The 72089-nt window shown below is 36.3% G+C and overlaps 2 protein-coding genes and 1 pseudogene across 2 annotated transcripts; 1 reads left to right on the plus strand and 2 right to left on the minus strand.

Annotated features, from left to right (window-relative positions):
* Positions 1 to 3663: 3663 nt before the first annotated feature.
* LOC143571021 (uncharacterized) lies at positions 3664 to 21879 on the plus strand. The gene is made up of 6 exons (XM_077056535.1): positions 3664 to 3974; positions 4016 to 4611; positions 4826 to 5167; positions 5250 to 5457; positions 5542 to 5914; positions 21520 to 21879. The coding sequence occupies exons 1-6, from the start codon at positions 3664 to 3666 to the stop codon at positions 21877 to 21879; spliced, it is 2190 nt and encodes a 729-aa protein (XP_076912650.1).
* A 22447-nt stretch (positions 21880 to 44326) lies between these two features.
* LOC143571014 (secoisolariciresinol dehydrogenase-like) lies at positions 44327 to 45493 on the minus strand. Its single transcript, XM_077056528.1, has 2 exons — positions 45410 to 45493; positions 44327 to 45144 (listed from the first exon to the last, which is right to left on the minus strand). The coding sequence occupies exons 1-2, from the start codon at positions 45427 to 45429 to the stop codon at positions 44352 to 44354; spliced, it is 813 nt and encodes a 270-aa protein (XP_076912643.1). The 5' UTR covers positions 45430 to 45493; the 3' UTR covers positions 44327 to 44351.
* Positions 45494 to 53820: 8327 nt separating this feature from the next.
* On the minus strand, positions 53821 to 60568 carry LOC143571022 (protein FAR1-RELATED SEQUENCE 5-like; annotated as a pseudogene).
* Positions 60569 to 72089: the final 11521 nt, after the last annotated feature.

Below are 72089 nucleotides of genomic sequence, written 5' to 3' on the forward strand. Positions count from 1 at the left end.
AAAGTAAAATGGTGTCCAGACATAACCGAAGTGTTATCTCTTTTTCTTTTGTGATTTCTCGGCCAAAAGTATCGAAGATATAAGAACATCACAATGAGGAGCAATAACTTTTGATTATATTCCATGATAAACCTGTCGAATAAGAGCAAAATGTTTATGTTGAAAATTGAATATAAGAAAGGCCTAATTGCAAACATAATAGTTCAAAGTAGTACAATAATTGTTCAAAATACAAAGCAAATAAAGGTTCATATAATACGAATCACATACTACAAATCACACCAAAAGACAAATACCGACTGACCAATGTCATCCACTACAAATACCGACATACTACAAATCACACCAAAAGACAAATACCGACTGACCAATGTCATCCACTACAAATACCGACATACTACAAATCGCTCTCCCTACTTAAACATTCCTAATGTCGTCCCGGTCATCTTAATCCACCCTTTCAACACCTCAGGGTCTGATGGCAATGTCATCCACGCTTGTCTCATTTGTATCGACTGACCAAAAATGTTAAATGCTGCCAAAAACAAGGGATCTATAGGCTCTAAGCCAACTAATTTCAACTTATCATAACATTCGTCAGTTGATGGCCCTGTGCTTTTCACCATATGCTTGAGTGCTTGTTGCATATCTTTCGCTAAATCATCTAGGGTAATGGTGGTTTTAGAGGTTTTGGCTTTTTTGTTACGCCTAGCTTCATTATGATTAGAAGTTTGACCCTTATTATTGGAAGGAACTTCATCATCATTTTGAAAGCTTTGTTCATGAGAGTCTCCATCATCATCTTCCGGATTACAAAAGCTACCATCTTGTATCTGAAGTGTTTGGACATGTGGGGATGATGAAACTCCAGATGTTTGAGTAGATGTCCATTGATTACCACCTGTAGCACTAAGCCCTTCGAACAAAGCTATGTGAAGGTCAAGATGAGGCAACGGGCGTGTTTTTAATGACATTGCCCTCGGGTGACCCTGCGCCAAATTAATATGGACTATAATTTATACTTTTCACTCTAAAATATAACACAATACTAAAAACATAAAGAAATATACACCTTCTTAAAATCTTCCCATTCCTGAGGCGTTAAAGTGAACATGTTTGTTTCTGGGTTGTAAAGATTTCCAGTCTTGTTTCGCAAATAACACCATCCTACATATTTTGATTTCATGGTATCAAAAGCATTTCTAATTTGCTTTTGACTCAAATCCATGTGAAATTGTTCCTTGAGTTTCTTTCCTAATATAACCCAAGACTCTCTGCGCAAGCTTTGTCCATTTCTACCTACCCGCCCAATTTCTTCAAGACATGTTTCTAATAAACATTTAATTGCGTCATCCGTCCATTGTTGTCGACCATCATTAGTTTCCATCTACAATTATATATATTCTTAACAATCATTTGTTCACAATACTCAAATAGCATAACAAAAACAATCATGGGTTCACAATACTCAAATACCATAACAAAAACAAATGGCTTAACAAAAACAAATCAAAGGTGGTTTGGGTCAAATACCATAAACCGACACACTCTTTTTTCTTAAAATGTATTTTCCTAAAGACGAAAGTTTATGGACCAAAATAAAAGAAATCATTTATATATGTTGACTTCTCTGAAAACTACTACCAATCTTGCCATATATCTCTGAAAACTACTACCAATTTCATAAATCTTCAACAACTCTCAAACAAAAACAACCAGACAATCAAACTCTAAAATACACACTTATAGCACATCTGGTACACTAGAATCTATCTACTGATTACAACAATCATAAAGACTAAAACTGGAAAACAAACGGATTCAAGAATCAAAACCCTAAATTAACAGAAGATGAACAAAATTGATGTTTGAGAGAGAAACTGAACGGATTGTATGAATCACGATAAAACTTCTCGACTCTTTCAATTTATATAAGCAGACCAAATCAGCCCAAAACACAACCACCAGAACGAGGTGGTCGAACGGCGGTGGTCGAACGGTTTAATGATGAAGCAGCGGGGGGTCGACGGAGGTGGTCGAACGGTGGTTATGGCGGCGGAATGGCGACCGAACCAAGGGAGAGAGCAGGAGGCGGTATGGCGGTGGTTATGGCGACCGGAACCAAGGGAGAGAGGAAGAGAAGGAGTGTACCTGGAGGAGCAGAGGCGGTGGCGATGGCTGCCGGCGAGTGGAGGAGCGACGGAGGCGGTGGCTAGGGTTGGAAGGGCTGGACGACCGGTTGTGGAGGATGAAGACGTTTGAAGCATGTTTCAATAGCTTTTGTTTTAAGAAGTTATAAGCTGTTTGCAGATCTTATTCTTTTAAAAAAACAAACTGTCTTCACAGCTGATTGTCTGCGCGCCTGCAGACATTACCCTCCTGAAGATGTTTGAAGCAAAAACAAACATCACCTAAATCAACACAAACACAACCACCAACTTCTGAACCTACTATCTCACCTAACCCCACCTCTCATGTCCGGATTACGAACCCGCCTCACATTCCCACCATGTGTACTCACTAGTACACAAATAGGCAGAAGATGCGATGGGTTAAACACAGAAGGTGCGGTTCCAAGATCCATCGCACCTTTAGACCAAAGTCATAATATTTTGCTTTTTTATTAAATGTAAAAGAAGAAGATGCGGTTCTTAGACAAAGAATTAAATTTTGAATTGGACAAAGCAAAAGGTGCGGTTCGGTTCCACTTTTTCTGTTTGGACGAACGAGTATATTTCAAATGTATATTAACTTCTTCTCTCTCACTCTGTTCACTCTCTAGCTTCTTCCTTCTTCCTCACTTCAAGCAAGAAAAGTTAAAAATTTCACATCTTAAATTTTGTCACTTAATTGAAGGTATGTTTTAGTTTTAAGAGATATTTTATATATGATATATTAATTTGTCATAATATGAATTTAAGATAACCTTATAGAAATAGCCGTCCAAAATTTATCTAATAAAGATAAATTTTGGATTGTCCCCTTTTGGGACTGCTTTTTGAATATTCTATCTCATTAGGGCGTGTATACATTTTAACGTGTTGAATAGGTAAGAAAAAACGATAGTTTTTTCTCCTACTCCATCGAGTTTGCGTTTTATACGCATACTTGAGGAGTTAAGGGGCCGATTTTTCTTAAATAGCTAGCACATTAAAATGTATACATATGAGATAGAATATCCAAAAAGTGGGGGTTAGGATCCAATACCTTAGAGCGCCGGTTCACATACATTTACATCACTTGTTTGTTTATTTTATTTTTCAGATGGATCGTGATGATTGGATGTACAAAGCTTTGCGACAATCCGAAATTTACGCGGAAGGTGTTAAAAGTTTTCTTAGGGTTGCCGAAGCACATCGCGCTAATAAAGGATGTTGGTCGATTTGTTGTCCTTGTTCCAAATGTCAAAAATTTAAGTATTGTAAAGATATCAATGAAATAGAGGCACATTTATTCGAAAATGGTTTTAAGCCTAGATACCATTGTTAGTCAAGACATGGAGAATCACTAGCTGATTTTAGCACGTCATCGACCACTAATGATAACACATATAACAATGACTCATTAAACCTTAACGGTGATGATGAAAAATCAAATAACCCCATAGACGATGATAATCATTCAAATGATCCCAATGAAAACGTAAATGAAATGTTACATGACATGGAGACTGACATGGGTGATGTTGAAATTGAAAATTTACAACACCTGTTTGAAGATGCAGAAAAACCATTATATCCTGGTTCTAATTTTAAGAAACTTGATACAGTGTTAAACTTGCTTAACTTGAAGTTAAAAAACGGATGGAGTGATAAAAGTTTCACAGAGTTGTTAGTGTTTTGGCATGATAGGCTTCCAAGAGACAATGAATTACCAATTTCAACATACCAAGCAAAGAAGTTGATGTGTCCGATGGGATTAGAAGTTGAAAGAATTCATGCATGCCCAAATAATTGTATACTGTATAGAAATCAGTATGAAAATAAACATAAATGTGTTGTGTGCGGTGATCAAGGTATAAACAGATAAACGATTCAGGTGACGTTGACGATGAGATGACAAAAAAACAACCGCCGGCTAAAGTATTGTGGAATCTCCCTGTTATACCGAGACTGAAAAGGTTATTTTCAAACGAAAAAGAAGCCAAATTATTACGTTGGCATTCAGAAGAACGTGTAATTGACGGAAAACTAAGACATGTGGCGGATTCACCTCAATGGCAAACCATTGATAACAAGTATCGTGAATTCGGGAAGGAGGCTAGAAACATACGGTTTGGGCTTAGTTCAGATGGGATCAGTCCATTTGGGACCATGAGTGGTCGCCATAGTACGTGGCCGGTTCTTTTATGCATCTACAATCTTCCACCATGGTTATGCATGAAACGAAAATACATTATGATGTCGTTGTTGATTCAGGGTCCGAGACAGCCTGGTAATAATATTGATGTGTACTTGTTTCCTTTGATTGATGAATTAAAAACCCTTTGGGATTCAGGTGTAAAGGTATATGATGCTTATAAAAAAGAACACTTTCAATTGCGTGCCATGATTTTCTGTATAATAAATGATTTTCCAGCATATGGTAACTTGTCGGGATACAAGGTGAAGGGTAAGAAAGTTTGTCCTATTTGTGAGAATGAAACATGATCAATATATTAAAGAAATTGCAAAAAACTTGTATACATGGACCATCAAAGATTCCTTCCGAGGGGTCACATTTTTAGGAATAAAAAAATTGAGTTTAACGGAGAGGTTGAGCACCGAACGATGCAAACACGGTCCAATCCATATTTACGAGTTAAAAATACTGTGTTGGGGAAAAGATCTCGTGATAAGAAAGGAGTCATCTGGAAAAAAAAAGTCAATCTTTTGGGATTTACCTTACTGGAAAGATTCAAAGGTTATTGATGGTGAACAACTTGATAAATGGGAAAAAGACATTTATGTTACCCTTTGTGAACTAGAGATGTACCTTCCACCATCATTTTTTGATATATCTCACATCGTTCAAGAAATTAAGGCTTGTGGTCCGGTATACTTACGGTACATGTACTCTTTTGAAAGATATATGGGTGTCTTAAAAGGTCATGTAAGAAACCGTAATAGACCAGAGGGTAGTATTATTGAAGGGTATACTTCTGAAGAGGTGATTGAGTTCTGCAAAGGTAATGTTATCATTAACATATGATATATATTAGTATTAATTTACAATATAATAATTGTTTTTTTTCACGGGCTATATGGAAGGTGTCGACAGTGTTGACGTTCCTAAAACTCGTCATTCGGGTCGACTTGAGGGTCACGCGGTAGTTGGTCTTAAAGCAATCATCCCAAATTGTGAAGACGTACAAACAGCACATTTAGTGGTCCTAAAACACATGGTGTGTCTTGCTCCGTATGTTAATGAACACATGGAGATGTTACGGTCAACAAACCCGAATAAGGATGATATATGGTACATAAAAACTCAAAACAAAGAGTTATCGAGGTGGATGAGAAATAAGGAAAAATAAATTGATGTTGATGAAACCGTGAAAAGGTTAGAAGATGGTCCAGATTGTAGAGTTAAATCATATCAAGGGTACGACATTAATGGTTATACGTTTTACACCAATGATCGAGAAAAAAAGAGTGTCGTTCAAAATAGTGGAGTTACATTAATAGCATCAACGACCGAGCTCTATGGTCAACGTCGTGAAACAATGACAAAAATCGCCAAGGATTCTTACTACGGAGTTATACAAGAAATTTGGGAATTGGACTATCATGATTTTAAGATTCCTTTGTTCAGATGTAAGTGGGTGAACAACCATACAGGTGTTCAAGTTGACAAATATGGTTTTACACTTGTTGACCATGCAACCGACGACTATAGATTTGAACCATTCGTTATGGCAAAACATGTCACACAAGTTTTTTTTGTCAAGGACCCGAGTAAGCCAAGATACCACAATGGTCTTGCAAGGTAAACGGCGTATTCTTGGTGTCGATAATGTCGTTAACGAAGAGGAACATGACCACTTTGATGATCTACCACTGTTTTCGGTCGATATTGAACCAAGTGATTACGGGAATATGAGGCACACCACATACTTACGTGATGACATTGATGAGATTTATGTTGATGAAGGTTTGCTATAGCCAGTTTATTAATATAATTTATCTTTATTTTTTTTAAATTTTAATAACCAGTTTATTAATAATTTTATTTTATGCAAATTAAACAAGAATGATGAAGATAAATAGACGTGTTTGATTATGAGTGTTAAGGAGACATTGTCGATTGTTTGTATGATTTCATTTAAAACTTTTAAAAAATATGTGTTTTATTTGTTTGCTTTATTATGAGTGTTTTATATATTGTATATTGTTACGGACCAAATATTTAATATTCTATTCTATTAATTACTAGTTTAAAGAAAAAAATATCATGTCCAATTTCAACTTGGTTCAACTTTTTTTTTTTGCCTAAAAAGTTTTGACTCGACTAGAAAAACCGAAGAAAACCGAACCGAAACCTAAAACCGAACCGAAAAAACCGAAACCAAACAGTTTTAAAAAAAATCATAAAACCGAAAGTTTGGTTTTCGATTCGGTTTTAGTGACAAACCGCACTGCACCACGCACACCCCTAGTGTTTTATGATGAAGAAAAATAGTCGTATTTTATTGCTTGATTTAGTTATGTGTTAGGATTTAATTTAGTTATGAACACCCTTAGGTGTTTCAACAAAATCTCAAACGTTATTCTGACTTATGAAGTTTAGTTTAATTTTCTAATAATAGCTTTATTCCATTTAGAATATTGATTAATTTAATGGTTTAATTAGAAGGGGTATGATCATTAAACTTTCCAACATCCATTTCAACTTTAGTTAGGGAGCTTACATAATCATCAAAGTTAGTAGGTTTTAAAACCTAGATGATGTAACACCCCGGCTTTAAGAGGAATACGCCCGGGTACAACGTACAGATCACTCATAAGCTCGTAACACTATTAATAGTGACAGTATATTTATTTTATTTCATAATTTCACAAGTACACAAATAGTTTGATAATGAGACAAAAAGAACATCACATCTAAATGAAGAAAAATATTATTCATTGAAATTATCCTAAGGTATAACTAATTGTCTTGTCCTGTCACTTTATCGTATCAACCTGCAGCACGTTTAAAATAATATATTTTGTCAACAACACATGTTGGAGAGTTTTCATAAGTTTTTGCGTATATAAATATACATAAAATGTGTGATTCAACGATCGTCAATGCAATAAACATTCAAAGACAATGTAAATGAAATCAAATAGTTTCGTCCTCCCGTTCATTTAGCCGAAGCCATAGAAGTCGGGGAAATGAGAACCACCTTACGTAAACAACCGAAGTCGTAACGTTAGACGGCGCAGGTACGTCCCGTCGGACCCTGCCACTATGTGTATGCGTTTGCGTTTGCGTAACTTCCACCATAAAAATAGTAAACACGTTGCAAGCACGTTCACGTATAATCATAAACAATATGCAAGAATAATATTAACATGTACGATAAATGTGAATTGTTTTGTAAACAAGCGCATAACTAACGAAATAAAAACTTGTGACATGCTACACCCCAAAAATATTAAAAGAGTTAAAAAGGGGTTATGAAAAACTCACATGTTAAGTAAGCGAGTCGAGAGCGAAAAATGCCTTTAAGCAAGTTAACCGACAAAGTTCGGTTCAACGAACAACCCTAGATAAATAAATAGCTAGGCTTAAAAAGAATTTTCGAAAAGAAATTAATTTGGCGAGGACGTTCGGTTTATGACAAAGAAATTTATAAAGAAAAATATATATTTTGGGTTTATTAAAAAAAGATTTTGGTTATTTGATTTTGTTATGTTAATTTATTTTTGTCTTAGAAAAATAAATGTGTTATAATAATTATTAATTAATTTAGATGGGTCCGGTTTGTTCCAACCGAACAATTGATTAAGAAAACTAGTTTAACGAGCGGTTCATTTTTTGGTCGGACACGAACCCGGTTATTGAGTCGGGTTTGTGAGTAACATAATTTGAAAAAAATGAAGTAGTATGTAAAAAAAATGTTTGTTATTGATTATTACTTTGTAAAAATAAAAGATGACTTTAAACATAAAATTCATAAACCGAACATAAGCGAGCCGATTACGAAGAATGATATGTCTCCATGAATGTCGTTTGGGTTGTCATCATGGAAACAATAGTGATGCGTAATGACAAGAAATAAAGATTACCCGGGGATTGGATCACAAAAGAAAAAGAAAATAATAATTCTTGAGAATTTGTCTTTTGAAAGTCAAACTTGAGGCTTGAGAGAAATTGACAAGCTTTAATGATTTTGAGTGTAAATTAGTTGTGCAAAGAATGTAGAGAATGAATGGGCTTTATATAGGCTCAAAATCGTTAATAACAATGTCAAAATGAGTTAATTTGATTGCTAATCAAGAGGCTAGTTATAAGGCTTAAACATGGTTTTGACTAGTTGAATCTCTTTTATGACCAATTAAATTTGTGACATCATAAGTAACAAAACAACATAAAAAAAACATAAACAACATCATGAACATAAATACAAAAACAATTCATCATTTCATTAATAAATAAAGATCGGAAAGGTGTCGAATTTAAAATGGGTCGGGTTTTAAAAATGACGAATGTCACAGATGACCTCCTGAGTTGACTATTGGGTTTATTTGAAGTTTCGGTTTTATGAATTAGCTCTTGGTTAGGTTGCTATCATTTTCAGGATTCTAAGCATGTAAGAGTTGGTACAGTATGGTGTACAAGAGGTGTAATTGGAGTTAAATTTGGAGTAAAATTTGATGACTCTCTTACCCCTACCTTTTGTACTTTTTCTAAGTCATTATAAGGACTTTTACTGCTCCCACTAACCTTAGAAACCTTTAGGAAATTAGCATGCTTAGGGTCAATATTTATAGACCAATAGATTCTAACAGAGAAACAAGTTAATAATATAAGTTGTTGGATTTTCTCTTGTTGAGGATTAGTTTAGTAAGAAATCTGAATTTGCCCACTTTAAGAAACAATGAAAGTTTTGTAAGAGTAATTGTAATATTCTAAAAAGATAAGTTTTGATTGAATAGTGTTGTGATGGAGCAGTGTCTTGTACAAGAGGTTTAATTGAGATAATATCAAGTTTTCACTCCCCCATCTCTTTCAAATCTTGTAAGTTATGATTAAGACATTTAAGGTTCCCACTGATTTTTAATATCTCTAGGAAAACTACAAGAGAAGTTTCAATGATGTACGTGATGTGGGAATCTGTCATATATATGTTAGACTTGATTTGATTTCATTAACGTCCAGTTGCCTTAATAACTTAGGGACAAATTTAGACGAAATCATAATAAGTATATATGAATGGATCTCTTTAAGACGGTGGGTCATAGAAGATAAATTAGATATAAGTAAATAGCCTTTTAAATGATAAAAGAATTATGTCTGAATATTTCGTTTGAATAAGTTCCACGAATGTCAGTGAAATATAACTTATGGTGGACCCATTTTATTTCTTAAACCAACTAATGTTTATCTAACACATGATAACAAAAGTTGTGAAAGTATATAATATCATCTAGTTTTATTCTATAAATGTTTCAATCTAAATATTGATAACAAATAATATGAGAGTTTAAGATAAGAGTGACTTTATGTGGGCTATGTGTCACACCCCCTTCTTAGGCCTAGGAGTATGATCAATAGTTGGTACCACAAATGTAAATAAATCAGAGTTACGTTAATTTAGCGGAAGTCTTATAAAACTTGTGGGTTTAATTTGTAAATATTTACATTAAACAAAAGTTGGGATTTTAAAAGATTCCCAAACTTAAGTACAAAAGATTACTTGTTTATGTTATACAAACCACCATATTGTTGGTTCAGCCGGGACCGAGACGATCCGAGCGCGTTCGAGACGGAAGGTTTGATAACCAAAGACGGATAGAAACAAACACGAAACAAACGATTTCATTGATAAAAACGAAAGATTACATGCTTGTTTAAACACTGAAATCACGATCTATGGCAGGGGGAGGTCGAGCATGGCCTCCCCCCTCATCCAGACAGCACCTGGGCCCCGGGCACGCAAATCCTTTAAACTCTTCCCTGTTCACGCCTGAAAGCTGGTATTTATACCCGCTGCCATTCGGTCAGAACTCATTCGATCGAATGAGTCCTATTCGATCGAATGGCAGACTCATTCGATCGAATCAGAAACTCATTCGATCGAATGAGTATCCATTTGAAAATGCTCTTTCAAATGGATCACTTTCAGCGTGAACCACTACCTAGGTGTACAACATACAACATAAACATTCTAAACTATTCGCCAAGCGACGGCCACACAATGTGCACCAACATATTCCCCCTTGGACGTTGCTTGCGAATTGCTGTAGACACCTCTTGCAATCTTCAGTCAAATCTTCTGCTATATCTTGATAATCACGTTGAAGAATACCATCATTGCAGCAAGATTCCCCCTTAGACTGAACTCTCGGTTAATGATGCAAAGTGTTCTCCATTGCTGACATCTTCAGACAAAACAATCTGTTTAAAAAACAACCAACTATAGAAATTCCCCCTCAGACGTTGGCGTGTATCCCAATATATAGACGTGTAAGCTCATATCGTCTTCCGCTGACTTAATAATGTATTGGGCAATCTTTGATGAGGCTTCCGATCCACAGCTACTCCCCCTAAACAGATTAGTTTGTATGCAGATTCATCATCGGAGACAAAGACACATCATTAACTTCGTGATTGCGAATCACCATTCTTCAACAGGATGCAGAAGTTGCTTTTGACAGTACTTCGTTGACTTCTTCAACAGTAGCAGCTTATGCAGGAATTGTTGAACTTGGAAATGATTGAGGAACATTTGACTCTTTTGCTTGATCCTCCTTAATCTCCACTGATGACATCTTCAGAATGCGGAAAATAAATTAAACTTGGTTGGCCCATAAATAGTCAGATGCTCCTGACTACCCCACAATAACTCATCAGTAATCACTTTTCTCTGTTCTTCTGTGTTCTTATAACAATCACCACTGTAGAAGCTCAATGAACAAGGGGTTATCCATTAAACTTGTAAACGATAATTCCTTCAGGTGATTGTGCTTTGTTCATTGCCCCAATTTGCCGCTTTAACCATTTAACATTTAAACGCTCTGACTTTGCCGGAAAATATCAGTGAAAATTTCACTGTCACCAAACTTTTTCTGGATAGTAATCAACTTGTATAGGATGTCCAGAAAAATCTTCATCACTGACCCGAAAATTAACCGAAAATTTCCCGGAAATTTTGTCGAAAAAATTTTATTTTTGCCAAACTTTTTCAGAAGACTTCCCGACTGATAAAAATGGCTTGGGCAAATTTTCGTGTAAGCGGGCGTTCCAGACTTTTTTTTTTTTTTTTTGGTCTGGAACATGTTCGATCGAATGAAGCACAGATTCGATCGGATGAAGAACAGATTCGATCGGATGAAGAACTGGTTCGATCAGCTATTTGAATTTGACACTTTGAGCGGGAAAACCAGTTCGATCGAATACAATCTGATTCGATCGAATGAAGAACTGGTTCGATCAGCTATTTGAATTTGACACTTTGAGCGGGAAAACCAGTTCGATCGAATACACTCTGATTCGATCGAATGAAGACAATCGAATGGGCGGTAAAACTGGCGTTTGAATTTGACACTTATGAGCGGGAAGACTGATTCGATCGAATCAGTCAATCGAATAGGCCTATTCGATCGAATGGGGAACTCGTTCGATCGAATGGACTGATTCGACTCCTTCAACGCCAGCCCAGAAAACGCGAAGAACACGAAGAACACACCAACATTTTAACGTCCAGAACGCATAAAATCAAGAGCTCGGCTTGCTAAATCGGTTGTTAGACCTTTCTAGCGGTAACCGTGGCTCTGATACCAATTGTTGGTTCAGCCGGGACCGAGACGATCCGAGCGCGTTCGAGACGGAAGGTTTGATAACCAAAGACGGATAGAAACAAACACGAAACAAACGATTTCATTGATAAAAACGAAAGATTACATGCTTGTTTAAACACTGAAATCACGATCTATGGCAGGGGGAGGTCGAGCATGGCCTCCCCCCTCATCCGGACAGCACCTGGGCCCCGGGCACGCAAATCCTTTAAACTCTTCCCTGTTCACGCCTGAAAGCTGGTATTTATACCCGCTGCCATTCGGTCAGGACTCATTCGATCGAATGAGTCCTATTCGATCGAATGGCAGACTCATTCGATCGAATCAGAAACTCATTCGATCGAATGAGTATCCATTTGAAAATGCTCTTTCAAATGGATCACTTTCAGCGTGAACCACTACCTAGGTGTACAGCATACAACATAAACATTCTAAACTATTCGCCAAGCGACGGCCACACAATGTGCACCAACACATATTAAACTTATACAAAAGAAATCCAAGCCATCGGATATTAGTACTTCGTCATTTCCAAGCTCTAGCTTTGTTCAGCTGCAAAATGTTAGAAAATACGTCAGCAACGAATGCTGGTGAACACGCTGACGCAAAAATATTTCTTTTACTTTATTACCCCTCGAGACTACGCCTGCCTCGGCCCAACGTGGCTTAGGAATAACAAAGTCAAATAACACATTATAAATATGAGCCTCTACGCTAGGTCACCTCAGCAAACACCGCAGCGTTCGACTTAGTTAAGTACCCGTAAATATACACATAAGGTCGTACTCCCAGCAGGAGAGCGTCCTACGACCAAGGGTGGTGCGATCATGCCCATTCATCGCATAGTACCACATATGTAAGGATCCAGACATACGTATACCACAGCCTGAGGGCTAGGTTTATACCCTTATTCATAACGGTTTTAGGAACACATAGTTCCTTGTAAACAATTTCAAATAACAAGTTTGACTCATTTTAAATAAGTAAAAGTTTGGGGGCGTATTCACCTTGTCTCTTTAGGATTGGCTTCACTCACCGTCCAAGGGTCTTTCCCTTTCTTTATCTCGCACCTATAGTACGAGTATATATATTTGTTAGTCGGATACACGATCCGGCTTAAGACCTTTAGTCTTATATCTCAATCCTCGATTGAACCTTTAGTTCAATTCTTATTACTTGAAAACCTTTAGTTTAAAAGTAAATTATAAACCTTTAGTTTATATTAAAAATCCGACGTTTCTTCTTCTCCAAGAAACGTATTCTTTTTCTTTTATTATTTAAGAATACTCTTATTCATTAAATAATAATTTCATAACAAAGAATATATACATATATACTTACACACACATATATGTTATCTCAATATTCAATAATCTTTTATTCATTTCTTTGTTATGTTTTCTTTTCTTTTCTTTTATCGAGGTATCGAGTATATCCTCGACTTAAGGCTTAAGCCTTTAATATAATATTGAATTATATTGAATTCATCATTACGCCTAACCTTAGTGGCGTATAGAAACTCTAGAGAATTGGGCAGCACTCAGACACCGCTTTACTTTTCTCAATCAACTTTGATATGCCAACTTCAACACTCGTCGGCACGTATTTAGGGACTCTTTGCCATAACAACGCCTTTTTGATGAATGAGGGTGGAGGGTGGCACAAACTTCGAGGAAACAATTGTACACAAACAAAAGATCGTGGCACGCTTATCGAGGCAAATCGAGTATACGATTGTCGGGATGTAGTAAGATGTTAGAGAGAGGAATGTGAACTGAGTTTTGGTGTGCAAAATGGGAAGCCCGGACCTTGCTATTTATAGACGAAAAATTGGCTCCCATCGCGATACACGATGGGTGCCTCAGCAGATTTATCGTGTATCGCGATATAGGTCTGCCGACTCACAGCGTAGGCTTGCCACGCGTCAACACGTGGCAGGCACCGCTCCACGTGTGCAACATCCCGAATTTTGTAACGATAAATCAAAGAGTTTTATGATTTAAAAACGAGTGTTAATATTTAATTAATATTAAATATAGAAAGAATCATGGACTTGGGTAATTAAATGGATTAAGATGGTGGGATGGGCCTTAGGTCCATGGGCTTTAAGGGATGTAAATACCCCTTAAACCATCCTAAAACCCTAAGTTCTCATTCCATCTTTCCATAATCCCTACACACACCCAAAACACACACACAACCCGAACCAAGATCCGAAGGCGAAAACCCGAGCTTGTTGGTGCTGGAACGTCGTGACAAACCAAACCAATATCAAGACTTTACCGTGTTCATAGTTCGACTCATTTAAGGTACGTTATAATTAGGAATCGTTTGTTTAGGTTCGGTTTTGTTTGGAAATTCATAGATCTATTTTAGTAGGTTAACAACGAATCCAACACAACAAATCCTACTAAAATCCGTTAACGTTTGATAGGTTTATTGATAACCTAAAGGAACCCGTAATATGAATGTATAAATCGCACCCCTTGAACATGAATGTTTGGCCGTTTTGAGGGTTAGGGTTTGTAGGCGCTTGGATTCTAAATCCATTGATACCTAAATCTAGTTATTTGGTTAAGAAACGAAGATGATTATGGGCGGATTAAGAACGAACAGTGGCTGTAGCTGGGCAACTTTGCCGCAGCTAAGTTCGCTAAGGTTAACTTCTCCCACTAATAACTTCGCTTATGTTTAACTTCGCCAAGCAAGTTCGCTACAGCAAGTTCGCCTGGTTAACTTCGCTGCTGGTTAAGTTCGTTTACCGACATGTTCACCTAATGATCAAGTTCGCCAGATGATTAAGTTCGCTTGATGACTAAGTTCGCTTAATGATTAAGTTCGCTTGATGATTAAGTTCACTTAATGATTAAGTACGCTTAATGTTAAGTTCGCTTAAAATGCTAAGTAAAAGCAATCCAGTACTAGACCACGAATCGGGCTAACGAATTAGGTTTAATTCACTGTAACGAATGAGAAGGTGAATAAAATAATAACTTAAAATCCTAATGGAAAATGTGTTAAGACAGTTAATGGAAATAATAACTTAACCCCAGCCAGGGGCTCTGCCCCTTGGACCACACTAGGGGCTGCCGCCCCTAGAACCTCGCTGCTAGGGGCCCTGCCCCCGGACCCCCATTCGTTGTGGGTAATAATTGAACTAGAGAGACGATATGGGTAGTGATAGTTAATTGATACGTGTAATTGTTATACAGTTAGTCGTGCACTACTCAAGAAAGAAGTAACCATTAACGGAAGAAGTAACCGGGTTCAGGTGAGTTTCTAGCCCCACTTCCTTGTTATGTTTTCGGGGCTGTGTGCATACTCGATGTGTTGTTAATACATTTATCCTAAGTTATAAGTGTATGCCATATGTGATATATGTGATAGATATGAATGATTGCTTGTCTTCTACGCGAACGATCTTCGGATATTGCGCGTACTATCAGGTTATAAATAAAGGTATGAATATTATACATGGAAGATGTATGAACATCACAAATGAACACTTGTCGGGGCGTGAACGATCTTCGGATATTGCACGTATCGACAAGGGGTATGGTTGTTAATGAATGATGTAAAGAACGCCTAGAGTGTTCTTATGCTATAATGTAATTATTGTATATGTATTGTATACAGGTACATAGATGGTATGTGAGTTCAACGTCCGACATAGTAAGTTAGATGGCGAATCCCTCTAACTTCGGTTGGACATAGACTTGGCAGGTGATGGCGTAGTTAAGGACTGCGGGCCTTATACATGATGTAGATGATAGATGTAAACGTAGATAGAGACGGTGGGCCTTATACGTGTTATAGGAGATAGACGCCAACATAGATAAGGACTGCGGACCTTATACGTAATGTAGATAGGCGTCAGCACAGGAAAGGACTGTGGACCTTATACGTGCTATATTTGTGTTAGCATATGGGAGGACTGCGGACTTCGTACGTGCTATGGTTTAGGTTACAACATAGGGAAGGACTGAGGACCTTGTACGTGTTGTCAATATAGGATGGTACATGGAAGGACTGCGGACCTTGCACGTACCATAACTGGTGAACATAGGTAAGGACTGCGGACCTTTTACGTGTTCACAACCTTGAGTATAGGTATAGACGGCGGACTATGAACGTACTCTCGGTAGACTAGGATTAGTGATTGTAGATATGTATGTAAGTATGATATGTGTATGTATTGTATGTCGCCTGATTAACTAGAACTCACTCAGCGTAGCTTACTTTTAGTATGCACACAGGTGAATATGTTTAATGAGATAGCGTGAGAAGGGCACATGGCATGGATTGAGCGGCTGGCATCTGAAGATAGAAGAAATGGTGTTTTAAATATGTGGTTTTACGTTGTGGTTCAAAAGGAAAGATTGAATGTTTCGTAATAAATGATTGATGTTTTATATTCCGAGAAAGTTTTAATAAACTCTGATTTGTAGAACTGTGTTTATGAGTAAATCCGACGCTAAAGTAGGGCTACCGGGAACGGGGCCTTACAACGTGGCGACACGTGGCGGCAGTGTTGCCACGTGGTGACACGTGGCAGCACATGATGCCACGTATGCCACGTGACACTCGTGTCACGTTGTGTCAGGTACCCCATCGCGATACGCGATGGGGCTCTCCTCTGACTCATCGCGTAGCGCGATGGGTCAGAAAATCAGAATTTTCAATTTAAACCCTCAACTTTGGAATTTGGCAATTTTAGTCCCTAGACTTTGGAAAGTTGTTACTTTGAACTCGAAATTTTCATGTTGTTACACTATGCAAACCTCATAACTTTCATAATGTAGCTTAAGTATGATACTAAATTCTGATTAATCTCGAGAATATTTAAGGTATTATAAAGCATAATTAGAAAACAGTTTTTATGGTTATAATAGCTTTAACATTTAAATTTTGTCACTAACACTCATGTTAGTTATTTGTTGATATCAGTAAAGAAACTTATAGAACTAGACTCAACCTATCATGTATTAATTGGAATATTAGGATTAGCAGACTTAAATATCATTAATATACGACTACTGTTTTAGCCAGATATTCTTTTGAATTATGGATAGCCTTGTTACTTATGCCTAATATAATGACATAGTTTTACAATGAGACTTCTCCTTAGAGAACTTAAAGCTGGAAGTAATACTTGGATTTTGTCAATGAACATTAGAATTATCCTCTTTAAGGTTTTAGTGGTAGTAAGTTGAATAACATTTTATGTTCCACTGCCATATTCTTTTCTTTTACATGTGTTGCTTGTGACACCCGGCTAAAAATTAGCCTAAACCGCGACTAATATAATCTCGATTAGTAATAAAATTTCGTCATTATGAGAAAAGTACTCTTTATTAGTGATCTAGAGGTTTCAAAGTCAACAAAAAGTACAAAAATCACCACGTAACGAGCCTAACGTGGAATAACCTCGGGTAACGAGTCAAAAAGTAAATAAATCCTTAAAGAGGCTAAATGATCTCGAAAAATTAAAATACATATTTAAGTAGTTGAGACAACGTATAAATTAATTTTATAAGGCTCGAATCACAAAAAATTTAAAATAAGTGACCAAGTGTCAGTAGACGACCCGGTGAGGACCCAACGTCAACTATTTCCAAAAATTAGCTTCTTAGGCTTGTATTATCAAGAATCCATTTTCGTTCAAAATCTGACAAAAATTATAAGAAACGGGATTCGTTTGATTAGCTAACATTCGTTAGACGTTAAAACATAAACTTAAGATTATTGTTTAAACACCTACTTACTAACCCAAAACCATGTGCCACCACCCATTGTTTTCTCAAAACCAACACCCACACATGTCACTTGTATTGATTACCATAATCATTAATTCATTACCATAACATTTGGAAGGCTTCATTTGTTGACAACACACCCATCCAATGATTGCATCTTTTAGAAGCAATGTGTTGTAACATTCCCATCCACACACCTTTCACCCCAATGATTACCCTAATCATTACCCTTATGTGTTGTCATCACCTACACCATTCATTTTTCAAACCCACTCATTCTTTCTCCCTATATATACATGGCACAAACACACACATACACACACACTCGAAATTCAAATATTAAACACACACATACATAATCATAATCAAGAAATCATGGAGGTTTAAAATCAAGAATAAGATCAAGAAAACTATGAAGAAATTAAGGAACAAGAACACCATTCTCACACCCACTACACTCTCAATCTTATCTTTAGATCTTCAAGAACACAAGTAAGTTTTGTTTATGAGTTGATTTCTTGGGTTAACTATGTTAAATTAGGTGTTCTTGAGTTAAGATTGAGCTTCAAAGTTTGAAATTATGGATGTGGTATGTGTGTATGTATGAACCGTAGGTATGTATGTATGTGTTGGTGGAAAGATTAAACCCACTTACACATGCATACATTCATCTTAAAGATCTACATTGATTGCTAAGTTTGATTAAAAGTATTGTCGGATCTCTTGAATGTTTGTTATAAACTTGAATAAACTTGATATTAGGATTTGATATTAGAATAGATTTTGGATAGATTGTTGAATCGAAAAGTGATATTGGATAACCTAATTGAAAGTAAGATAGGTTGTATGTTAGAATTAATAGTTGGAACTTGAAGATTAACAAAGATTGTTAAAGTTACTAATTAAGGAAACTTTAATCTAAGAAAAGATGAAAATGAGATTTTAATGTGAATAATTATAATAGATGAAATTAATAGGTGATTAATAACAACTTAAAACAAGATAGGATGAGTGATTGAAACTTGGATTAGTTAAACTCATTGTTTAAATAAACAACACATTGCTAACGATAGAAACTTTGTTAAATAGTGAATTAAAAGAATAAAATGGAATAGATTATTTAGGATGTATGAAACCCTATCAAACTAATTGAATGAATTAAACATAGGATTGTATTTAATCCAAGTGGAAGAATTAGATTAATTAGAGTTATCAAAAAATAAAAGTTACTATAAAAAGAAACATTGTTAGTTAAACACTTAGAAAATTCATATTTTATTTATTAATTAATTACTTGAGCTTATACATATATGATATGATGATTTGAACCTGGAAATTTAGGTATTAATATGATATTTGTTCATATAGAAATAACAAGCTTAACTAGAAACAATGTTAAGGTAATCTAAAATACGAACTAGGAACCAAAAAAACTCGATTAAAGTATCTTATGAACATATATAGTCAAAAATGCTATTTATGGTAAATTATATGTTATTATATGTCTGTTTAGTTCATATGATGATTAGTATAGACTTGTGTAATTTATTTGACTAAAATATCATCAATTCGAGGGAGCGGATAACGATTCTTAACGGTAAGCTTGTTGAGTTCACGGTAGTCAATGCACATACGGAACGAACCATCTTTCTTCTTGACAAATAGCACAGATGTGCCCCAAGGAGAAGAAATCGGGCGAATAAAACCCTTGTCCGAAAGTTCTTGGATTTGGCTCGAGAGTTCTTGCATTTCGGAAGGTGCAAGACGATAAAGGGCTTTAGCTACGGGGTTAGCTCCGGGTATAAGTTCGGTCGAAAAATCGGCTTTTTAAGCAAAACCGACACAACTGTTAGGGATTGTTTTAGAACAGCCCCTAAAGTGTTAAAATACCCATGTATAACATAAGTTAATACATTAGAAAAGGACAAGATGATAAAACTTAGTCCTAAACGGTTCGTGTCGTGCAAACCGACATGAAAACGTTAAAAAGTTGCTATTTTAAGAAAATATTAACAAAGAATGAAAATAATATATTTTCACAAGTTAACTTGTAAAACTTGACTAATATTTATGTAACAAGTATTTTTCATAATTTATAAGTTACATTTTAAACGAAAAACCGAATTAACGCATTTTAAGCATAAAACCGACAAAACCGACAAAACCGACGAAACCGTCAAGTTTTGTGAAAAATAAAAGATTAATATGTTCTTGAAAAATTCCAGCAACTGAAACTTAAGTTATTTTATTATATTTTAGTTGTTTATTAATTAATTAATAGCTAACGGAAAACCGAACTATGTGTACTCGCTTATGTGTTTATGTGTTTATGTGAATACTAGAATAAGACTTATAAAATAAAAAGGAGTTTTGTATAAAAACTAAAATCAAGTTTTTATTAACAAAATGTGTTCTAAAATAGGACACGGGACTTTCGGAAATGCTACAAGACAGTGAGTTTCTCTATCGAACCCCCTCGATTTTTAACTGGAAATGTTTCGAAACGATATTTAATTGTGTTTTGGGGAAAAACATATTCTTTATTATATATTATTTTCGTTAATGTTTTTATAAAGGCATTTTATTTTACAAATTGGTGTACAATGCGGGATGAGTCTAGTTGGGATAAGTAACAGTTAACCCTAGAAAGGGGCACAAAAATATCGGTAGATCTATTGGGGTGACGCCCCCCCCCCCCCCACTTCCATTCGCGTTGGGTTAAACGTGGGAATATTTTGAGTATTGTATGTATCGGGTTATCAACTATGATAGTCATACGTAATGTTGTATTCTTTGCTCGTCTACAACAACTCAATTTGTTTTAGAAATAAAATGGCTATTGTTTTGTGATGTAATGACGGTAGATCATTACACACGGACTGGTGATATAATGGCGGTAGACCATTATACACTGGATATTTTGGATATAATTCGGGGTGTAGTGACGATTACACACGAATTGATATCGGATATAATGACAGAAGATCATTATATGGATGTTGTTTTCGACTCATATATATATATATATATATATATATATATATATGGACTATTTTATTATAAAGGGAAACTCACCAACACATCTTGTTGATCGATATTTTAATATGTTTTTCAGGTAATAAATGAAGTATGGAAGCTTCGCGAAGAGCGCGGGAAAATTGTAATGTGTGTTTGAATGAAAAATGTTGAACTTATGTTAAACTTATAAATTGAATAAAAATCGTGTAATATAACACGTGTAATAACTCTGATGGTTAAATAAAGTTCAAATTTCGTTTGAAATATATATTTAAATATAATTGGCTGAAACGGCGTCTGTCACCGCCCGAAAGACTTGGTTAAAGTCTTCCGCTGTTTAAATTAATATTTTCGGGGTGTGACATTGCTAATAAACATACTCGTTTTCCTTCTGTACTTGTGAGTGTTATAATTGATTTTTAAGGCAACAAATTGTAATAATAGAAAATTTTAGTATGTAATGCATAAGAAAAGTGTAATTATTTCCATGTGTGAGCCCTTAACTTTATGGGTCATGGTACTGTACATTTTGATTTATTCGATAATGTCATTTAACCTTATAGTTAGAATTTTCAAGGAACACATGCATCTTATGAGTTATTTTAATTATTTAATAGATATTAGATTAGTTTTAGGAAAAACTAAATCCAGAATAACTCTATTTGATAGCATGAGTTTATTGATTATCATAAGAGACATTATGTTTGACTCATCCCATTTTTTTATGCTCTAGGTTTCTTCTTTATTACTATTATTAGAAGGAGCAACGAGATGGTCATGTCTTGAGAATAATCGCAAGTGTTGGATTCAAAGCCGGTGTTAAAGATTATAAATTGAATTATTATACTCCTGAATATGAAACCAAGGATATTGATATCTTGGCAGCATTTCGAGTAACTCCTCAACCTGGAGTTCCGCCTGAAGAAGCAGGGGCCGCAGTAGCCGCCGAATCTTCTACTGGTACATGGACAACTGTATGGACCGATGAACTTACGAGCCTTGATCGTTACAAAGGCCGATGCTATGGCATCGAGCCTGTTCCTGGAGAAGAAAGTCAATTTATTGCTTATGTAGCTTACCCAATTACTTCTCAATACGATTTCTTTCAAATTCATTAAAATTTCATGTACTGATTCTTGAATACCCATTATGGTAGAATATTCGTGTGAGATTTTCTCAGATTTTGCGTGTGTGATACATGTTCCTTCGATTTCTCCAAGCAAAGCTCTTCACATCGCAATGCCTATTGTGTCTGCTTGACCTTTCATAAGTGGAGACAGAATAAAGCGCCCATATAAAAGACGCTTACTGTCTGCTGCTGATTCAACACACTTCCATTGTAGTGTCCGATTAGATACTGTTATTTTCTCTCGAACCATAATAATATTATTTGATCTGCCTGTAGCTTCGGGAGGTATTCACATTTGGCATATGCCTGCTTTGACCGAGATATTTGGGGATGATTCCGTACTACAGTTCGGTGGAGGAACTTTAGGGCACCCTTGGGGAAATGCACCTGGTGTTGTAGCTAATCGAGTAGCTCTAGAAGCACGTGTACAAGCTCGTAATGAAGGACGCGATCTTGCTATTGAGGGTAATGAAATTATCCGTGAGGCTACGAAATGGAGTCCTGAACTAGCTGCTGCTTGTGAAGTATGGAAGGAGATCAAATTTGAATTCGCTGCAGTGGATACTATTGATTAAATTCCAATCAACGGATACTTTGGATAAGGATAAGAAGATATAACGTTCGTTTGTATGGACCGATGTACTTACGAGCCTTGATCGTTACAAAGTCCGATGCTATGGCATCGAGCCTGTTCCTGGAGAAGAAAGTCAATTTATTGCTTATGTAGCTTACCCATTAGACCTTTTTGAAGAAGGTTCTGTTACTAACATGTTTACTTCCATTGTAGGTAATGTATTTGGGTTCAAAGCCCTGCGTGCTCTACGTCTGGAAGATTTGCGCATTCCTACTGCGTATGTTAAAACTTTCGACGGTCCGCCTCATGGTATCCAAGTTGAGAGAGATAAATTGAACAAGTATGGTCGTCCCCATGCTGTGTATTATCGACAATTTCTACATAAGGCGGTAAGATGATATCTTGAGCAGTTACATATCCAGGGCCCCTGACACAAATAGACGCCTCACAAGTTCCATAGAGATTACTTCTCAATTTTATTTCTTTCAAATTCATTAAAATTTCATGTACTGATTCTTGAATACCCATTATGGTAGAATATTCGTGTGAGATTTTCTCAGATTTTGCGCGTGTGATACATGTTCCTTCGATTTCTCCAAGCAAAGCTCTTCGCATCGCAATGCCTATTGTGTCTGCTTGACCTTTCATAAGTGGAGAGAAGAGCTAAAAGTTAATGAAACTCTTTATGAAGCAAAACAATTTGGGTTTGAGATTAGGGTGGATGATTTGAATGAGATAATTATTTATAGAAGAAAATTATAGTGAATAATGTTATGGGATATTAAAATAATACATATTAAAATTTATGATCATTAGATTAATGAAGGATCATTAATGTGAGGATCATTATATTTTATTGAAGATGTGATATGTCTATTATTAACATCAAACTAATAGACTATAATTAACAGTTCTACTTAAACAAAAAATAAATCACCTTTGGGAAATTTAAAATTTATTTAAGTATATAACACATCACCTTTGGACAGAAGTGAGACAATTATTTTAATTATGCACAAGTTAACTTTGCTGGATATAAATGTAACACATCACATTTGGGCAGAAATGAACATTTAAATCATGTAAGCAAAATTAACAAAGCTTTGTAGTTAGACTTGAATGAGGAGTAGATGTAACACATCACCTTTGGGCTGAAGTGACACATTAAAATTCATTCAAGTAAAGCTTTTATGTTTTGTAAAAGGTTTTTAAGTTTTAAGTATTTACAGAATATTTAATTAGTTAATAATAACCTGTTTAGATTAGAAAAGTTTTGGTTTTTGGTTTTGTAATGAGTTCTCGATTCTAGTAATGAGTTCTCTGTCAAATTATGAGTTCTCGGTTTTTTTTAATTGGGTTTTCGGTTTTTAATAAGTTTTCTGTTTTTAATGGGATCTCGGTTTTAATGAGATTTCGATTTTGATGAAATCTCAGTTTGACCGAGATTTCGATAAGCATTAAAATTCAAAAATTATTTAAGGTAATAATATTTTGGTTCAAATTGTTAAAGATTAATTTTATCTCCAAGATTTGTTTAATTTTGAAATTTATATTCTTAATAATTATTCAGATTTCAAAAAAATCTTTGGAGATTTGTTTTTCAATTATTTTAGGAAAAACACAATCATAATCTAAATTTTAACCAAAATATGTATTATTTTTGAAAAAACTCATGATGAACACGAAGAACATCACCGAAAAACCATAAATTTTAAACAGGTTTTTTAATGTGAAATCGGGTTCTAAAGATTTAAACAGTTTATTTATAAACCGATTTCAGTGAGTACAAGCATAAAAAAATCAAAATTAGGTTTTATCAAGACTTTAGATTCAAGTCTTCCGATTTAAATCCAGATTTAATGGAAAACCATGAAGAACCGTTTAAACAACATCGCTCATGATACCACATGTTGATCAATTTCTCATGGTGATAATGGAAAACATGAATAATATGATAAACCTATAATTATATGTGTATCTGTTTACAGCATGGAGAGTAGTAATCGCAAAAGAGAATGATGTAGATGACATGGTTGTCAGCTTGGTCGAGTTCCCCTTTAGGATGTATAGTTAAGGATGGTGTTAGAGTTCTTGAGAGGAACCCGGTTTAGGAGAGAGGAGGCACACAAATTGTATGTGTGTGAGATTGAGTTATGATGTCATTATTCTCTCTATATATACACTCAAGGGGAAACCCTTTATTAGTTAATTATATGTAATATGGCCCATCAACAATTACCAAACTAATATATAATAAGGTATAGTTAATATTTTAATCTATTATAATATAAATGATTATAATGACCATATATAAATATATATTATTATATATTATTCTTACATGATGTCATCGGGTTTTTAAATAAACAAAATGGATTGATTGTTTGTTGTTTGATTGAATCGACCCAAAATGGAAATCAAACAACAGACCAAGGAGCTATTAATAGATTTAGAAGTGGACCGACTTTAAGCTTATATGCGGTCTAATTCCCATTTCATAATCAAAGGGCTTACGTAGAAAAAAGAAAGGGCGGGGGGTATGATTCTCTTCCCGGTGGGCCCTACTCACCGCTAGAATGCTTGAATGTGGCAGATTCTTCAAGCCAAAGCCACCGCTCAAATTAAGAAAACAAGTTTTTTTAACTCTAGTATACTCGTCGGCCAATGTCTAGTTTGTAAAAACAATTAATTATATTGTTTTAACTATAAAATAAACATTCCATCTAATCATTTTTCTCATATAAAACTTCAAATTCTTTACTTTTGATTTTCCAATAATAGACCCAAACAACTCACAAAACCCATTCCCATAATGAAGGGTACCGACCAACACACGACCCACCTCTTAGTCCTGACATTCTTACGGAACCAGCAAAACGACATATATCGGTATTGGGTTCACAATAATTACTTGATTCATAACCAATGTTTGATTAATAATCTCCATAGCCAATATAACCGAGTCGCAACCCGAGTAAAAACATTTAATAAAATTATTTAATAATATCACTTATGGTGTAGTTATATTATTTATTAGCAAATTAAAGAGTCATTGTGACATGGTTATTTAATAGGAGAGGGATTTGGAAAATCAAAATCTAAACTTTTATTAGAAATTGACACGTAACATCTAATCTATTTATTATAATAGAAGACTACTTAATTTTGTCACTTGTCAATCTCATAGTCTTTCTCATCTTTTTTTCAACTTATTTTTACTATATGGTCCCTTAACTTTAAGCAATTTCAATATATGAATTCAAGTTTATTTTTATTAATGGTAAATTCCAATCGATTCATTCATTAACATTAATGGTGAAATAATTTTTTTTTTTTGCAACATTGAATTTGCAGGCATGTTAGAACAAAATTTTCAAGTCACATGTAATTACAAATTAAAGAAAATAAAGGCGTATTATTGTCTAAGAATTTGGATTTATTTGGTAATAAACTACAAATTGTTTTTAAACTGGTATTCGAGCAATAGTGCATAATATTTTACATAAGATTGGTTTCAGATTTTGATTTAAAATTTTCTCGTATGCATTTGAACCAGGAAAATGTGTACTTTTTTTTAATTTTCTCCGAACATTTTATATAAATATTGCATACATGAAGAATACTGACGGGTGGTCCATTGGACAACCCTTAAGTGATTTAAGACCGTTAATAATCATGCGTTTAAATGATTTATCTTGTTGAATTAGATAACTACGTTTACTTGTATAATTGCATGTAGGAGAAGATAGAAAATGGAATTACGAGAACGTGGACGAAAACGGTGAAGAAAGCAGAGTGTAACGAGAAAGATATGAAGAAAACAAGAAAATGAGAAACGGTCGGGACCGTGGACCATGGTCCAACTGATCAAAAACGACAATTTACACCGTACCGTGGCGTTCTGGAGACCGTGGAGACCACCGTGGGCCACGGTGATAACCGTGGGCCACGATGCGGAGCTGTAAATGCCGAAAATACTTGTTTTTATTCCGTTTTTGGGTATCTTTTCATCTATCTAACACTTTGGACGACCTAGGGGCGATTTTTGGGTCCAAGAACAATTGTTTGGTGATTCCAATTGTTGATTTGGTTCGTATGATTACTATAATCGAAGGGATGATGAACCGGATCATGCTTGGCTAATTCTCTTTGTGTTTTCCCTCGAATTGTAAGGTTTTCTAATTGGATATTGGTTAATCGTTTATGTTATTGGTGAGATAGTATTCTGATCATATGATTATTTTGCTATGGTGATTGTGTGTTTGTTTTGTAATTGTTAGTATGGTATAAATTCGTGTTCTTGTCTATCCGTTCTTGGCCATAGGCAATCGAGATTTAGTAGAAGAGAATTAGGGTTAACAATACTAAACTGATTTTTGAGTGACAACCTTACGTTTTTGTAATCCAAGTACTTAGTCATCTCTTATCACATCCAAACGCATTTTCACGAACTATAATTGTGTAGTTCATCTCATAAGTAAACATTAACTTTATCAACATTGGAAACCTGAAATCGAGAGAGAGCATTTTTTCTTATATTGTTTAAAACTCGTTTATTATTTTAGTTATTTTTGCTAATCAAAACTAAACAACCAACTCTTTGAATTTACTTTTTGCACTCAGTTTAATTTAGATAAATAAAAAAACTACTTGGTAACACAATTTCCACAAATTCCCTGTGTTCGATACCCGCTTATCGCTATCTAATAGTTGTAATCAGTTTATTTTTGAGTGAGTCTTCGACCTCACGTCAAATACCTATTACATAAATCTTGGTGTTTAGTTTTAATTAATGCTTTGACTTTTTTACGTAATATAAAGGGTTTTAGCAATAAAAAAATTAATATTTAGCTTTCAATATTTTCTTTCATAACTCATACCAAAATATTTCAAAACATATATTTTATGACTTGATTTATGTGTTTTTATACATTTAAATATATTTAATTTAATATGCATTATAATACACATTACTTAATTTAAAGCATTCAAATTCAAAATATCAAACCAAAAAATCCATTTCAATCCCACTATTTTCACTTTCTATTAAATCATTTAGCATATAGAAACCTAGATTCATAGAATATCGTTTTTGTTAGGTTTTTACATAATTTTAATATTATATTAACTTATTAATTTTATTTTTATACAAATACAACGGCTTGGGGTTATGTTAGTGTTTTCTGTTGGTTATTACATAATTAAAGTGTTTATTATGGTCTAAATTTTAAAAAATTATAGTTATAACATTTAATATTCAAATATGTTGTAAAAATTCATTAAGATTCACACCTTAATTATAATGTAACTTAATAGAAATATTTATTATTTTTCTTATATTTGTAATGATCATGTTCCTCATTACATTTCAAGGATATTCCATTTTCATATTAATTGTAAAAAAATAGTTAATCAGGTTAAAAATCATTTACCATGCTTTCATAAAATCGGAAATCTTTGCTTATTATTAATTTCGTTTTTCTTTATAAGTTGTTAATATATATATATATATATATATATATATATATATATATTGATTAATTAAGTATTCCAACATCTTTCCATAATATGCTGCTTGAGTATACAACTTTTAATTGTAGAATATAAAATCAACTAAAAATTTGTCATACACTGAATATTAATGACAACAAATTTATCATGATCAATCAGTTTCAGATTCTAAAGGTTTAAAGGATGATCATCAAAGTTCAGGAAATCTATTTTTTGGATAATCATGAACTGATGATCTCAAATGACATAATATTAATTGTTTAAAATGTAAGATATTTTATGTGTATGCGTATTTTTTTTGTTAGTTTCATGGATATATTTATCATTGTTTAGGGTTGGTAATTTGGTATGTACTTGAAAAAACCTTATTTGTCACACGGGTAACTATATGTGGCTACATCAATAGTTACAAGCAAACTTATATGTTACCTTATCAAGAATTACAAGCAAACATGGACTAAAGATTTTTATTTTTGATAAAACAGTGTATACCCACCAATACAACAAATGTAGTGAAAAAGGAAATTTTTACTTATTTATAACATATTTGTGTAACCTTATTTATATAATTTTTACAATTTTAATGCAAATTGTAATTGTATTGATAATATATCATCATTTTGTTAACTGAATTTTACTTAATAGCTAGAGCCTAGAGTTTAAAATTTTCATCAATTACCCATGTAATACACGTGACTCAAACTAGTATTTAATATGAGAGAGTAAACACCCATGAGAGCTTGCACAAACATATCAAATATAAAAAAACTAGCTTTTGAACTTGTGTATTACACGGGATTTGTCAAATAATAAAAATAAATTAGATCCTTTATATCAATTGTGATTCTCAAAATATTTATAAATTAATTTAATGTAGATTTAATGGAAAAAAACAAATAGGTGGTTAACAAAAAATACTAAAATAGCATGGTTTAATGGAAAAGTCAAGAAATTTTTAAAAAAAAGTACTAAAGTTGTGTAATTGGTCAAACATCTAGTATGAAAATGAAACTTAATTCAATAATGAATAAATCCACATTATGTTATAACCCACTTGACAAAATGGTTTTGACCCATGACCTATAAATAGCTAGAATGAGATGAGAGATTAGGAATTAAAAGAAATGTAGGCTTGACACCTAAAATTCAATATTTTCTTTTATTAGTATTGTAAGATGTTAACCGGTCAAAGTTATTGAGCCAACTAATTAAAATATGTCTTATTCAAGATATACAGGCAACAAGATGAAATACCAAATTTGAAGATTCTCTGGATAGTTAAATATGTTGAATGATGGATTAGCAATAACCGTCCAAGTTTCACTACTTGATCTTTGTTAAGATGGACCACAACATGCTTTGAATAATAACTAGTAGTATACACGTATGATGTTGTAGTGACGACAATATGTTTAAACAGATTTTTAGCAATTACAATCTTTTAAACATAAGGTATGATACGGTTTTTTCAAAAATTGAATGTTGCCTTTTGTAGGTTACAATTATTATACGAATCATAAAAACCAAGTTTTATATGATGGAAACTCATTTTGCTGAGCATTTTGACCTGAACCAATCTACTATGGTAGTCATGGTTATTTGGGAAGTCTTTTGAAACTTTCATGCACGACCAAAGATTTAATGTTCACCCATAGGCAAAATTGATACCCAAATTCGTTTTACTATAATTATTATGACACAAACCAAAACCTATTTTTTTAAAAAGATGAATCGAACTCATCATGCTTATAACATGTTTTAACCAGAATCAAAGTTGATAATTTATTTTTAATGTCCCAAACTCATTTTACTAATTACCCATCTTAATCTGAACAAAACTTGATTTTTTTTATAATGACTTAAACATGTTTGGCTTACATCCCATCATAATTCGAACGCATTTTAACATATCAAAGTCCTCGATCGTTAACCCGAAAAAATAAAAATATTAAAAAAATAATTGAAACTTATTTTGCTTGGCATTTTGACATGAACCAAATCTACTATGTTAGTTACGCTTATTTGGGAGTCTTTTGAAACCTCAAGAAACGACCAAATATTAAATGTCAACCCAGAGCCAAAATTGATATGTTCTTAAAGGAAAATTGGATTTTAATAATCCCAACTTAATGCAGTTGGCCGATCATAATCCCAACTTTGAAAATATTGTCACTGGTCCCAACTTTCACACTATTTGTTTTCATTGAACCTCCGTTAAAAAAATTTTAACGACGTTAAGTTTTTTTCAAATTTCAAATTGATGTTTTAGGCTTTTGATCGGAATGAGAATACGAATCGATTGATGTAAAACTTAACTCGAAACGGTGCTTCAAACAACTTCATTATTTGTTAATTAAGAGTTTAAACACGGGAATTAAAGCATCTTTTAGTCGTTTGTACAACCATTTGGAGGTAAGTTTTACATCAATCAAATTGTATCCTCATTCCGATCAAAAACCCCAAAATATCAGTTTGAAATTTAAAAAACTTAACATCGTTAAATTTTTTTTAATGAAGGTTCAATGAAAACAATAGTGTGAAAGTTGGGACCGGTGACAGCTATTTTTAAAGTTAGGATTATTATCGGCCAACTGCATTAAGTTGTGATTATTAAAATCCAATTTGTCTTTCTTATAACCTGGATTTATTTTGCATATAATTATTTTGATGCAAAGAAAAACCGTTTTTTAATATGAATCGAACTCATTATGCTTATAACATGTTTTAACCAAAACCAAAAATGACAACTTTTTTTTTCTTAAATGACTCAAACTCATTTTACTTATTGCCTGTTTTGCCTAACCAAGATTTTTTTAAACTTTTTTCTTTTAATGACCTAAACTCATTTGGTTTACATCCAATTATAACTTGAAGACGTTTTGACCTGCCAAAGTCCTCAATCTTTGACCCGTAACAATAAAAGTATTTTAAAGAAAATGATCAAAACTCATTTTGATGGCATTTTGACTTTAACCAAAATTGGTAAAAAAATTTTAAAATGACATGAAATCATTTTGGTTATAAGTTTATAACATGCGCACCAATATTCTTACATTGGAACGTCGACAAAAATAAACACGTCGTGATTGTATGTTTGAAATTTATTAAAACGTATTATATTTAAAGATATAAATAAAAAAAGAAAAAAAAATATGTGGGTAAACTTAAGGGGATGGAAGAGTAATTATTTGTTAAATTTACAGAAGTTAAGTATAGTTGAAGGGTTGAATTTGTAATTATATTTTAGGTTCATAATTGCATATTTAAGTTGTACTCTTATGTTTAATTGACATGTACATTATAATCAACACCTCAAAATGAAATAAAATTTACATTGAAACGTCAACAAAAATAAGCATATTGTAACGGTAAGTTCGTTTTTGTTTAAAACACAGTATATCAAAAAATATTGAAGAAATAAAAAAATTACATGAATTTGTCAATTTAATGAGTTTATGTGTAAGTACTTTACAAATTAACAAAGTTGTATTGAAGTTGAATGATCATTTTTGTAACTATTTTCGAAAGTAAACATTCTTAACAGATGTTAAAAATACTATATTGCCCTCAAATTTTCAAAATTTTATACATTAATGATTTTATTTTATGCAATAGTGATTGTACCTCTTAAAATTTAAAAAGTCATTTACTCATTTTTATATATAGATATAGATATAAATAAGCATGTGAAGTTGCACGAGTAATATTTATAAAAAACAAGGTTTTGGACCCGCGCTTCGCTGCGGAGGCGTGTACTTGAGAGAAAACAGCCAGCACTGATGAAACATTAACTCCTTTGCATTGAAAAGTTAAAGACGACGAAAACTAACTCAAGGATAAAGACGACGAAAATAAACAATTCCTTGAAGATTTTGTATTTAAACTTTTGTAATTTGTGAAATTAAACAACTTTATACCATATTTAATATCTTGTAAAAATAAAATTTTGCAATTTGCGGATATGTAACATATTTAGCAAACATACACGCAAATTTCAAGATTATAACAAACACAATCTCAATGAAACTATCCTATAGAATATATATAAAAAAAAACTAATTTTGCTACACTCAATAAAGCCACCACGGCTCACCCGCCACCACCGGTTCTAAACTGTAAAACCGAAAAGGATAGGCAATAAGCTCAGATACATAATCATCATAGCCGCATTCAACTAAACCGACTGAAGAAACACTAATCGACCCCGGGCGGATTACGGATAATCTGGGGGTTAAATAGATGTTTCCCACGAGGGGTTAGGTCCGGCAAAGATGGTTCTTCTGATGACCTGCAAAACAGACACCGTTAGCTCGTCACTGAGAAGGGGGGTACCTCCTTGTGACCACCCTCCGGCGTGAGAATCAGACTAGATTGCTCTTGAATATAAGTGTATATTAAGAGAATGACTAGAGCAGATATCAGGTAATATATCAAGATATGAGATATGAGATAAGATACAAGATGATCATACCATTCCAAGGTGTTGGAGTATTTATAGCCGAAGGTAGGTTTCCAAGAAGGTACAGCCGGCTGAATAGTGTTCCTGTTCTGCCAACTGTGGGCTACGCACATGCCATGCTGGGGGTTGGTGGATAGGCAGCGACTGATAGTGACCAGGCCGGCTGTGTACTATTCCTGTTCCACCAACTGCAGGCCATGCACGTCCTCCAACAGGTTGGTGAGTAGGCAGCGGCTAATAGTGACATACAGTACAAGAGCGTGCTGCTCGTCATACTGTTGTCAGTGAGCTGTCGTATCCTTGGTCAGATCTTTTGTCCATACCTCGTCAGGCACAGTACAAAAGATCCTCTAGTATCGTACGGACTGGCTCATTTGGGCGGGAGTTCTCCCGGCTTTGTGCGGGAGTGTTCCCGGCTTGCTCACTCCTTCTTCAGGTGACATTACTGAATTATTATTAAGAGTTAAGTGCCTTGTGCGTGTAGCTTTGCTGCGCAGGTAGCCTTCCCTGATGGCTTGTATCCGCAGCTGCGGGAACAGGCGGAATACTTCACCATTGGGAGGCTTTTCCTGCGGGAACAGCTTGCGTACTGCGCGTAAGGACGTCACGTCTCTGAGCATGGTGGGTCCTACGGATCCAGTTGGTTTCTGCGCAGACGTCCCTCTTAATGGTGAGTCTTGCGGGTCCAACTGGGCTCTGCTGGGACCTACCTCTTCAAGTCCCCCCAGTCCAATGTTCTTCTCATGAATTTAATAAGTGAGGTGAACTTTTGGACTTTAAGCAAAGGGTTTTGAAAAGGGTTTAGTTTTAAGGTTTTCCATGGGGATTCTTCCCGCGGAAGTCCTGATGTCACGTGCAGAAATTCCCGACTTTCCTGCTTGATCTTTGGGTATGATGCGGGTAGGTCTGTAACCTCCTCGCAAGTCAGGAGCGTTGAGTCCCGTTTGTGTAGATTCTCCCTGAGGTTTTGGTAGTTTTGAACATAGTGATCAATTATATTTAAACAACCAATTCCATCTTGGAGCTTCAAACAATCTAGTTCTCGACGTTCCCGCTATGCGGGGATGTTATTCCCGTTTCCGCAAGCATGGCCCGGAAGATCCTTCTTGGTTTCAATTCCCTGCTAAGTGCTAGGTATGTGAAGGGTTTCGCCTTGACACTGTACCCGCACTCGTCTTATAGTTACTTTACTTCCAAGGTATTCCTGGCTTCAATTCCCTGCGGGTGCTTAGTATGTGAAGGATTTTTCCTTGACACTGTACTCGCACCCGTCTTATGGTTACTTGGTTGCCGAGGTATTCTTGGCTTCAATTCCCTGGAGGTGCTAAGTATGTGAAGGGTTTTGCCTTAACACTGTACTCGCACCTGTCTTATAGTTACTTGGTTGCCAAGGTAAGGGGTATTTTCCCGCTTACTTTTGAATCTTTTTGAAATTCGAAGAGTTGGTGAAAGGATTAGAACAGTCCAAACTGTTGAAACGTCGTCCGACGGTTTCTTCTGACAGTGTCAGGACGTGCAGGAAGTTATGGCGACGTGACAGTATATGGTCATTCCAGGCGATTTTTCGGGCGCGTGGCCGCGAAATTAATGGCACGCGTCCTTTCAACAGCTGTTGCCAGCTTGCTCTTTGCCACGTGTCATAGTTTCATTGCACCTGCGATTTCTCTCTCTTCCGCATTAAATTCATCGCATTTATTGCGATGAGTATATAAAGGGGGAGAGGGTCCTTTGTAATCCACACTTTCACTTCTATCTTCTCCTTCTAAGCGATTTCCGGCGAATATTCTCTGAAATCGTTGCCTTTCATCCTTCCAGAATGTCTTCTTTTGCCGAGGAGTCTGACGTGTTCGTCGAGAATCCGTCGTCCACTTCCGATAAGGATGACAAGAGTACTGCTGGCGAGTGCCAGTGTGCTTTTCCGGCCGACCTCTATCAGTACGTCGTCCGGAAGTTCATGCTCGAGCCGTTCGAGCCTGAGTTTCCGGAGGCACACCAGACGGTGTACGATGCCCCCAAGGGCAAGATAGGGGTGTACGCTGCATTCTTCGTTTATGGGAATCTCAGGTTCCCATTGACGAAGTTTGTATACCGTGTCTTGGAGAGGCACGGTGTGCATCTGACGGAGGTACACCCGATGGCGATCGCCAAGATCCGCCACTTTGAGTGGGTGTGCCTTATTCTGGGCGTGGAGCCCCATGTAGATCGGTTGATGATCTTCTACTCCTGGAGGTGCATCCAGGGGTGGTACACCTTGGTCAATCGGATCAAGGGTTTGAAGATCTGCGCCACCGAGCGCAGTCTTCGGTCGTGGAAGCGGGAGTTTTTTTATATCTTCGCTCGCGTCGTCCCCCTTGCGATGACGTTTAAGAATGGGAGAGCACTCCCCGCCCTTCACGCCCTCAACTACCAGGAGGCGGAGTGGTTCGCCAAGATCTCCCGGGTCCAGACTCCGGTGTACCGCTTTGCGGAGTCCGGGATGGTGATGCTCGGGATGAGCCGGGTGTGGAAGGAGGCGTCACAGGTTCCCATCGTCCTCGAATATGGTTTGAACTCTGTCCCTTACGGTATGCTCTGTCTTCTTTGTTGATATAGGTTTTTCTTCTAACTGTTTCTTTTTTTATTTCAGAGGGAAACGACTTGCAGTCGCTCCTGCATCCGCGGGAGGCTGATGGTCCCGCTCGGATGGGTACTCGTGCTCTCGATGAGAACGAGCTGCCCATCTTGGAGCAAACCAGGGATCGGTTTGCGGAGGTCTACCCGCCAGGCCACCCCATTCTGAGCGCCACGCGGCCAGGTAAGGAGTTATTCAACCCTCGACCTCTCAATGCTGAAACCTCTGCTGGAATTCCTCTAATCTTGTCATCTTCTGATGAGGAATCCGCAGATGGTCCTCCGTTGCTGCGGAAAAAGAAGGCCACTGGCGCGAAGGGCAAGGCGAAGGTTGCCTCCACCGCCGATCCGGTTGTCCGGTCTGACTCGGAAACCCAGAGCGAGGAGGCGGCGGGGAACCCTGGTGGTAGTGAGACCACTGTTCCGGAGGTTGAGACGGCTGTCACCTCCGGGCAGCCCAGTGTGACGTTGAGCGGCGTGAAGAGGCCGGCTCCATCGGGTTCGTCCCCGCCTGTCAGAACCTTTAGGCTCAAGAAAACCCGTAAGTATAATCTTCCTTTACTTTAACTGCATAGCTTTCCACCATTATACTTATATCTTCTTTGTGCAGGCGTGGATGCTACCGCATTCCAGGGTGGAGCGGGGAGGAGCACCTCCGGACCCATGACGGTAGGTTTGGTCAACCTACCTGAGGCGATGACCCAGGCGTCTGCGCCTGCTTCAGTTGGTTCAGTTGCTCACCCGGTTGACCCAACTGTTCCAACTGTGATGACATCTCCGCCGGCTGTCAGTGCCATATTTACTGATTCCTTCACTGAGCCGGCGGTGAATGTTACAGTGGATTCTTCCGCAGCCGCGGCCGCGGTTGTGAGTTCACCTCCGGTGAGTTCACCTCCGCCGGTTTCTACCACGGCGGCCTCCGCTATGCCTCCTCCGGCGCCCGCGACTACGGCCGGTCCTTCAGGTATGTCCGGGGTTGGGGCGTCAAGCCAATCTTTGCCTCCTTCCCATCTGCCTGACCTCTTGGATGGATATCCGCTAGGTTCGGGTGATGGGTTTGGCGGCTACAGGCCTGTCGTCGACCCTACAGGTGCGTAGGGTTATTTTGGCCTTTATTTTATATACATATATATACACATATATATATCATCTTTTCCTAACTGCTTTTTGCTTTTGCAGTGTCGGATTCCAATGAAGTGTATGTTCCATGATGGAACATCCGCTGAGGAACAACCCTTCGGACGCCTGTAGAATGCGTCGAATGGGCGCGCCACGCCGCCCCCGCTGGTGCGCTGGGGGAGGCCATGTCCAGCTACCAGGAGGGTAGGCTGTCGAATGAACTGCGGATTCTCCTTGCCCGGATGCAGCCGCGCGTCGAGTTACTTTGTCGTGAAAACGACAAGTTAAAGACGGCGCGTAGCCTGGAAGTGGCTCAGGCGTGGGCCATCCGGGAGGAGAACAAGAGGCTTGCCGCAGTGGCTGCGGAAAAGGAGAAGGCCTTCCAGGCCCTTGAAGTTGAAGTTCAGGCCCGTCTCGAGGCCCGTTCCAAGGCTGCCCAAGCTGTTAATGAACAGCTTCGGTTGGCTAAGGAAACTGTACGGAACGCAACTGAGAGGGCCACCAAGGCTGAAGCTGTTGCTGAGCCTCTACGCATTGAGAATGAGGAGCTTAAAGCCAAGCTAGAGAGGCTCCAGCAGGCTCATGATGCCTTGGCTATGGAAGACGCCAAGAAGCTCCAAGAGATCTTGGACCAGAGGGGCGTGCTTGACCACACTGAGCGGAAGCTAAAGGGCGTTGAAGAGGCTGCTGCTAAGGAAGTGTTGCTCGCCAACCTTCACAAAAGTGAAGCCGAACGCGCCCGTAACCAAGCTCAAGCCGCCCTCCAGGAGGCTCTGGTTGCCAAGGAATGGCTTCTTCGAGAAGCGTTGTCTCAGGTATGCGTAATTTCATAATATCTTTACGCTTTTCTTTGTAAATAGAAAAGGTTTTGATACTTGTATTTTTTTTTGTAGGTTGTGCATCGAGTCTTCACGGACACATCATACGACGATTCCATGAGCGCAGCCCTCAACGCTTCTCATGAGGATGGGGAAAAGGCCGGCTTCCTGCTTGGTCTAGGGTTCGTTGAGAAAGGCATCCCGCCTTCCAACTTCCCTTTATATGATGTGGATACTGAAGCTGCGTATGACCAAGCAGTGAACCAGTATGCCGCCTTCCCGCATCCGGTGGTGGAGAAGGTGAACGAAGTTGCTGCTGCTGATGATGGGCTAGCCATTCTAAAGACCTTCCTTGAACCGCCAAAGCCAACTGATGGTGCGGGTACAAGTGGGTTTGGAGGGAGTGGTCCTGAAGCTTGAACCTTAAGATCCCTTCCCACTGTTAGGATAGGTTTACATTGTATAGATTTATATTCTTGTAGGCGGGTAATTACCCGGCCATTCTTGTAATGAATTATTATGAAATATAAATCTTTGTGCAGGTAAGACCGCTACTTTCACTGGATGACTTGCTTTATAAACGTTATATGACTTGCTCATGCATACTTTAGTTTAAATTAGCAACTTTCCAAGTGTTTAGAATAAGTTAACCTTTGAGCGTGGTAGATAATAGGTTGAAGTTTTTCTTCCTCCTTCGTGATTGTGCGGGTAAGACCGTCACTTGCACATAGTAGGATGGCTACACTTTACCTATATCTGACCTGCGTGGAGGTTTTCCTCATCTTTTCGTTAGAAATTTTCTAAGTGTTTAGAATAAGTTAACCTTTGAACGTGGTAGATAATAGGTTGAAGTTTTGCTTCCTCCTTCGTGATTGTGCGGGTAAAACCGTCACTTGCACTTGGTAGGATGGCTAAACTTCACCTATATCTGACCTGCGTGGAGGTTTTCCTCATCCTTCCGTTAGAAATTTTCTAAGTATTTTGAATAGGTTAACCGTTCGACGCGTGGTTGTCAATAGGTTAGTTCGGTTTCTTCTATCATGATTTGTGCGGTTAGGACCGGCACTTTCATTTAGTGGGATCACCAAACTTTACCTATGACTGACCTGCGTGAAGGTTTGCCGTTTTTTGTGTTTATGCAGGTTTTGCCGCCGTCCACACGCAACGATTTCTTTACACTTAATTATGCGGTGAAAACCGGCATCAGTGTTTTGAATAAATTAACCGTTCGACGCGCGGTTGTCAATAGGTTAGTTCGGTTTCCTCTATCATGATTTGTGCGGTTAGGACCGGCTCTTTCATTTAGTGGGATGACCAAACTTTACCTATGACTGACCTGCGTGAAGGTTTGCCGTTTTTTGTGTTTATGCGGGTTTTGCCGCCTTCCACAAGTAACGACTTTCCCACTTATGTATGCGGTGAAGACCGGCATATCAGTGTGGAAAGTTCATAAGTATAAATGTAAGATCATCAGCATCAATGTTCTAAGGAGAATCATTTCCATTAGAAGTGGCTCTGGGCCTTTTCTTTACAAGTTTGGAATTGATCTACATGCAAACTGTGTAATTGAGCTCCCTTCCATGTTGTTGGGATGGGAGTGCCATCGAGCCGATATGCACCTGGTTCGGGATCTCGTTGCTTACGTAGTATGTAGTCTCCAACATTGAAGCTGCAATTTTATTCGTGTTTTCCCCAACTGGGGTTCTACACGCATCAGCCTGCTCAGCGTTCGTTACGCCACGAGGTGCGCGAGCGTCCCATCTCTAACAAATGCTTCGACGATGTCCTTCACGTCTGTGCATTCTTCAGTGTTGTGGCCTTTTGTCCTGTGAAAGTCACAGTATTTGCTCCGATCAGCATTGTGACGATGTCGGATTATTGGAGCCTTTGGCCATGGGAGCTCCTCAGTGGCGAATATCTCGGTGACGCTTTTGGTGAGTGGCGTCCATCTGGAGTTCTGGTTCGACTGTACGTTATCCCTTCCGCCTAACCGATGTTGCAAGCCGGATGAGGTGTCAAAGTTTACCCTTGACTGCCAAATGCCTAGCTTCCGCTTTTTGTTTAGTCGGGCGGTAAGGACGTTGTCTTCTCTTGTTTTCTGGGTGTAGAGGTTTGTGCTCTGGGGGAGATCTCTACCCAGTTGCTTCTCCGTTTCCGCAAAGCGTTTAGCTGCTGTCATGATGGCATCCCATGTGGATGGCATGCCATCTTTACCCGTTAAGGTGCGGATGAGCTCTGGGTCATTCGCGCCCTGGATGAAAGCAGCGCGAACAAGATCTTCGCTAATATTACCCAGACTTAGCTTCTTTGAGTTGAAGCGAGTGATGAAGTCTGGCAAAGATTCATCTTCCTCTCGAATGCAATTGAGGATTGTCCATTGCTCTTCGGTATACTTTCTTTGTTGGCTGAAGTGTTGGCTAAACTTCTGCTGGAAGTCTGCCCAATCGTAGATGTGGTGGACCGGTAGACGATCGAACCACGCTCTAGCTGCCCCAACAAGCGTCATTTGGAACATGTAACACCACGTAGGTTCCGTCCAACTACTGACGGTTGCCCCCGCTATGAACCTGTTCAAATGATCGTCTGGATCAGATATACCATCGTAAGTGCCGATGTTGGACATCTGTTTGGCACTTTTCGGGGCGATTGCTTCCGCAATGTCCCTTGCAAATTTGGACGTTCCCGCCTTTGCAGCAGTTGGTGTAAATGTTTTGGAGAAGTCACGTGGGTTTCCACCCGCGTTTTTTGGTTTGAAGGTTTCTCCAAAATGCCTTCTCGGTTGGGAGTCCGTTTCCTTACGCTTCCCTTTCGCCCTATGACGAGGGTTTGCGTCACTATCGGATTCCTCCGAATCATCGTCCAAGTACTCTCCGAATTCATCAGCCTGTTGGAGTGAACGTAAGCGTTCATCCAACTCAGCTTGGAATTCTTTTTGACGTTCTTCCGCCCACGCTTTAACTTCATCGAGTGTTTGGCGGGGGAGCCTCGTTCGTTGTCTCTCTAAATGGGTATCGGTGAATCCCAGTGAGAGATTATTTACTGCACTTGCCCCAGCTCGGGTAACTGGGGTAGTGTTCGTAAATTTTACTGCACTTGCCCCGGTTTGGGTAACCGGGGTAGTGTTCGTAAAAACTGTATAGTCGCCGGTATTCACCCCAGTAGCTGGGGTTATGGTTACCGGGGTTTCTTTAACCATCTTTCCAGAAGTTTTGAGAAAACTGAAAAAGAATTAAGTTCTAGCTTTTATGCACGGATGGCGCCAATGAAGAAACACTAATCGACCCCGGGCGGATTACGGATAATCTGGGGGTTAAATAGATGTTTCCCACGAGGGGTTAGGTCCGGCAAAGATGGTTCTTCTGATGACCTGCAAAACAGACACCGTGAGCTCGTCACTGAGAAGGGGGGGTACCTCCTTGTGACCACCCTCCGGCGTGAGAATCAGACTAGATTGCTCTTGAATATAAGTGTATATTAAGAGAATGACTAGAGCAGATATCAGGTAATATATCAAGATATGAGATATGAGATAAGATACAAGATGATCATACCATTCCAAGGTGTTGGAGTATTTATAGCCGAAGGTAGGTTTCCAAGAAGGTACAGCCGGCTGAATAGTGTTCCTGTTCTGCCAACTATGGGCTACGCACATGCCATGCTGGGGGTTGGTGGATAGGCAGCGGCTGATAGTGACCAGGCCGGCTGTGTACTATTCCTGTTCCACCAACTGCAGGCCATGCACGTCCTCCGACAGGTTGGTGAGTAGGCAGCGGCTAATAGTGACATACAGTACAAGAGCGTGCTGCTCGTCATACTGTTGTCAGTGAGCTGTCGTATCCTTAGTCAGATCTTTTGTCCATACCTCGTCAGGTACAGTACAAAAGATCCTCCAGTATCGTACGGACTGGCTCATTTGGGCGGGAGTTCTCCCGGCTTTGTGCGGGAGTGTTCCCGGCTTGCTCACTCCTTCTTCAGGTGACATTTCTGAATTATTATTAAGAGTTAAGTGCCTTGTGCGTGTAGCTTTGCTGCGCAGGTAGCCTTCCCTGATGGCTTGTATCCGCAGCTGCGGGAACAGGCGGAATACTTCACCATTGGGAGGCTTTTCCTGCGGGAACAGCTTGCGTACTGCGCGTAAGGACGTCACGTCTCTGAGCATGGTGGGTCCTGCGGATCCAGTTGGTTTCTGCGCAGACGTCCCTCTTAATGGTGAGTCTTGCGGGTCCAACTGGGCTCTGCTGGGACCTACCTCTTCACCGACAAAGATCACGACTCGTAATCAGCAACCATAACTGGCCGTCGTCAACAATAATCCACCACCACCAAGAGTTTCGAATCTAAACCCGACAACATTGGACCGATTATCATTATCATGCACATGATCATAATAGTTGTAGCCATTCTAAACGACAAAAACACAGACTAACAATTGGCTTAAATTTTTTTTAGGTGGTGCACTTCTTTTATATGCTTAAATTTCATAGAGTCAGTCGGGTATAAAAAATTCCGAGTCGGTTCGATGGTTCGGGCAAAGCTCATTACATAATAAAAATACGTTAAAATGATAAAAAAGACACTGTCATTGAAGTGTCTTAATTTACCACTAAAATTTGTTAGAGGAAATCATGTCCGGTTGGTTGACACGTACCTCTAAATAGATATGCCCGTCTAATTTCATCTTTTTGACTTGGGTGATAAGATGAAATGGTTTGTCTTTCGGAAGGATCCCATGAAAGATCATCCAAATTTATTTTGACGATTTACTACTTGAAAATGATGATCTAAGGTTCGATGTTTCACTTTGGAAATATCTCTTGATATTCATAATACCTACAAATCAACAATTACAAACTAACAAATAAAAAACTAAGAAACTAACAAAATCTAACGAACTAACAAATTAAAACCAACAATCTAACTAATTAAAACCAAAGTAACAATAAAAAACAATTAACAAGAAGTCAAGAACACTTAAAAATAAAGCAACAATTTAACAAATGGATGTAAACATTACCCAGTTTCATAAATGCAATGTTGTTGTAAATGACAACTAAAGATGATCAGTTTATAGAAAACTTTCTAAGAAGCATTTGAACACCTTGTAAGCATAATTGTAACAATAAAAAAAACATTTATTCATCTCTATCTACCACCCAATTAGGAAGATTTAAGAGCTGAATGCGAGAGTTAAACAACCAAACCACTTATTAACACAACCACAGACCATATAAGACAATAGACGAAATCAAAGATCCCAAAAATTATTTCAACATATCGATAGGAATTGGGAAAGAACATGGAAGATCGAACATACCTTCAAAGTGGGAAGAAGAGAACGGCTGAATGGGGTTGATGTTGTGTTTGAAGAGAGGCCATGGAAGACTGAAGAGGCGCCAAATCTTTTGTTGTGTTTTAGTGTTTTAATAAAACCCTAATTGATATAAGGTGAGTTAGTAAAAAAAATTAAATTAGCCTTCAACCGAAATAGAACCTGCGACCTTCAGGTAACAATAAAAACACCTTACCGGCTGAACTAGCACTTCAATCAGTTATAGAGTGGTTCCTTTCCTATTTATAGGGTGGTTCCTATAATATGTTCTATATATAATTAAACTATTATTTCGAAACTCGGGTGGTTCCGCGGAACCACCCACTTATACTAGAGATCCGCCCCTGACCATAGGCGTCGTCGAACTACCGGTGAAGAGATCTGTAGTCTACAGCGGTGGCGTACCGGAGAAGGGCGGTGCACGAAGGGTTCTGAATCGGAACACGACGACGGAAACATGTGATTATTTATATAACAAAGACGAAGTCGAACACGGTGACGACCAGTTAGCCACCACACCACCGCCATAGACCGTTCAGAGCCACCACGTCGTTGCCACCAAGGGTTCCGAGTCGGAACCCGACAACAACCGATGATGTCGCAGACATATGAATATGATTATACCGGCGACATGGAGTGTGACATTCATGGAGGAAAGAAACTGAGGAGAGAAGAAGATGACATGAGAAGATGAAGATGAGTAAATGTGTCTAGTGAATGGTTAAAACAATTATGTGGTAGAAATGAAAGTTCATATACACGTGTATGGCCATAAGTTGAAGTTTCATGAATAGTACTTCTAGTGAGAGGGTAAAACGTTGAAGTTTTGTCCTTTATAATATTATGAAATGAGTTCTTTATCAAAATGACTTTCATAAGAATTTTCATTTTACTATCAGTGTTTTACATTATCATATATTAAGTTTTTCAGATAATCACCTAATATGCAAGAAAAAACTTAACATCCCTTAGTCTAAAATACAAAAAGCTAAGAAGAAAATCTATATAAATGGCACTACCGCAGTGACTGAAAGTCGTTTCAATAAATGACTCATCTCATAATATTATATATTACAAATGAAAAAAAATTGTAATTTAGCATAAATGATTTATGAAATAATTATGTACTTTAGTTTATCATTGATAAATACATTCTTAGTGAATCCACTTATTTAGTTTATTAATGTAGGTCCATAGTCCAAATATATGAATGGTTTTCACGCTCTTGTTTCTCTAAAAAGGTTGCTCATATTAAAATTTTGGTTTTGGCAAGATATATGTTGAGTCGCCCATTTCTATGCGCACCGTTGGCCCATATTTATATGTTGCTCATATTAAAAGTGTTAACAAATAACCATTTGCTATTTGAATCAGAATTGATGTTTGTAAAACAGCCATTTTTTAGTTATTTGCAATTCATTAAAAAGTAGTGTTTATAATGAAATGGTAGATAAACGAGCTGCAAGCTGCACCGTTAGCCCCTTTTTAGATAGCAAAACAAAGTTGCTTAAGAACTATGTATTAAAAGGAGGTACTAATAGTAGTTGATGTGAATATGTGATCATTTATTTTAAAATAAATAACGTTTCAATTGGGCCGAATAGTTTCATGGAATTTTGGGCCGGACATACTCGATCAGTCATATTTTTACATTTCAATATATAAGTATGTTGTCTGAACCAAAACTAGTATGGATGTTTCCATGTTGGTTACCTCCAATGTGAATATACAACTTTTCTAATAATAACTTACAAGATCATCGATAATTCTTATTGGAACCTTGAGATCATCTAATCGTTTAAATCTAAGAATATATTATACTTGTCTTTATTTTGTAACTTACTATAAAACTTCTATTTATCGTATGTATCATATTATTTGTTTATCATTAAAAGAACACAACCGGAAATCGGAAGCGCTAATACAAGTACCCAGTAATAGAGCTTAAGCCAACACAATTGTTGGTTAGAACTTTTATAAGAACATACACCATGTGATTTGTCTTATTATAAATACTCAAATTAAAGACATAAATGTTGTTTTAAGGATTCTCGGGGTATTGAAACATGTTGAATGATGGATTAACAATGCTGAACCCACCATCAATAAATAGATTTTGTCCACTAATATACTTTGCTTCGTCACTCACAAGAAAAAGGGCGGCCTTAGCAACATCATCTGTCATAAGCGTCACTCCCTTAAGATTGGCTAGATGATTCATCGCATTTTCTAGCGCCTCTGCTTCAAGCCCGACAAAACTCGTGGCTAAAGGGGTGACGATAGCATAAGGTGACAAACAATTGACACGAATACCAAATTGTCCAAGTTCGACCGCTAGATTCTTGGTTAGACCAGCCACGGCATGCTTTGCACAACAATAAGCATGTGAGGCCGCACCAGCAACATTTGAAGAAATGCTAGCCGTCGATATTATTGAGCCAGCTCGTGCTGGAACCATGACTCTTGCAGCATGTTTCATGCTTAGAAAGACACCTGTGACATTGACGCTAAGCACACGTTCAAAGTCGGTTTTTTCATTATCAACGATGCGTTGCTTGTTAGGATCTACTATCCCTGCATTACAAAACATGATATCGAGCTTCCCATAAGTTTCAACTGCAACGTCTACTGCGTTTTTCACATGATCTTCGTTTGTTACATCGCAATGGACATATATCGAGTTTGATGATCCTATGGACTCACAAACTGTTTGACCAAGTTGATCTTGCACATCTGCAATTACAACTTTTGCTCCATGTTCAGCAAAGAGTTTTGCAGTGCACTCCCCAATTCCACTCGCTCCACCGGTTATCAATGCTACCTTTCCTTCTAGCCTACATATGGTTTTTACCCAAATAACTTATTTTTCCAACATATGTTCTAAAGGAATAAAAGACAATATAGATAAAATCCTATTCATATAGTTTGATTTTTGTTTCGATGTTATAAAATGCTCTAGAGATCGTTATTTCTATATGTTTTTTTAGATGCATACAACCACTTTCTCATAGATACAAAAAAAAAAAAAGCCTCTGCATAAGAGTGTATTCAATAAATTGAGCAAACACATATAAAAAGGTCACAGCATAAAAAACTAACTTTCTTGTAAGGCTTGTCATTGTCTTTCGATAACACAAAGAGAGTTGGCTTAAGGTGAAGATGATATAAGAGTTATATAGAGAGGATTAGTCCAGCTATCTCTCATAGAATATATGTGTGTATATATATAGACATATGGTGAGGTAGCAAATTGATTATTATTAAATATTTGTTATGATAATTTGAATATTTAAAGAACTAAAATAAAGTCTAAAACCAAACCAAAGGACATCAAATGAAACAAATATTTAGTAAGATAAAATATAAATGGAACCAGCCAAAATTTAATCAGCTAATGGCGTCGGGGAATCTTTTCTCAATTTATATACAAGGACTAGTTTTTGTCCCCCGTATTACGGGGGTGTTTTATATTGTTTATTCTAATATTTATTTATTTTTTAAATTTATATTTTTTTTATTGTATGAAAGTTAATAATATACTTATGGTTTGATGATAAATTGTTTCACAAATAAATGAGATGTTATAACCCGGTTTAAAAGCTATATGGTTTTGATGAGACCCAAAACCCGTTTAACTTTTTACTATAAAGTTGGTTTTTTTAGTTATAATAATACTTATGATAGCTAATAATATACTTATGGTTTGATCAGACGTTGTTTTATATTGTTTGTTCTAATATTTATTTTTTTTTAATTTATATTTTTTTATTGTATGAATATTAATAATATACTTATGGTTTGATGATAAATTATTTCACAAATAAATGAGATGTTATAACTCAGTTTAAAAGCTATATGGTTTTGATGAGACCCAAGACCCGTTTATTTTTTTACTATAAAATTGGTTTTTAATTTAAATAATATATATATATCTTTTTTAAAATAAATAAGATATTAATTTTTAGTATATCATATTTTATAGGATTTTTACATCTATAATTTGGTGAGAATAATTTTTTATTTAATGAGATGTTCTAACCCGTTTAAGGAATATCTGGGTTTGGTAAGACCTATACCCATGAATTCAGGTCAAATACATGAGAAGCCTCCATTAAAAATCAAGCAAATGAATACTATTTTTATAGTCGAGCTTTTTTCTAGTTTATTAACTTAACTTATTGAGGTTGCCTTAAATCAAATTATTTAACAATTTTCAAGCTATTTGAGCTCTTTGGTTTGGTAAAATCTTCATTTACTTTGGTAAAAATTTGACAAACCCAAAGTAATATCCAAGACACAGGTAACGATACATCATACATGTATAGCATAGCATCAGGTGGCATTTAATCAAATACCATAAAAATACGTCCATCTTTACCCAAAGGCCAAAACCACACTCGAAGACAATTTTTTGAGTACGTAATCTACTAATCCATTAGCTTTTGAGTTTCCATATTTATGATTTATGAGGGCGGTGAACGTATGTTAATTGCTTATTGTACAAACAGTACGTGACACAATCAAGCGCCCGATCAATTTTTTTAAAACACGCGCCTCTTTCTTCAAAAATGGTAACATCGTCAATTATTATCCCTAAAATCACTCTCAATTAAGCGAGCGGTTACCATAAACTTAATCTTGGTGACGAAAGCGTACTAATTCAATCAACTATTCCGGCGACGAAACAACTGAAGCACGCTACATTCAATCGAAAAATGAAGATGGATAAAACAAAGGAACGAAGATCAAAGTTTAAACAAGACAAACCTCAGATTATTAGTAAATCAGGTGTTTGTTTATTATTCCTGTAATCGTTTTAGGTTTTAGAAATCAGTAAATCAGTAAACTGTAATCGTTTTAGGGTTTAACTTTATCTTAAATTGTATTAATTATTGTTTATTACGTTGTCAATTAACCTCTGTTGGCAAGCGTTTGGCATGCGTTTGGGAGTCTTGTTTGTGATAACTGAATAACAGGTTCCTTAAATGGTCTTGTGCGTTTGGCAAGCGTTTGTCATGCGTTTCGGAGTCTTGTTTGTGATAACTGAATAACAGGTTCCTTAACTGGTCTTGTGCGTTTGGCAAGCGTTTGGCAGTCTTGTTTGTGATGACTGAATAACAGGTTCTTTTATGAGTTCTTGTGCGTTTGGCAAGCGTTTGGCATGCGTTTGGTAGTCTTCTTTGATATGACTGAATAACAGGTTCTTTAACTGCTCTTGTGCGTTTGATGAGCGTTTGGTAAGCTTGTTTGTTAACAGGTTCTTTATCAGGTTCCTTAATTGTTCTTTAACAACTGGTTTTGCATATAGTATTAGGCGTTTGATGAGCATTTTAAAGTTATTTAACATCTGAGTTTTATGTGTGATCAGTTAAGCGAAAGGTTAAAACAAAACAAGTTGTGCCGGAGTCAAAAAGCTTAAGACAAAACTTGTTGAAGCAAACTCTGATTCAGACTTTGAAGTTCCAATCAACGAATTTTTATCAAAGAAGAGGAAAGAGGTGGAAGAGAGTAGTTCAGACTCAGACTTCCAAAAACCAAGGAGGAAGGTTGTTAAAGAAAAGAAACCAGCTGAGAGGGTACAAAGGAAACCTTTTGTTGAATTTCTAGACAGAAAGTTGCGGCTCAGATGTACACCATTTAACATTGTCGATGTAGTGAGTGCAATGAGCTCTGCCCAAAAAGATTGTTTGAAAGAAATGGGGTTTGGTTCAATATTAAACCTGCAAATTACCCAAACTCCATCAATGTTAGGGCATTGGTTGCTGATAAACTACGATCACCGGTTTAATGAATTGAACATCGGCAGCGGTGTTATTAAGATAACAGCAACAAAAGTTCATGAGGTGTTGGGTATACCAATGGGTAAAATACCCGTTTTAGACAGGAGTAGACCAAGGTTGGGGGATGATGCAACTACTGATATGTTCAAGAACCAATTCCCGACTCCAAGAATAACTATAAAGCATGTGAGAGAGAAATTGACGAATGATCAAGGAGTTGGTGACATGTTTAAAATTAATTTCCTTGTGTTGTTCAACACATGTATAGGTTTTATTACAAAATCAACAACAATCAACCAACGATTCATCTCCGCAATCGATAATCTCACAGATATTCCAAATATGGACTGGTGCGGCTATGTAATTGAAAACCTAAAGATGACAAAGGAATAATGGAAAGATGAAAATGAACAATACAACGGTCCAATCACCTTTCTTACGATGCTTTACAAACATGAGTACCGGAAGAAATATGGTACATTTGTGGCTCCGGTCACAACTCCTGCAGTCAACTACATAACAACAACAACTCTTGGAAGGATGGAGAAATACTTGTATAATAATGGACCTCCTGTAAATGATGATTCTGAAAACAAGGAATACGCTCATGCGTATGAGAATGTTGAAAACGAGGAAGCTAAATATGATACTACTGATGCTGCAGCTGCTTGTAAAAATGATGTTGAAGCTTCTGGTGAGAATGCAGCCACCGGTTACAAGATAATTCCTGAGATTGCAGCTGCTGGTGAGATTGCAGCTAAAGATGATACTGCTGATTCTGCAGCTGCTGGTAAAGATGATTTGCAGCTTCTGGTGAGATTGCAGCCATCGGTGACAAGATAACTCCTGAGATTGCATCTGCTGGTGAAATTGCAGCTAAAGATGATAATACAGTTGATATTCCTTCTGCTGATAAACCTGCACAAACAGTTGGTGGGGCACCTGCTGGTGACAACGCGATACATCAGCCTGATACAGATGGTGACAACCAAAAACACGGTAACAAAAAACTTGTTATTTTCATCTAATGTGTATTTCTTTTAATGATACATTAACATATGTCAGGGGCAGATGGGGGTAGTGAAACAGAATCAGATAATGCCGATCACAATGCCGACGGCGAATTTGATGATGATGATACGTATTCACATTTGAGTTTGCAAATGCCATTGGGAACACACACACAAGAGCTGGTCGACTTTTATATGACCCCACTTCAGCTGTCTGGAATATCTGCTTACCTACCACCAAAAGAAACAAAGGAAGAAAAGGTAAGACATACATAAAATCATAATATCTTAATTTAATTAAAAACTATATTTTCATTTTACAGTCTTGGTATAAGAAAATGGATAAGAAGATGAAGAAATTTGAAATACTTTGCAAAGAAATCAATAAATTAGTCCATGAAGGGAAGGAAAACATCTATCAAATCCACATATCTTTACTAGGTGTTGTGATTGGGAAGACATGTTCAATCCTAATGTGGTTACCAAAACACAAGAAAGTGAACCCATGAAAAACAACACACTCCTTAATTTAGGTGAGAAAAGCAATCTAACTCTTTATAAAAAAAATATATATGTCTTTGAAAGTTTCCACTTCTTTTACAGTTGCCGCAATTGAGACAGTTCATTTAGATGCAGTAGTTGGTTCAAATACTGTGCTTGGTGAAGAAGGAAGTGGTACGATTCCTGAAGTTTATAATCTATCAGAAGAAAAGAAAAAATCTGGGGAAACTGTTGATGATGCAAGAGTTAGTGGTGCAGAAGTTAGTGGTGCAGGAGTTGGTGATGCAGTGGTAAATATCGAGGTTGAGGGGCACAAAAAAGGTAATAAATTAAAAACTTCTTTTATACAACTTTAAAGAAATATTATTTATAAAAGATTAAATAACAGGTGTCATTGGTAATGAATCTCAACTAAACAAAGATGAAGAAATTAATGTAACAGAGCTAGAAGGGAATAATAAACTTGATTCAGTTGTCTCTACAGTACTTGCATGGGCAAAAGAAGGTATTTTTATTCTTAAATAATAAACTTAAACGCTTTTCAAACGCTCTGTTAGTATGTTTAAACTTAAACGCTTTTTAAACGCTATCTTAAGATTCACAAGTTGGATCGAAAGACGAAAGATGGAACACACTGTTGCAAAAGAAGCTGAAGGTATTAAACGCTTCTTAAATGCTTCTTATCTGTATTTTTTTCTTAAACGCTTCTTAAACACTTATCTCACTTGAAGCTCATGTAGTGCATCCAAAGGAAGCAGAAGTTCCAAATGAAGCTGAAGGTATTAAACAATTCTTAAACGCTTATCTATATTTTTTTTACCATTTTCATACATAAACGCTTTCTACACGCTCATACTTATTGCTTCACAGTTATCTTGCTTGAAGCTCATGTGGTGCATGTTCATACAAATGCCCAAGAGTCTAGTTCCCTTGCATCAGAGATGATACGAGGAGGAGAAAACAAAGATGGTGTTGATCTAATAAACACTGATGCAACTCTCGAAGATATCATAGGTAAGACATAAAAAAAATGCATTTGCTTTATAAAAAAAAATTAGTAACCTGCTTCAGTGACTTTAACTTGTTTTTCAGTTACTAGAATTGAAGAGAAAAACCAAGTGAAAATTTCAAAAGCTGAAGCTGAGATGTCACCAAGTGAAAATTTCATAACACCGACATCAACTTCAAAAATGATACCCAAAATTACATCTCCTGTATCATTAATACAAGAAAATAAAGACAAAGAGTTGGTGAGAGAAGAAAGAAAAAGAAAGTTACCTCCTACATTGAGATCACCATATGTTTTAAGAGAGGTTGAACTAAACACAACAGTCACAGATGATGAGAAAACAATTGCAGGGTATATATTTTTTTGCCTTAACGACATATGGGAAGAGGTTTTCAAGAGTACTTACACCGATTCATTTAAGGTGATTTTTGAGAGTTTTTGTCCTGGTTTATATATAAGAACAAACGCAATGAATGCATTCTATGAACTCATGAACTTTGAAGAAAAGAAAAAATCTGCAGAATCACCATTCAGGTTCTTTGGTACAAGCACACTGCTGGTATGCTTTAACTATACATGTTATCTTAAAAACGCTTGTTAAATGCTTGTTAAACTTATTTGAATTCTTATGCAGACAAGCGACCATTATAATGAGGAATTTGGTCACACAAACGAACAAAGACTCGATGTGTTTACGGACAACATTGAGAAAGAGCTGATGAGGTCTGATGTCAAAACAATGAAGAAAGTTGCTGTTTTCTTCGTCCCAATACTAGATAGAGATCACTTCTATGTGGTTGTTTTCAACCTTCAAACCGGAGTGATAGAGTTGCTTGACAACAATGGACATCAAGAAGTACCCGCTAATAAAAAGTTTAAAAACCCAGAAGACAAACAAAAAGAAATCAAAAGACTTTTTGTAGAAAGGTACAAAAAGCATCCTCAAATCCTGGTAAACGCTCAACAAACTCTCAACAAAAAATCTATTATAATATTTGTGAATTACTTAACTGCTTTTAATGTATTTTTAGAGAACCCTCTTCTACATGTATCTTAAGAAAATCAATTACCCCATTGCTGAACAAATCAGTAAGGCTCCAATCACAAGATTAAGGATGTCATGGAGAACAACCAAAAACGGGGTAGATTGTGGGATTTTTGCTATGAGACACATGAAGAAGTATGATGGGAAGAAACCGTGGACGTGCGGATTTTACAAGGAATGTCCAAGACAAGTGAATCAGCTAAAGTTGAGGACAAAATATTTGGCAAAAATCCTTCTGTCGGATATAAACAAGAATAGAGATCAACTAATCGAGAAGGCGCAAGAATTTATGGAAAATAACGACAAAGAAATGTCCGCGGATGAGATGGTTGAAGAACTCAAAAGAAGGAAAACACTAATTTGAATTTTTTGTCTATTTTAATCAATGGCCTTATGTTATAAACAAACAACTAACAACAACATTGGAATTTTATTATTACCGCACAAAATACTACGGAGTACATGATTAAAAAAAACATTACAAAACGCTCATGAAACTCTCAAACATCACCCACTTGCCTCCTACTCTAATAGTAACTTGAGAAAATCCAACTTCAATTTAATTGAACAGTTTAGCTCAAGAATTGCATTTGATAAATCTTTGAACTGTTCTAACTCATTCTTCCCTATGTCAACCATAAACAAAACCGCAAGATCTCAGATAGCACTGGCAGGCATTTTGACAATAACGTTTGTAATAACATCCCTGTAATCCATGTTATTATTAAGCATCACAAACTCATGTGTTAGCTTGTCACGGCAAGCTTTGTCGGCGGCTACCTACTCAACAATTTTCATCTTCAACGCTTCCTTGAAAGATGATGAAGATGATGAGGCATCCTTTATTACTGATTTTGGGATGGGTGGATATAACTGTGACAAAATATAACATATATATAGGAAAAATATCACGGACCAAATAGTACAAAAAAGGACAAAACAAACAACTGCAGGGTCACGGGCCAAAAATAGTGAAAAATAATAATAATAAAAAGACAAAACGCTTGAACAACGCTCATAAGTGCATGCTCACGGACGCAACATACCAACAGTGTAAGTTCATTACACTCTTGTATGAGACGCTCATTATACGCTCTTGTGCGCTTTCACACGCTAAGCCATCGAATCTCGTTAAAAAAAACTAATTTATAATCTAGTTTTGTCAAAAACTTAAAATTACATTTATTACAACTCATCTGCCAAAATTTAAGTCCAAAAAAAAAGATTTTTGTAATGATAGCCAACATCTAATCACTTAAATTAAATTATACTATGTCAACAATCAAACAACATTAATATATATATATATATATATATATATATATATATATATCACGCTTGTATCACACTTAAAATATAATAAATGCAGTTTGTGTGATGATCATAGCCTACATCAAATTAAATGACATAGAACAAATAAACTATATCTCAACTACCCACAATTAGTAGACATCCAAATTATGTCTATATATTTCACATGCATTGTTGTTAATAATATCACACAAAAAAACTCAAAAAAAAACACACACAAAAATGTTTTCAAGTGATAAAGCCGTGAAAAGCATGGCGAATGCAAAACTTGATCTTGAGAAACAAAAAGACGAGAAGTTTCTCAACGCGCTTCAACACTCACAGGCCTACGTGCTTCAAGAGAAATCAAAAACTCTTGATGCATACAATGAACTCATGCAGCTACCAGACAGTGAGTTCAAGGCACAGACTGCTGAGTTCCTCAAGCAGCAGACTACATGCTACAACTCTGTGTATGGTACTTTGGTTGACACGGTTTCAAATTTGTCAGCCAACATGGAGTTCAAGAAAGATGGGCGTGAGAAGATCAAGAAACAGGGAGCGGTGGGGGTTGATGGGGTTTGGGTTGATGGGGTCTGATGATGGGGTCTGATGGGGTGTAACCATTAAAAAAAAATAAACTTTTTATCTTTTGTTATAATTTTGTGATACTCTTGTTATACGCTTGTCATACGCTTGTTATACGTTTGTGAAACACACATCATAAAACCCAAAAAAAAAACTCTTTTTCTATCTAAAACAATCAATCACATTTGTCATACTCTTTGTCATACGCTAGTGAAACGCTTGTGTAACAAAAGGTACATACAAAACACACAATCTAAAAACACAAAAAAACTAAACTTCCTACGAGTTCATTGTTGCGGTTGCTGCTGCATTGCTTTACAAGTTCGGCTGTTGTGGCCAGTTTTGTGACAAATTTGACACTCCCTATAACCCTTCCCAGAGCGACTAATGGCTATCTCTTTCTTCGATTTAATTATTTTGTGCGAGCCACGACCCTTGTTTCTTATTCCAGTAGGTACACGAACAGTAACTTCTGATGGCTGTTCAAAACCTAAAACAGCAGCAAATCTATCCCTTTTAGATGGACGTACTTTTTCATACCGAGTTAAGTCTGCTTTTTCAATCATCAAATTCATCTCATCTCTAACTTTTATCAATTCATCAATATCTGCAACATAACTATTGATAAGGTATCCACCGGCATACTTTATTTCTCTTGAAATTTCTTTTATCTTCATGTTCTGATCATTCCCAAACTCTGACATTGGAACTGTTCTAATATTCACCGCAGCCTCTTTCCTCCATCGATCATTTATATATCTTTTAGGGAATTTCTTGACTTGATACATATTCATGACGTAGAAAATATGACGACACAACAAACCATATTGTTCGAATCTTTTGCAGGAGCATGTTGCAATAGACTCTTCACCAAACTCATCGTCCTTTTTAAACACAACCTAAAAAAATAAAACTCTTATTAAACGCTTGTTATTTAACTTAATCTTAAACAACTTTAAACTAAAACGCTTAATAAATGCTCATAATTACCTCCAAAAAACCTGGAACATACGCATTAAAATCCATTATTTTACACCTCAAAAACCCTCCTTCTTCTTCAAATGAACTGAATTGTAAAACACCACCAACAATTTCATTCATTTAATCTTGAAGATCATTAAATATAGCTCTTGTATATATTCTAACCGCTTCTCTTTCTAGATAACTTCTGGTTTCTAACTGCGGATACGTGTACCTACTATCATGATCACACCGTCTGCCATTGTATCTCTGTATCTCCATACAAAAATCAAAATGATTGAAAAACTCAACCAATGTTAATTGAGAATTTGTAGCTTTTCCAAAAACATGGTTTTCGCTCTCTGATCTTGATGTTGTACGCATCAATCCAGACAAAAGTTCATCTCTGTAAAAAGCAGGTATCCAGTCAAATCTGATTTCATACATATCAGTAAGCCATTTATTCTTGTCAAGCTCAAACTCAACCATTATAGCCTGCCATTTTTCCTCAAATTCTAAAGGACTAATTGAATCGGCCCACACAATGTTACATAGCCTACTCTTAAAATCTTCGTTGTTACATAAATTATCCCCCACCTGATACACAAAAAAAACATATTAAAACGCTTGTGTAGACGCTCGTTGATACAATATATAATCATGTCACGCTCATAAAACGCTCACATATTAAAACATCAAAAACAAAAAGACGACTGCCATTAAACGCTTGTCAAACGCCCATTATTCAACCAGCCTAAAACACGATTAAGAAAGTTACCTTGTCAGCAACTTTCTTCATGATATGCCACATACATAACCTATGCCTTGTATTTGGAAACACAGCTGCAATAGCTTGCTTCATAGCAGGGTCTTGATCAGTAACAACAACCTTCGGTGCTTAACCAAACGACTTTAGTAACATTTGCAATAACCATGTGTACGATTCAATAGTTTCAGAAGCTAATAAACCAGCACAGACAGTAACACTATGACAATGGTTATCAATTGCCGTGAACGGGACAATAACCATCTTGTACCTGTACATAGAAAATCATATAAAAATACACACAAAAACATATACATACACACAATCTTATACATACGCACAAACTTACTTGTTAGTCTTAAATGCAGCATCAAAAGATATATGTAACACCACGTCCCTAACCCTCTTAATTTAAGCTTAAAAATACTAACTTAAGAAGTATAGGGACTAAAATGCAAATTCTAAAAAATCTGTTCTCATCGCGATACGCGATGGGATAACAATTAAACCCATCGCGTAGCGCGATGAGCTTGGTGAGTCACCGGACACGTATTGAAACCGTGTCGACCCATGGCACAATATGACAGGCCACGTGTCACCCGCAGATAAGGCGGCGTCTTTTTGCGGCATCGCGATAGGTGACAAGGAACTGAATCAGCCTATTAAGGGGGTGACGGGTATTGAGCTCTCCTCATCCCATTTCACCTCCACTTTCACATAGTTAACATCGAAAGGCGTGCCCGGTTGTCGTAGTAAGCCGACGTGTTGTTTTCTCGTAAAACGTGCAAGAAACGAAGTTGGAATTAAGCTAACAATCACATAAGCGAGTAGATCAAGTCCTGCCTTATCGTGTTATCAATCTAAGCATCTGAATTAAGGTAGGAGTTATGTTTAAGTTATTTGAATTATAGCTTAGACTATCAATCGAGGCTATGGCCTTTAACCTTGATCGTATTTTGCAAACATTCATTCACAGTCATGTTTTCATAAAACGTTACTTCATGATGAAGTAATGTTAAATAAAAGAGATATTTTGACGGGCATGTAGTAACTGGAAGGGAGATATCATTAGTAGTAAGTTTCTTGCCTAAGGAAAAGTAATTCGCATAAATCCCAATCAACCGAGGGACCCGTTTACTTACCCGTAACTGGAAGGAAAGAAAGTGATTGCTTATGCTTCGAGACAATTGAAAACTCATGAAAAGAATTACACCACACACGACTTTGAATTGGGTGCTATAATATTCGCATTGAAGTTATGGCGACATTACTTGTATGGTGTAAGATTCACGGTATATACTGATCACAAAAGTCTGAAGCATATATTCGATCAAAAGGAATTGAATATGAGGCAAATGTGTTGGATGGAAACACTTAATGACTATGACCGTGAGATCATATATCATGAAGGAAAGGCAAATTTTGTGGCTGACGCCTTAAGTAGAAAAGAACATGAGAAACCAAAGAGAGTTCGAGCTCTCAGATTAGAACTTAAAGTTGATATAGCTAGTCAGATCAAAGAAGCTCAGAAATTGGCACTGGAAGAAGGAAATATTAAAGCTGAAAAAGAGAATGGTTCAATCGATCAATTGATTAAAGGAAATGACGAAATCCTTAGACTTGGTACTAGGATTTGGGTACCAATGGTCGGAAGTCTAAGAGATAAGATTTTAGAAGAAGCACACAAGTTAAAGTACATGATGCATCCGGGAAGCGACAAGATGTATCATAATCTAAAAGATGATTATTGGTGGATCGGGATGAAGAAAGACATTGCTTTGTATGTAGCTAACTGCCTGATGTGTTCAAAAGTGAAAGTTGAACATCAAAAGCCGTTAGGATTACTACAACAACCGGAAATCCCGATATGGAAATGGGATATGATAACTATGGATTTCATCATGAAGTTACCGAAAACTTCTCGCCAAAATGGTGCAATCTGGGTTATTGTAGATAGACTTACCAAGTCTACCCATTTTATTCCAATTCAAGAAACGTATAGTATGGATAAGTTAGCACACTTATACGTCGAAAACATAGTATCCTTACATGGTGTGCCGCTATCCATCATATCCGATAGAGATAGTCGTTTCACTTCAAATTTTTGGTCAAGTTTTCAAAAGGCTATGGGGACTCGATTAAACCTAAGTACTGCTTATCATACCCAAACTGATGGCCAAAGTGAACAAACAATTCAAACCTTGGAAGATATGCTTCGTGCCTGTGTTATCGACTTAGGAGGAAGTTGGGACACTCATCTTGCGCTAATGGAATTCTCGTACAACAACAGCTATCATACGAGTATCCAAGCAGCACCATTTGAAGCATTGTATGGGCGTAAGTGTAGAACACCTGTATGTTGGTCAGAAATAGGTGATAGTCAGTTGTCAGGACCTGAAATTGTTCAAAGAACCACTGATCAAGTTATACAAATCCGAGAACGATTAAAGGCAGCAAGAGATAGACAAAAGAGCTATGCGGACGTTCGTCGCAAACCTTTAGAATTTAAAGAAGGCGATAGAGTTTTATTGAAAGTGTCGCCTTGGAAAGGTGTAGTAAGATTCGGGAAGAAAGGAAAACTGAGTCCAAGATTCGTTGGACCATTCAAAATACTTGAAAGAATTGGACCAATTGCTTATTGGCTAGAGTTACCTGATGAAATGAAAGGAATTCATGACGTATTACACATATCTTATATGCGCAAGTGTTTAGCCGACGAAACCCTTGCTATGCCATTGAAAGATGTTAAGATCAATCAGAAGCTTAAGTTTGTGGAACAACCTATTCACATAGAAGATAGCATGATCAAGTTTCTCAAACACAAACGACTCAAGCTCGTGAAAGTCAAATGGGATTCAAGACGAGGACCAGAGTATACGTGGGAACTCGAGTCAGAAATGAAGAAAAAGTATCCCAATCTATTCCAATAAACCTCGAGGACGAGATTATTCAAAAGGTGGGGAGGATGTAACACCACGTCCCTAACCCTCTTAATTTAAGCTTAAAAATACTAACTTAAGAAGTACAGGGACTAAAATGCAAATTCTGAAAAATCTGTTCTCATCGCGATACGCGATGGGATAACAATTAAACCCATCGCGTAGCGCGATGAGCTTGGTGAGTCACCGGACACGTGTTGAAACCGTGTCGACACGTGGCACAATATGACAGGCCACGTGTCACCCGCAGGGTACTGAATCAGCCTATAAAAGGGGGTGACGGGTATTGAGCTCTCCTCATCCCATTTCACCTCCACTTTCACATAGTTAACATCGAAAGGCGTGCCCGGTTGCCGTAGTAAGCTGACGTGCTGTTTTCTCGTAAAATGTGCAAGAAACGAAGTTGGAATTAAGCAAGCAATCACATAAGCGAGTAGATCAAGTCTTGCCTTATCGTGTTATCAATCTAAGCATCCGAATTAAGGTATGAGTTATGTTTAAGTTATTTGAATTATAGCTTAGACTATCAATCGAGGCTATGGCCTTTAACCTTGATCGTATTTTACAAACATTCATTCACAATCATGTTTTCATAAAACGTTACTTCATGATGAAGCAATGTTAAGTAAAAGAGATATTTTGACGGGCATGAAGTAACTGGAAGGGAGATATCATTAGTAGTAAGTTTCTTGCCTAAGGAAAAGTAATTCGCATAAATCCCAATCAACCGAGGGACCCGTTTACTTACCTGGAGAAACTTACCAACGTGATAGAACCTATTAAGCCAAAGCATGCTATATCAAACGTCACATAAAACTAAGTGTTTTCATTCACAATCAAAGATAAACGATTTCAAGGTTAAGCTTACAATCATAGCTTAACATCATTCAAAACATTCATACGAACCTATTTATGTATATATTAATATCATTCACAGTCGATCAATCAATCAGTCAAGGTTTACAACACCGACGGTACAGGTGAATACGTCAACCTTTTTAATCAGTCAAAATATATTTATACTCAATGAGACGAACGAGTGTTTGTCTTAACGAGTCAATCAATGTCTACATCGAGTAATCTCTAAAACTTTATAATACAAGATAGAAAATAAAGTCAACTCAGACAGAATACACATGTGTCTGAATCCAAACATAACCGTTCAGCCTAATCATTCTATGGCTACGTGGCCGCGGGCTAATGGTCATAACTAGTCTCCCGGAAAAGGGCAACATGACTCGGGAACAATTGTGTGTGTAGGGCAGTGGTACATAGACCAGAAGTAGAAATGCTTTTGCTGAGCTTGTAGAGAAAACTATATTTGTATTATATTGTCATTCAAATGTTTAATTGAGTCATACGTGTTCACCAGCATATAGCTGACGTATTTTTCCAACCCATTGCAGGTAATTAAGCATAAGTAGCATTAATAAGGATTGGAGCCTTAATGAAGATAGAAGCGCGTACAAGATGGCTCCGCTTTTGATATAAAATCCTTGTAATATGAAAACAATCTTTTGTAATCTAATACTCGGGTATTTAATTCCCGGGTAAATTTTCAATGTAAATTAATATTATATTCAATCTAAAGTCTTCCGCTAAAATAAATCCATAAACTCTGATATATTTACAAAACAGGTACCAACTTGTGGTCACACGCCAAGGCCCTAAGTCGGGGTGTGACAATATAATATCCCCAAATGCAAGATAATTACTCTTTGAAGTCTCATCAGCCCAAAACATACGAATTAACTCACGATCATCATTGACATCATATTCAAAAGAATAATCGGATGAAAATGTTTTCTTCGCACACAATCTCTGAACAATCATCTCAGCATCATACTCTCCAATATAACAGTTCAAACCTTGTCTAAAATTCTTACAATCATCTTTAGTTGCACCTACCTTTTCAAACCCACCGTACTGTGTTCTCATAAGGTTAAACGCTTTAACTGGTCCCAAGTTCATATTAGAAAGCTCATAAATAGCTTCCTCTTGGACATGTGTTAACTTCCTCGCAGAACGAACAAACTGCATATCAGAATCTGCAACCATTCTATGATTATGTCCTTCAACAAAATCATCTACCTCGAAAAAACCACCATCAACAGATTTCACTGTGCTCTACAACCACATCTAATTGTCGGCCTCTTCCTCCTTTTGTAATATGGCTTGCTTGATTCATTACAATCACCTTTTGAATCACACCTTTTAGTTGGCTTGTAACCTTCTTTACAACATGTAAAGTACTTGGTCTTCAGTATACCACCATGCACATAAGATCCACCTTTACGGGCCCCCAAATCCAGCTTTTTTAGCATATTCACAATAAAAATCAAATGCTTGATCAATTGACGAAAACATCATTCCTTTAACAGGTCTGTAAGAAGAAGCAACTTCAGGAATGATATCAACCCCTTCACCTTCAACCAAAACACTTGATTCATCTACACAAAACATCAAAAAAAAATTATAATCCATAGACGCTAAATACACACTCAAAATTGTAATCAATCCAGTTTAACAATCTTAATAGTAACACGCTCATAAGACACTCATATTATAAAACGTTAATCAGATATAGTAACACGCTCATGATACGTTCGTATTATGAAACATCAAAACACAGAGGCAGTCCTAATATGAAAATGCTCGTAAAACACTCACAAAATCAAACTAGACTAATCATGAGAACTAACATACAGAATTATAAAACGCTCATAACACACTCATATTATAAAATGTTATAATCAGTTATATTAACACGCTCATTATACGTTCATATTATGAAACATCATAAAATCAAACTAGACTAATCAATTATCTACAGTGACTTAATTCAAAAACAGCAAAAACTTACTTTCGCGATCGTCTTCCATTTCAAAACCCTAAAATCACAAAATAGCTTGAAAAAACTGATTCGTGAACTCAATTGATAGTTTTTGGTAAAAAATTTGTTTCGTAAAATAAGAAATTGATTTTGATTAAGCGAAATATCAGATTCGTAACCGTTTATACGCGAATTACCAAATTTAAATGAATAATCAAAAAGACAATCGTACCCTCCTCGCTTAACCGCTTTCAACTGAATCGTAAGTGTAGATGGACGCTTGCTGTTGTCGCGTACAGTTTTGTACGATAAGAATTTTCGTATTGCATCTTTTCTCTATGATTTATTTGGTTAAAAACGTTATATGAAAATTAGAATAAATATATATATAATAAGCAATTCACTTGGGAATCCATAAATGGAATTTATTAATAAACTAGTGGGTATATTCATTACCTCACGGGTAATTAGCAATTGGATGGTCGAAAGATATTGAAACGGGTTTTGATATGATTTTATATGTAAAAGAGTATAAAACTAAGATTACTAATATATGTCCCATTAACGTCATGAACAAAAATTCTATGAAGTGCATGTGAGGCAACTGATGTACATTACTTGTGCTTGTGCACGTAAGCATCAAGCATAAACAAGTTAAACTTAGTCACGTATAATCAATAAAACAAACACAATTATAGTCAAGTTAAAATATTTCTTTTACATGATTATCCCTTGAGACATAACTTAGGTCCGGCCCATCGTGGCTTAGGAATAATCAAGCTATTAAAACAAACACAATTATAAACTCAAGTCACACACAAAACACCCCATCAAACACCACAGCGTTCGACATTACTTAGGTACCATACGTATAAACATGGTCAGTCTCACTCGGACGCAAATTAGGTCCGGCCCATCATGGCGAAGGTCATGGCCAAGTGTGACATTCGTCAATTTCGGGTCTTGTTTGTATTCGTTTATGCATTGTTTTACGTTGTAAACCGACCCGTTTTGTAAACCGAAACTCATGATATATAAAATACTGGATTTTTATGTTACCAAAACATTCCCATTTTTTCAATTTGAAAAACCTCTTTTACGGATTCGAAATCGGACTTAAAACGACTAAAATACATCAAAAACGAACTTCCGGACGCGAAACGAACCGCTAGACGAGCTGGGCCAGCCCCCCTGGGCACGCCGTGCCGCGCGACCAGAGGGCTAGGAAGAGCTCACGCGGCGCCTAGACACTCCTGTACACTATTTTCATGCAAAACATAAAATAAAAAAAAATAAAAAAACTTGTAAATAAGCTTTGACCCTTACCCTATATATACACACCCATCTCCTTCATTTTTACACTTGCTCTTACTCCAAATTCTCTCTCAAATCCTCCATAGATTCAAGGTTGTTTATTTATGTATTCTTGAAGGTTTGACTTCTCAAGTCAAACTAACTATAGTCTTTCATTCTAACTTGTTTATCTAACATTACTAACACTTGAATATGGTGGTACAACATATATATAATACACACCCCTTGTTACCTTTGGTAGTTACTTCTCCGACTCCGGTTGGTTAAGTTTCGGACCTCGTGAGGCAATTCTTCATGGAGGACTTCGTGTTCTTGATATATATACACTCACATAACTTGCTTGCACATATTATTTATGTTTAACTTCTGCTCATTTTAGTTGTTAGTCACATTTACAAGTCATGGGTATGTGAATCCATCTATGAACTCATTGTGAGATGGAAACCGAACCAAACCGAACTTTTGTTAAAAAGACTTGTTGTTGACTTTTTAGTTGTAGAACAAAAATATTTTCATTTGTACATTATTATACAACATCTATGATATATGGGTATGTGGAATCCATCTATGAACTTGTTGTGAGATGGAAACCGAACCAATCCGATTTTTACTCGCTTAAGACACACAAGTGTGTTTTTAGCTATCAAGACTTGTATATTTCTTTAAAAATAGTTTACAAACTGATTTTTATTATTTTCTTAAGTACTTGGAAATGTTGGATCCAACTTGATCTCATAACAAAGTTTGGACCGACAAAACCGAACACTCGCTTAACGTACGTTGTTAGTTCTAAAACAATAGATCTACATACTTGGTTAAGTCTTATAAAGTTTTTGTGAGTTATCTCATAACAATTAATATTTTGGAAAGTTGACTTTGGGTTTGACCATTCGTCAAGATCCGAACCAACAACCCGAACACTCGTTAAAGACCTGTTTTAGTATCTTTAGCCCAATGGAACTTGCATTTTAGCATTTTTCCCACCTTATTACTTAACATTGGTTAAGTAAATATTAAGGTTAGATACTTTAACCCGGTTTCGAGCAAACTTAAATTTTTAAAGGTTATTATTTTAAATTCTTAAATAGTTACGTTTTAAACCTTGAACTTTAATTGTTTACTTTTTGCAACAATTATTTTATTTAAAGATCTTCAATACAACCTTTCTAAATCCAAGATTTTCTTTTATTTAGGCTTTATACGTTAAACCCGTCGTTCCGGCAAATCTCAAAATTATCAACTTTCAAGTTTATTACTGGAACGTGAGTAACTTCATACCCCGTTTTTCTATCTTTTGTTTTGGGGTGACATTTCATCTTATCTAAACTAAATGTTTTATACTTGGGTCTTAAACCACAAACGTTGTTGTATACTTTACTTGAATAATTGCTCGATTTGGTGTTCTATGCTTATTTACCTATGTGTTTATCGCTTTTGGATGGTGGAACTATAAATCCTAGACCATTTGGAAACCCCTCATGGCAAGGTGTCGTTAACGTAATGCAATTAACGATAATTATAAAATCCTAAACTATTTGGCATCCCCTTATAGTTGGGTGTCGCTAACTTGTTAGCGATAACTATTTTATCCAAGTTTATAGCTCTTATTTATTGTTTCGTATACTAGTTTTGTGGCTTTTCTTACTATATACTATTGTTGCTCAAACTTATGAATTGCTCATCAACCTTGTGTTGACAAACTTTATTTTATGAAATGTTACAGGTTTACATCTTGGTTGATTTTGGATGCTTGAAGAAAACGTCACAAATACCTTTAGGATATTAACAAAAATGAACAATATTTGATTTGCTACATTTTGTTATATTTTGTTGTGACTTGTTATGAATATTGTTATGTGACATTTTCGATGTTGTGAAATGAAATGAGTTTATTAAATATGGTTGCTTTAATAGTGTCATGTGCTTATTGGCAATCGTTACACCTCGGCATGTTCCGCCGCCTTTGGTCGGGGTGTGACACCATGTGTGGTGCGGTGTGCCCACCGACTTTTTACCACATATGTAAGGATTCAAACAAACGTACACGACAGCCTGAGGGCTAGCGATTACTTTTGTTTATAACGTTTTAGAGATACGTAATCTCATGTAATTATTTTAGTTTATTTGACTTGATTAAACAAGTTTGTAAAGTTATGGCGTATTCACCCTTTCTCTGATTTGATCAGCTTCAATACACTGACCGAGGGTCTTTCCCTTTCTTTGTTATCTCGCACCTATAGTACGAGTATAACTTTTTGTTAGTCGGATATTTAATCCGGCTTAAGATCTTTAGTCTCTTTTTATAATCTTTACCTCGATTATATTTTCTTTATGAACTTTTAGTTCAAGACATCTTTTCTTTACTTTAAACCTTTAGTTTAAAAGTATCTTTTCTTTCTTTCTTTTATAAGTTAAAACTCTTTAATTTAACTCATTATTCTTTTCTTTAATACTATGTTTATTCTTCTTTAGGAAACGTATAATTTTCTTTTCTTTGTTATTTAATAATAATAATAATAATAAACTTAAATAACATTACTTAACAAAGAATCACTTTACATCTATATCTCTTTTCTTTTATATTCTTTGCTATGTTTTCTTTTATTATTTATCAAGGTATCGATTATATCCTCGACTTAAGGTTTTAAGCTTTTAATATTTTATTATAATTTTATTCGGCATTATGCCTACCTTGGTTAGCTTATAAAAACCTTACACAGTCAAGCAACACTTCGACGCCTTTTCTTTTTCTTGAACTTCCTTGATCAGCCTTTTTCCTTGGCACGCAAAATGATAAACACCAATCTTCAACACTCGTCGGCACGCTTATCGAGGCGGGTCGTCGGGTCGTCTCGAGATGGCTTTGTACTTCAATATAACGTCGTTGGTGGGTGGCACGTACTTCGAGGAACGTCGAGTTTTGGGCAGGGAAATCGAGGTACGTTGTGGCATGTTTTACGAGGTAGCTTCTAGTGAGAGAGTGGATGTTTTAGAGAGAGAAATGAGCTGTGATAATTTGGTGTGAAGAGTGAGATGCTCATGGCCACTATTTATAGGCAAATCATGAGGCCCATCGCGATATGCGATGGTCCCTTGATCAGTTCGTCACGTATCATGACGTAGACTGATGATCTGTCCTATAGGCTTGCCACGTGGCAGACGTGATGCCATGTGGCGGACGTTGTGCCACGTGTGGACACGTGGCAGGCCACGTGTCTTGCTATCAGACAACCCCATCGCGATACGCGATGGGCTTGGATCCAGGACCGTCGCGTATCGCGATCGGTCCTGTTTTCAGAAATTTTCATTTTGGTCCTTGAGGTTTTAAACTTTGGCAATTTTGGTCCTTTATCTTTTAAACTTGGTATTTTAAACCCGAAACTTTCACAATGTTACATACACCACCACCAATTATTTTAGCAGTCTATAGACGTTAAAAAACAAACAGTTTTCTTCTTGTAGACTACATAGGTTTGGTCCTCATCTTTTTCAACATATGCCTGCACATGTAGCTTGCAGACTACAAACATTTTACATTGAAAAAAAAAACAACACATTTGTATATACTGGAAGTTAAAGCATTGGAATTTTGTTCCAAACGATCTGAGTATCCTATTTCCCTACAGATCACAAATTTGGATTACCTTTTTTTTAAAATCATTTGTTTTTCGATTTAAAAGATGGCGAAAAATTACTTTCGTCTTTTACTTTTTATATATCATTTATCTTGACCATACTTAACTTCTCTGGTTCATCATAACATACATAAATCCATATTTGATTCCTTGTAAGACCCCAAAACCCGGGAGTCCTACTGTTGATAATCATTCTAAACATATTCAAATATAAAAGATAAACGGGTTTCATATAATTCAAAAATTCGTCATAGAGTATTCTTGTAGTAGAAAAATTACAAAACATCCAAACACTGTTCTTAAGACGAAAAAGGTAGTTTATAATTGTCTTAATTATTAAAATTACAAGGAGCATTGACTAGAACTGCCTCGGGACCTCGGGTAGTCTTGAGCACATCCAAGCCGTAATCCCATCCACACTGAACCTGAAATCAATCTAACATACATACAAAGTCAGCTTGAGCTGAGTGAGTTCATGTTTTGATAAATGAAATCTATCAAAGAACGGCTAAGATACTTAACATACGATTTCCATAATAAATAAATAAATAAGTAAATGAATAACTTTCCTACGTTAAGCACGTAACACGGGTTACATCCTCTCAAGCCCAAAACACAAGGTCAATGACCCGAGTAAACATCCACCCCAAGGACAGATAAATTGTTACGGGATTTGTAAATATCCTTCGGCCCAAAGACAGTCAAACCATCCCAGGACACATCCACCTTAACCCCCCAACAGGGAAATTAAGGAATTTTAAAACATCCATTCGACCCGGTCATGGCTTAACAAAAACATCCTCGTGGTGGCCACACACACACATCCAAATAAAACAAACATAATTCATGTAAACTTCCAAGCATATATATCAAATATAATAAAATCTATGCAATATCACCCAAACGGTTCAAAAGGGTAAAATCGTCATAAAATGTGTATGCTAGCCCAAAACCTTAAAACATTCAAAAAGGGGTATCATGAAACTCACCTGAAATGGATCACACGAATATCACAACTGGATCCTCTAGCTAATCACTCACAATTCACAAGTCTGTTAAGTTAAAACACACATTAATTACTAACTAGACCGCAACGACTCGCTTACTCTATGAGACGTCCTAACGGGATTGGATTGACCCATAGCCTCACCCAATATTCATATCCATCTACATCAGACCGCGAAGTCCTTAAATTACCTCCCGAACTCCCCTTTTAATATAATCACCACCAATGATTCCCAAACTACGCCCGTCTTACGTTAATTATGTCGAATTCGCGCGTTAACGAACCGATTAACCAACCACCAACCAAACCAGCCCCATTTTGATAACATTTGACATTATCACATCCTACCCATTTTGATAATATTTAACCACCCAAGTTGATGGGGTTTGAAATCTCATCATTTTCCATATTAATTAACAATTAATCGATTTTACGCGCTTTTACAAACCGATTAAGGAATCACCAACCAAACCAGCCCTATAGCCAAAAAAAATAATGTTCCTACTATTCTTACACTAACATAAGACCCCACAAACTGATCGGGTTGGAAATTCCTTCAAATAATACCCGAATGACGACAAGTAATGATTTCAACACTCAAGAACCCTAGAAATCGATTTCTATCAATTGACCTATCAAAACAACTTCAATGGTCAAGAAATTTTAGTATGATATATCAGATATACCTGGGAATCTTTTGACACCAAAACTCCAACTTTTGACCTCAGGAAGCGTGCCAATTGATATCAATCCGAATATGTCCCTAGTTTAAGAAACGAATTAATTGACCATTGTAACGTCATAGGTTATACAATTAAAGATTATGGGAGTGTAGTACACACTTTGAACGACCTCTAGGAGCTTGGAATTGATTTAACTTGATCAAAAATGAAGGGTTGGGGGGGATGTGGGTTGCGGCCGCTGCTAGGGTTGAGGGTGGGGGGGTTATAATATTCAAAAAGTTACATTCTAGCCCTTGCACTTTGTAATTCGATCCTTCTTGCTCCCAAACTAAATAAAACACTTTTTGGACATGCCCATAGGTCCTCGAGCCTTCAAGCGAACCCCGAAAAATTAATTTACAAACTTTACACTCGTGTTATTCGGTTTACGAGAATTTAGGGGTGTTACATTCTTGCTCTCAAATATGAGTTTCATCCGATCAAAATATTTAAGAACCACAAATAATTTTGATCTAATAGTATTTACACGACTCTCAGATATGCAAAGATAATCCTTTGCAGAAATTCCCCAACACTTAATGATTCTACTAGTATTAATCATAACTGTCCGGTTCAAATTCGAAGTACTCAAATGGTCTGACCAGCTGTTAAGGTCTAATTCGATAAACCGAACAATCTGACCAAAATGATAATCTATATTCCTTATAAAACATATTAAATGGACAAAATAGTAATTTAACCCTAACAAGGGAGACGCCGATAAATTTATGACTTCAGACAATATTTATGAGTTCCGGCGGATCCGTAATTGCTCCGTTAAATATCAAGTGTATGCTCTCCGTCTCATCTTCCCCTTCAATTGAAATTAATTCTTTAATCCACTAAATTGAGTCGCTTACCCTTCCACTATTCAATTGAAATAGAAACCTCCTGTGAATGTTATAATGGAGATAAGCAAAGGTTTGATCAATTCAAGGCCCTTCAATTCGCCAGAGCATCCCAACCGATTAATTAACGCCAATTCAATTCTTATATATAGATGCTATGAAGAACATAATCATTGCAAACCAAAATCGAGCAATGGTGGTGATGATAATAATTGCATGTGGTGTTATGACTCATCACTTAATATTTTTTTCTGTTTAACTTTTTATTCTTAATTTGGAATTGATTTGATTCCAAGTAGGGTTTCGATCATTCTATTGGTATTGTGTATTTTGAAATTGTTGCCCGCTTAGGTTTTGATTGTTGGTTGTCGTTCTTATTTCAGTCTACTGTAAGTACCCTTGTTATGATGTTTATCACTAAATTATACAATTTTGTAGAATTTGGGAGCTTCGAGCCATGGGGTTTGTTGGAATTGGTGGTCTTACCTTAACCGCCAATTGGTTGTATATTTGTTCCCTAAATTTAAGTTATTTATTAGATATAATGTTATTTTAATATACCCTCAATATATGTGTATTTGCTACGTATGTGTGTGAGTTTAGTTGATTATATGGTTCAAGTTAAGATGGTGGCTATGGCAATTCTTGATCTTGTTTAATAACTGTTTGGACCAGATTTTTGTTATTTTTTTTTTCACTTTATTTAAGCCAATTCCGTTTGGACCAGATTTTTGATATTTTTTTTTAATTTTTTTTTCACTTTATTTAAGCCATTTACTTTAGTTTAAAACTGGTTAACCTTTTTTTTAATTGATTTGCAGCTGCAGCAACTAATGTCTGAATTAAATAAAATTCTGGCTCATGAAACTGTTGATGTAAGTGGCGTTTGTAAACAACAACGTTTTTGGGTATGTCTTTGGTGGGACTAACGTTGCATTTCTGGTAAGCACCTCAAAATTTAAAACTTTATAATGTTTATATATGATTGTTGCAAACTTGCAACTATTATGCTAAATTGTTAACACGTAAATTAATCATACAAATTTATGTTAACTTCTATAATGTTTATCTGTCATGTAAGTATATTACCAAATGAAAGTTATAATTTTTCAGGTATATGGTTCGAGTAATCAGGTCGGCTGTTAGTTAATATATTAAATACAATTACAAACCTATTCTTAATAATCTGATGCAAGTTTTCTTATCAAAGCATCTTGGAAGGATGTTTACACTTGAGCATACTTTGGGTGACTTTGGAATTTAACATGCTTACCTAAAACATTTTTAAGCTGAACCCTGTTTAATGTGTTTATCAGTAAATTATTAAACATAATGAGCCTGTTTTCACATAAATGGATTTTAGCAAACACGTCAAAAGTATTGTTTCGTGACTTACAAGTCAAATTAAGAAAATAATCATGTTGCTAATTAATGGGAATTTTATTTAACTTCATTACCAATTGAAAATTTCTTTTATAATACCAAAACTACCCTCACTTGTTGCCTTAACGATTTTTAACCCGTTTGACTTTTGGAAGACGTTTCACTCATACTGTAAAAGAACTAACTTGCAAATTATTAGTTCCACATTTACTGTTTTTAGTAAACAAGTCGATGATTAAGTTGCAAATTTTTTATTTGACATTTACTGTCTTTAGTAAACAAGTCGATAATGCCCTTTTTAGTAAACGACTCAGAAATATATACTTCAATAAACGGGCCAATATTATCTTTCGCAGTGAACGGCTTACCATTTTGTAAAACGGTTACAATTATCATTTTTGTAAACGGGCCCTAGTTTCGTCTAACTATATGGGCATATAACATATGACGAATGAGTTAAATGCAATAGATTTTTAAACTACAAATGTAACAGTTTTAAACCATCTAATTAAACTTCTAAATAGCTACATTACATTTAAAATGTTAACTGGCAAATGGCGATTCATGAAGAATGAAACGAATGCATTGTTTGAATTTATATTACAGTAGTTGGTGAAAACCTGATATTTATTAATGTAATACGTTTAAAACTAATTAGTGTTTTAATATATGGAAATCAAATTAGGATTATTTATTATTATAGTAGTGTATATATACATGTATTTACATGCATCCATTATATTGTTGAATTTGGTTAAAAGGTCAAAAATGTCGACTTTTACCAAAAAAAAGTCAATGTTGGTCACGAAGTCAAAGTTGATCAAAATGTCAATCATACTCTAAAGGTCAACGCCGCTAAAAACATGCTTTCTCAGAAAAATATTTACTGACATGACCCGAACTGGACGTGAAAAATGACAGGTTTTTGTTCGGCTAACATGGCCAGTTTACAAAACGTCAAAACAGGTCAGCTTTGGGTTGACCCATTTTAAAAACAGGTTAAGCTCGAGTTGGCATGTATGAATACGGTTAACCTGATGACCATTTTAGTTATGTTCATTGAAGCCCTTTTATGTACTCGTTTAATTTTTTTAGGACCGAGTAAATCATGTTCGTTCGTTTATTAAATAAAAGAACATAAACAAATTTCATACCGAAAGATTTACATAACTCACGGTTTTGTACAGGCCTAATCACATTAAGTGACAGAAACCCAAGCAACTAATTTGGAATTCATACAGAATCCAGCCCGTTTGCCCTGTATTACACAAGAAAAGATAACATAACAATATCATGAGACTGGTCACTATGGTGCTTTAAAGTCCGAAGAAGGGTAGAAGTTACATGAAACACGCGTATAAAAAAGCGAGCCGGAGACTCTCCGACTGCAAGCTAAATATGTTGCGCGACTGAATTGATGATAGAATTTTTTGTTTTATTAAGAGGATGATTATTTTTCTATCTTCTAGGAAGAAACGACTGCACATTTTTGTGTTTATGGTTTTGGTCTTTGTATATTATATTTCAGGTTAGGTAACGGGAATGTTACATCACAAGAACTTTTATTTTTTTATTTTTGAATGAATCGATCGATCGTATTGCCATTGAAGCACATAGTTCCACCTCCATCCCATGTAGCGACCAAACAAATATTTGCTAGACACTCCCTTGCAGCCCACTGCTTGCCACCCCGGCACGGTGTTTGGGGCAGTAAACCACCGCCAACTCAGCCCATACCACCCCTGTTGATGCCCACAACGAAGAGCCTTATGACAATATTTATATGAATACAGATTGTATATTATTAATATTGAGATTACATATGTATTCCACTTGTAGGTAGGGACATTCACAAGCAGAGACGAACTGAGTGAGGACTTATATGTGTAGAGTACTCCATATTTTGGGTGCGTTTAGACCCTTGATTCTTTAGAATATTGTCATATTTTTCTCTGGAGAATGTTATGGAGTATAAAATATGGAATAATGTTATGGAGTATAAAATATGGAATATTAGCAGGAGGGGCTTCTGCGGAATGAGGTCTAAATAGGTGTCGTTCAGGATTTAGATCAATAGTTTGTGGAGTTAATCATTTAACCATACATTGCGTTACATTAAGCTTTCTAACTACATAATTGTTCATTTTATC

Source organism: Bidens hawaiensis, unplaced genomic scaffold (genome assembly GCF_021521415.1).
Source record: "Bidens hawaiensis isolate Kalapana, Puna unplaced genomic scaffold, B.hawaiensis_p1.1 tig00025182_1, whole genome shotgun sequence".
Classification (NCBI taxonomy): Eukaryota; Viridiplantae; Streptophyta; class Magnoliopsida; order Asterales; family Asteraceae; genus Bidens; species Bidens hawaiensis.

Excerpts from the sequence above, each read along its gene's own strand:
- LOC143571014 (XM_077056528.1), bottom strand. The coding sequence starts at position 45,429 with ATGACAAGCCTTACAAGAAA. Across the intron at positions 45,145-45,409 it reads ATGACAAGCCTTACAAGAAA|GCTAGAAGGAAAGGTAGCAT; the intron begins GTTAGTTTTTTA and ends AACCATATGTAG.
- LOC143571021 (XM_077056535.1), top strand. The coding sequence starts at position 3,664 with ATGGAGACTGACATGGGTGATGTTGAAATTGAAAATTTACAACACCTG. Across the intron at positions 4,612-4,825 it reads GTCGGGATACAAGGTGAAGG|ATCTCGTGATAAGAAAGGAG; the intron begins GTAAGAAAGTTT and ends GTTGGGGAAAAG. Across the intron at positions 5,168-5,249 it reads GGTGATTGAGTTCTGCAAAG|GTGTCGACAGTGTTGACGTT; the intron begins GTAATGTTATCA and ends GCTATATGGAAG.